The sequence below is a fragment of the Adiantum capillus-veneris genome, chromosome 11, assembly GCF_014529385.1.
Source record: "Adiantum capillus-veneris isolate H3 chromosome 11, ASM1452938v2, whole genome shotgun sequence".
NCBI classification, from domain to species: Eukaryota; Viridiplantae; Streptophyta; class Polypodiopsida; order Polypodiales; family Pteridaceae; genus Adiantum; species Adiantum capillus-veneris.
In genome coordinates, this window is record NC_140941.1 from 94,777,932 (window position 1) to 94,850,020 (window position 72,089).

The 72,089-nt window shown below is 41.9% G+C and overlaps 1 protein-coding gene across 1 annotated transcript; it reads right to left on the reverse strand.

Annotated features, from left to right (window-relative positions):
- Nucleotides 1-1,199: 1,199 nt before the first annotated feature.
- On the reverse strand, nt 1,200-30,772 carry LOC147447675 (pentatricopeptide repeat-containing protein At1g03540-like). The gene is made up of 4 exons (XM_086523402.1): nt 27,845-30,772; nt 27,549-27,661; nt 27,325-27,476; nt 1,200-2,073 (listed from the first exon to the last, which is right to left on the reverse strand). The coding sequence occupies exon 1, from the start codon at nt 30,579-30,581 to the stop codon at nt 27,999-28,001; it is 2,583 nt and encodes an 860-aa protein (XP_086379528.1). The 5' UTR covers nt 30,582-30,772; the 3' UTR covers nt 1,200-2,073; nt 27,325-27,476; nt 27,549-27,661; nt 27,845-27,998.
- Nucleotides 30,773-72,089: the final 41,317 nt, after the last annotated feature.

A 72,089-nucleotide genomic window follows, 5' to 3' on the forward strand; every position in this document is an offset into this window, starting at 1 on the left:
ATCTGAAATCAAGCATTTATAATTATTTGATTTGAAAATCATGCTTTATGAGAGTATTATAATGGAGAGACAATGCTCATGGAACTACTTGGACAAGATTTAAAAAGACTATGAAGGGAGGAAATCTTATTGAAGATAAGGAGAGGAACAAATTTTAAGAGCACCTTTATCTTGCCTTTTCTATTCTTTTTTTGCAAAACTCACAATGGTGAGTGGATTATATTAACAGAACCAAAGCAATTACATTCTTGCCATGCTCGTGACAAGCCATGACCACTTCAACAGATCCTAGATACATCGGCTGATGGGGGAGCCACCCCTTGACCATAAATGAGCCCATACATTCACCTTTGCACATCCATAATGTGACACGCAAGGTCATGTTCCACTCCTCTGAGTTCCTTTGCCTTTTCTATTCTATCACAACTTAATTTATTGAACCTTTTATTAAAGAGCTACAAGGATCAATATGATCCATAGTAAAGGAAAGATAAATACATGATCAATTACATGAATATGAAATGCTTCAAATATAAAGATGAGAGAAATGCTAAGATATGTCTCCAAAATTTAAGCTACAACAATCTACAAAAAAAAAAAATAAGTAAAACATGACTGGACTATGTCAAACAAATTGCTTGCCCTTAGCTTGAAGGAAACCCATGTTTAGAAGTGCACACATAAGGTGTTGAAAGTTCAAACTCTCCTTTTTGAACATGTGATAAAGCATGGAAATTCAACATCTACAAGGTGCTCAAAAAGCTGTAAATTACCTCAAAGGCGAGATTGTACTTAAAATAGTCAATTTAGACTTAAAGGATAGCTTGAAAAGAAAAACTATGTGTGTCAACCTCCACAAAACCCTACGTTGAAAATTTATAAATAGCTCTCTATTTAATCAAGTCTAAAAAATGCTGCGTCTCACTCTGTTTTATTGCAAGGCATGACGTTTCATTATATTTAATTTTACCTGCTTCTTGTGAGATTTTGCATTATTCAGAAATTAACACGTTACTGAAATATTAAATTGTAGGAGAAGCAAAACCCAAATTATGAATGGAAGAGTGTGAAGTTTGATTTGGTGTATGTTTTTAACTTCTATAGCAAGAAACTGATAGATTTTGAAAGGATATCAAAGCATTGTTAACATCTTTATGAATCTATTCATGTGGATGCATTCCAGGCAATAAGAGAGAGCACCTTAAAGAGCTTTATCGGTATTTTAGGAAAAATTATATGGCAAGAAGTCTCTTATGACAATGAGAGACCAAATGTTGCCCTCATGGGGCCATTTTTGTTTATAGTGGACATAGGACTAGGACCAATTCGTATGGCAACAAAAATAGTCTGTATAAACTATGGGCAAATGTGAAGATTACGGCCATGAAAAGAGAATCGGGCTTAATGATTGCTAATCAAAGTTTTCATGATTCCTAATGCATAGTGCAACTCCTGACGTACGCCACCAATATGTTGATTGAGAGCACTTCATTTACCATTAGTCAAACCTATTGCAATCTATTGCTATTCTCTCTCTCTCAAAATCCACATCTACATGTCACCTTAATCAACATTTACTCTAGGAGTTGCCCTATGCACTAAGAAACCCTAATCACCTAAAGTGAGTGATCAGCATTCTTAAAATGCTAACCTAAATTTTTTTTAAACATATTTTCTCTTTACCTTTTATTTGCATTTGATGGTGGCTTCTCCTATCCAGTTTGCTGCTCTTATTTTCAAGCATACACTTTTAAAAGCTAGAGATGCTTAACATTCGTCTGGAATTTGAAGGAATGGGTTCCACATGGTTTCATCCAAATGGTGACTGTGCATGTGTCAGTTATCATCTCAAAGGGCATGAAGATTTACCTTGCTCTGTCCCAAAGAAAGCACTATCCCTCTGGATTGAATTTATTCCATTTGCCAACTTGTACATCCTTTTGCCTTCTCAACTCCCTTCAGTCAAAGTGGCCATACAAAGATAACATAAAACATACCTTGGGAATTTTATACACCTTTTTAAGAAATTTGACTTGCAGACAAGAACAGGATGCTTACAATGCTGCACCTTTCCTGCCCAATGAGCCCTTGAAAGCTTCAGCATTACACCCAAAATATGCAATCTCAAAGAAATTTAAATGAAAGGGTTGGCAAAACGACCCAGCATGCATTCAAAATGACTCTCTCTCTCTCTCTCTCTCTCTCTCTCTCTCTCTCTCTCTCTCTCTCTCTCTCTCTCTCTGTGTGTGTGTGTGTGTGTGTGATTGAAGTATGATTGGTTTTTTCAACCCTCCCAGCAATTAAAAACAAAACCGCTACCTACTATGAGACTTAGTCATAATGATCAACAAAATGTACTATGATGGTTGATCTTGGATTGAGCTAGATTCTGTAGTTTCTACAGTCTTTCATTGCATTCCATGGTTTTGTGCTCCTTTGTATTGTTTTAAGCATCATATGTAGACAGTTTAGTGTGCCGTATAAAATCCAATGTACACACACACACACACCAAGATGAATCCAGGATAAGCCCAGATTCACCCACAAGACATTATAACCATCAGCTCCATGATGCATAGTATTGACTATAACATTTATATATACACAGCACAATCCTCGTGGATTGTTGGTATTGGTAGCATTCAAGGATGATTGCTTGCATTTATAGACATGCATATTCCAAGGTAATCTCGTGGGTAGTTGGACCACTGGTTACTTTACAAAGACGAACCACCAATAAAGTTATATCGCTCTGTACTTGTGCAAGGTCGAGGCTTGCCTCCCTCTCCAAGGAGAGTTCAAGGTTATTTATACATGCACAACATAATCCCGTGGATTGCTGACAATTAGTCGTATTTCAAGGATTACTATTTGCATGCATATACATCGGTACTTTTATGGGTTGTTGGCCATTGGTAGCTATCCACAGACAGAACCAGTAATATGTCTTTTTTCCCTTGTATGTGGTGCAGACTCTCGAGCGCACCGCAACTTCATCACCGAGGCGGTTGTGCACAAGCTGTAGCTATTACCCGAGGCCACCCTCCGTTAACCCCCAAAGCCTAGGCCTATACCTTTACAGAGTATGTGACCAACTTAGTGAAGCTCTGGATTAGATTGCAGGAGTATTTTGTCCCCCCCAAAGTTTGATAAAATGGCCAGAGGAATAGTTAACAAGACGGTGAGGTAGGCCATTGGGAAAATTCTGACATGAATGCCCCGTGGAACAAGGTCATCCAAAGGATCGAGCTAGTGCACGAGCTTAATTAGGCATATAAGAGTGCTGAACTAGGAGAGTCCAGCACTCAGAAGCGTCCCCGCACTACGGATGCATCCAAGAAAGAGCCATATGCTGCTGCCAGTCCAATACCAACCTCTGTTGCCCCCGGCTGTGCTTTTAGACCAAAGCCACTCTGCCTTTGTAGTATATCTTCTACTAGCATGGAGTACTTCATTTTTGGAGGCTCGCACACTAAGAGAAATTACCGTTGTGTCACACGGCAAAGTGCACAACCCAGCTTTCCTTGATGAACTTCATGCTATAAGGGTGTTCAAGTTGTCACAGAAGTGTGGAAGTCGCACATAATTCACTTGGAAGTGGAGAGAGAGAGAGAGAGAGAGAGAGAGAGAGAGAGAGAGAGAGAGAGGAGAATGCTGATGTGACTATCCAAACGCTGCTGACATGGCAATCCCATAAATAACACCAAAGTTTGTGACGGCATTTATGGTAGGTGACGTGGCCTGCCACGTCGAACAATGTAGTGTGAGCACGCAAGCTGGGTGTCCTACTTTTACGAATTTGCTTTTGGAAATAGCACCAGCTTTTTGTGTGCCAGCGCTAAAGCAAGAAGACCCTGCCGCCGGGAACTGCAAGTGATCACGTGAGGTTAATGCATAGAGGTCGCTTTTCCGTACTTGGAGTGACAGGTAAAGATTGCAAATGCATTTTATGAGGAGTTGTTTCATGTATGTTCTTTTTGCAGGTACTCCATCATGGAGAAGGAGCAAGGAGGCCTTGGCCTATGCTCAGGGATTCCGGAAATGGAATCAGGAACGGTGGAGTTCCACACTCCGTGTGCAGACGGAATTGAGAGCTCGCCTCTCGGAATTTCCCGCACTGGAAGGAATCAACGATAGAGTCTGAAATTTAGAACGAAGGGGTTTCTCCGATTCTTGTGCTTGTAAAAAGGTTCTCCCTAATAAAGATTCTCTTTAAGGGGGGGAACCAGCCCATCTTCTGGTCCCCAATACTATGTTGATCTTCTCCCTCGTTTCTTTTGGTTGAAAGTTTATTTATTTTCAGCTTGTTGATTATTCGCTTGTGCTCCCGTTGGTGACAGTGGTATCAAAGCTCAGTCGCCTCTCTTTTTTTGCAAAGGAGGACGATTCTGGGAAGGAACGGGAAAAACGGTCGAATATGAACTTCAGCAAGTAAAGGTTCAATTCGCGTAATTGCAACAGCTTCTCATGCTGCCAACTGTCCAGAAGGTTTTGAACGGAATAAAGAATCCGCAAGGAACAGATGCTGATGGGCGTCAAGAAAATCTTGCCGGTGGTAACAACCGCAGAGGAAAATGCGGAAAGAGGTGCCGAAGCGCACGAGGGATCTGTGGATCGAAACAAACGGCCTTCCAAGAACAAGGGCCAACAAAAAGAACTCTTTGTTAAACGAAAGCAAGGATGTCTCTATCTCTTCTCCATCATACTCTCCTGATTATATTACTACTTCTTATAAAGTATCTAAGCTTTCTTCAAAGAAGAGAACTCCTACTACTTCCCTACGTAATACTAAAGAGAAGCCCAAGTTCAAGAAGGATGGATAACCGCAAGCGTCACCACAAGGTGCGGGTTTTCAAATCCGGTGACAAGGATGTCATTTTTGACAGTTACACAGGATGCATCTCCAAGGCACTATCCTTCATCAGACAATTTGAAGTTGCTTTTGCCAACGGGAACTTTATCAAAAAATCCAAGTTGCACCATGTTGGGATGTATCTCAAGGAGATGGCAAGCATTCTCGAAGGTACACAAGCCAAAACATGGACTCAATTCAAATCTGAATTTTATGAACAATTTCTTCCGCCCAGCTTCGAGAAGGACATCAGGAAGGAATGGGACTGGCTCGCCCAGATAAAACATGAAAAAGTCACGACTTATGTTGACAAGTATTAGTCGGTTCTTCTGAAAGTTAAGCCTTCCATGAAGATTTCCAACGAGGAAATTTGAGGCAGGTCTTCAACCACTACTTCAATTGTACTTAATTAAGTTTTGTAATTTTCATGCAACATGCCATCACACTCTACCTAATCTTGCAAGTCTATTCAAAAACTTATGGCTACCTTGGAAGCATTGACCCAAGAGAAAATCTTGGACAACATGCTCATTTTGAGTTGCAAGGTACCAAAACAAGATGATGGTCATTCTTATGGATGGAGAATTCTGGCAAATGCAGAGCTCTTGCTAGAGTGCATTTATTTTGAGGAGCATAGAAGTGTAAGTTGAATCTTTTTTTTTGTTGTAATAAGTGACAAATCATCTTTTTTTATAGTTACTGAAGGTAGGGTTTTGTTTTGTTCTAGCAAATTATTTTGAAATATCCATGTTAAGGTCTTCAAGATGATAATTTTACAAAATATGATTAATCTTGTGAAAGCATGTCCTGATGGATCCCCTGAAATATTTGTCCTACCATAACCAAGGCCACAACCATGACTTTGACCATAGAGGTACAAAGAGGTGCCTCCAACAACGCATCAAGCTTTTGTAGTTGCATCTCCTCATCTTTCTGATCAATCTAGATACCTCTAGCTTTTTTATTATACCTGATTTTACTAAGGACAAGGAAGCCACTGCAAAAACCTCTCTTCAATCCTCAGCCTATCAACCAACACCCCAACCGTCGTCTTAGCATCACCCTAGATGATGAAAATTGGCCAAAAAATTGGAACCATCATGCAATTGTTGTAAACTAAGAAAAAAATGTTTTTGGTTAGGTTGATTGAATTAGGAAATATATGATTAATTATCCTTAAAACAGCTTGTCTCAAGACACCTCCGACTCCTTGGTATATTTTGATGAATAATATGGCTATTGTAACAGACTTGGACACTCCAAGTCAAGAATCAACCGCGACAGCACCAAATAACCACTTCAAAACAAGTCACGGATCACAATAGATGTACACTGGCCCGGCGGAGTTCCGTGCCTAGAGATATTGGCCCCAAAGACTGGCGCCCCTTTCGGTATTTCTCTTTATATTAATCAAATCAAAGTACAAGAGAGTGGCTAGGGTTTCACTCTCAGACTCTGCGTCCAGATGCTCTGAGAAGTGAAGCCCTCACCACTAATTTAAAGGTTACAAGGGATGCCCAAAAGCAGAGCCCCAAAAGCTTTTAAAATCAAAAGCAGTTGCTCTCTCTCTCACACAGAGAGTCAAAACTTGAAAGCAAAAGCATTCTCTCTCTTTCTCATTAGGTAGAGAAAAAGCAAAATTTGCGTCGCTAATCTTTCTATAAAATTAAAAGAAATAAAAAAAATAAAAAAATCTAGTCTTCGCGATTTTCGGAAATTAGGGTTTCTGGCAGAAATTAGGGTTTCTGTTGTCCGCCACGTCATCACTTTGTGACAAACCCCCCTCTTGAAAGCATTGTAATCGACCGCGATTATGCCTGCAAAACCGACAAAAGCCATAAACCGTCTTAGCAAACACTGACTGTTAGTACCTACGTACTAGGAACACACATCTAGCACATGTACGAAATCGATAGTCACATCACACGATATCACAGGACATCACATGACATTCAACATTCATCCGGATCTTAGACCATGATTTATCGGCAATGTAGCTAGCAATCACATCTAGGTCCAATCGGGACCTCATTGATGTCCGATTGACTAACCCCTATTGCAACCATTTCTATTCGAGATCAATCAGACCAAAATGCTGCAGTCATTTCGTCTATCAATTCCTACACTCACAAGAAGTCAAGAACAAATCAGTATCATTATCAAGAATTCCAGTTCATAAAGTCATCCAGTAGAATACTGTCAGCTCTCAGTATCCCTGAAGCTCAAAGAGACATCAGTGACTTTAGTATCAAAATCGAGGCATCTGTTGACAAAGGAGCGGAGTGACTCCCCTCTTGTGCATCCCACTGCACCACATCTCCGGCCAAGCTGAATTCTGGGTTCCGTTTGGAGTAGACTATGCTAAACCAAAACATCGAGGTAAAGTTTCACAATCCGAGGAGTATCTGCTAGGTCCTCCTCCTCCATCCACTTCGCATCAAATGCAGGAAAGTTCTTGAACTTAACCAAGAACCGCCTTCGGACTTTACCTTTCTTCGTATCGTTATGTGCCAAAATCTGTTCAGGAACAAGGATCTCCTCGCTTTCTTCCACTTCGGGTTGCTCATCAGGCTCCCCATCATCAAGCACATCACCCTTAACAGGTTTCAAGAGACTCACATGCAATGCATTGTGAATCCTCCAAGTATCTGGCAGTTTCAATCGGAAGGAGACATCATTTATCTTTTCAGTGATTTGGAAAGGTCCGTAGTATCGCATACTAAGCTTTGGAAAAAGCCTCTCCTTTCCCTTTTTCTTTCGTAGGCGTGCCTGCTTAAAAGTAAGAGCACCCAATCATCCTCCTTCAATTTTAAGTCGCGACGATGGCGATCCGCTGCCTTTTTCTGTCGTTCTTGAGACTCCTGCAAAGTCTCGCGAACCTTGGCAAAAGCCATATCCAAATCTCGCAAATACTCATCCGCTTCAAATATCTAATCTTTCGTGCTCAGGAAGGATGGAACCTTCGCAGCACTTTCAACAATCTCACATGGCGTCTTCCCTGTCGAAGAGTGTATCGTGTTATTGTAGGCAAATTCCACCAAAGGTAAGTTCTTTTCCCATTGAGTCTTCTGATCCGAGATACAAGACTTCAATAAATCTAAAATCACTGAATCGGCAATCTCAAATTGCCCGTCAGTCTGCAAGTGGAACGATGACCAGAACTGCAACTCCGTGCCAATGTTCTCCCAAATTGCCTTCCAAAACAAACTCATAAATCTGGGGTCTCTATCGGAGACAATCATCTCAGACGTGCCATGTATCGGAAAATCATCGTGATCATTCTGTGTTCTCGGGAGATCAAAAATGAAATCCATTTCAATACTTTTCCAGGGGCGGGTGGTATGGGTAAAGGCTTTAACAATCCCTGTGCCTTATGCCTGTCAAAATTGACCTTCTGGCATACTGCGCACAACTCTTCCACGTCCTTTTTGAGTCACGGCCAAAAGAAGTATCTCTTTACCCCTTTCATGGTGGTAGCAATGCCACGATGACCCGTAAAAGGTGGACAATGGTATTCAGTCATAACCTTTTCCCTCAACGGCTGTGTAACGCACAACATAGTCTTTTTCATCAAGTAGCCTTCCCGAAGGGAGTATCCAGCTACTGTCTCCCCATCCCGTATCCGTGTGAAAAATATCTGCAAAATCTGTATCTGTGGCATACCGATCGACCATATCCTCGAAGCTCCTATGATGTATCGCGGATATAGCCAGAACCAACGGTTTTCGAGACAAAGCATCTGCCACCACATTCTTCTGTCCCTCACATGGACAATCTGGAAGTGGAACTGTGACAAGATGTTCGCCCACCGCATCTGCTTTTCCGAAAGCTGCTTCTGTGACAAGAAGTAGCGCAAACTCTGATTGTCTGTAAAGACAGTAAAATCCGCTCCGAGTAGGTAGTGCCGCCACTGAGTAAGAGCATGGATCACTGCCAAAAGCTCTTTCTCATAGATCTGTGCTGTCATCTCCGGCCTAGAGAACAAACGGCTCTCGCAAGCTATGACATGGCCTTCTTGCATCAAGACCGCACCCAGACTACGACCACAAGCATCACAATATACTTCAAATGACTTTTGCAAGTCCGGCAAAGTCAAAATAGATCCCGTAGTCAATTTCTCTTTCAATGTCCGAAAGGCAGTCACCTCTGTGGGTCCCCACGAAAAAGGTACTCCTTTCTGTGTCAAGGTATGCAAAGGGGAAGCAACCTCTGCAAACTTTCTATGAACCGCCTGTAGTACGAACACAGTCCCAAGAAGCTTCTAACTTCATGGACATTCCTCAAATCGGGCCAATCACGGATAGTCTCTATCTTGGCCGGGTCCATTTGCACTCCTGCTGCTGACACAATGTGTCCTAAAAAGTGTATCTCTGGTAGGAAAAATTCACTTTTCTTTGCATTAATCACTAACGTGTGATCTCGTAATGCCTGAAAGACTTGAAGCAGATGATCTCTGTGTTCGGCCTCATTTTTGGAGAAAACAATGATGTCGTCAAAGAAAGTGCTAACAAATAGCCTGTACTCTCGAAAAATCCTGTCCATCATCCGGTTAAATGTCGCAAGAGCATTGGTTAAGCCAAAAGGCATCACCAAAAACTCAAATAACCCAAAAGTCGTCCGAAAAGCTGTCTTGTAGACATCTCTTGGCGCTATCCTGATCTGATGATATCCACTCTTCAAGTCAATCCTGCTAGAGCACGAGGATCCCTGTAACCTGTCGAGTATATCATCGATCCTAGGAATCGGAAATCTGTTCTTGATGGTGATTTATTGAGAGCTCTATAATCGATGCACATTCTCCAAGATCCGTCTTTCTTCAAAACCAACAACACTGGAGAGCAATACGGTGAAGTACTAGGCTGGACAAGACCCTTTTCCAAGAGGTCTTTCACTGGGTTCATAATCTTTTCATTCTGTACTCGGCTCACACGATAAGGTGGCCGATTCGGTGGCGTGCTTCCAGGTATCAGATCAATGGTTTGATCTTCAGGCCCTCTGAAAAGCAATCGGCATGAGTGTGGAGAAAAATCTTGGCGTTCTTTTGATCAGGTCAAAACATATTCAACCTTTATCCAGCGTTCAGTTCTCTCCCAAAAGAATGAGTAAGAAACTGAAGTTCATCAAGTACAATCTCTAAGCCCTTCATTTATCAAAGTCATTTATCAAAGTCGCTTTCTCGGCCCGGTAGTCAACCACGGCGTAGTTCTTGTGGTACGAAGGGATCCTAAGTAGAACGTCACTCGCATGCCCTGAACACCCCTGTCATTGCAAACGAAGTTTGCCAATGCTCGGTGTAATGGCAACATCCCATCTGGGTGCGAGTCGAACTCCTCCGCCTGTGGCGTCAATCTGTCGGGCGTAATTCCAAATCGAGCTGCCAATTCCAAGTGAAAAGAAGTTGGCCTTGGCTCCTTCAAAAGAGCTTCCTGATCCTTCACTTTGCCCCAAAAGCGGTAAAGTTTGTACTTTCATTCATTAGATTCGGTGCAGGTCCCACGCCATGTGGTACCATTTTTGCTTTTCTATCTACCTTTTCTGCCACATTCCTCAGCTGCTCTCGAACTCTTAGGCCTGTCGTCGTCTATATCATTCTGTTCTTTCTGTGTCTTATTAGGGCACTTCGCGGAGATATGTCCATGTTTCCCGCATCCAAAGCACTTCCCCTCTCTGATGAAGCGAGCTCTCTCCTCAGGAATAATCTTGGGTCGTGCATCCTTTTTCTCTGGGTTGCTCTTTTTCTTTCTACTTTCATTCCCATAAGTCTGTTCGGCTCGTTGTGTCATGGCCTCATCTGTGGGGTAGGTCAGACTGCCAGAGTGAATGGCAAAGCCCCGCTTCGCATGACTCATCAACTCCTGAATAGAAGCCAACTTCTGTTCCAAGCAGTGATCTCGGATCTCTGTAGGTAGACCCAAGGTAAACCGCTCAATCTGTTCTCTGAACAAGATCTTCTTGAATGAAGAGGCGGGTAGAAAAGAGCTCCAGAATCTTTCACAATAAGAATTGATTGTATCTTTCTTGGTCATCCATAGATGGTTCCAAGCAGCTCGTATATCTCTTTCATATTCTTGCGTCAACCAAGAAGAAATAAAAAGCTTCTTAAATTTCAGCCATTTAACTGGCGTAGTCTTGTTAAAAGAAGCGTGGACCACCAAGTACGAGCATTCCCCTTAAGGTAAGAGGTAGCTCTCCGAATCTTGGAGTGCTCTGAATAGCGTCCTCCCGCGAAAGCGATGTCAAACTGCTGTATAAAAGACAAAGCCTTCGAAGCATCTGAGTATCCTGAAAGGTATCAAACTTGATCGAGTGGCCACCTTCCTTAAACTCTCTGACTTTCTTGCTTTTATCTTCGAGAAAGTCATACTGGTTGGCTTTGTAAATATTCTTCTTGTTCGCATAAAACTTTCCGTCATCGGAATCTGAGCTGTCTGTAGACGAGTCCTCAGTAGAACTGTCAGTCTCTGGGCGAGATGTAGCCTTCTTTGCCTTTTTCTTGCCCTTTCCGAAGCGTTGTTACAGGCTTCGCTTTTTGCTTTTCGTGTCTTCTTCGCTCGAGTCGAGGAGCTAGAAGAACTATCACAAGAAGAAGAAGAAGAAGAACTGGGTACTCCTTCATATCGAACACGCTTCTTCTGTTTCTTTGCCTTGTCAAAAGACGACTGACGACCCAAATAACCTGGAAAGTCAGTGCTTTTCTTCTGCTTTTTGCCGTGCTTTTTGGCTTTCTTTTGCGCGTCAAAAAGCTGAGCAATCCATGCATCAACCACGTTCTCCAGTTCCTTCTCCGTATATTTCTTGGAGGTAGAAGGTTTCTTGAGAGCGGATTTCGGGAGTGGTGTTGTGGTTCTCTGCCACTCTATCTGTACCTCTTCCAAAGAGGTCTGGTTCATATATTTTGCCATCTTCGGGTCCTTGGCAAAATTGAGCATCATCTTTGTTGCATCGCCGATCAACTGGCGACGCTCCATCTCTCGCCGCTCCGCCTAAGTAGGCCAAGGCGGGCCATACTCTCTGCCGGAATCTTCGTTGTGATCCCTGCCCGCATCTCCAGATGCAGAGGGAGTCGCCTGATCCTTGCGTGAAGCCATAGGTGCCGCGAAAAAAAAAATCGGGGATCGGATTTCCCGTAGAAGAGAAATCGGCCGTGCTCTGATACCACTATAACAGACTTGGACACTCCAAGTCAAGAATCAACCGCGACAGCACCAAATAACCACTTCAAAACAAGTCACAGATCACAATAGATGTACACTGGCCCGGCGGAGTTCCGTGCCTAGAGATATTGGCCCCAAAGACTCGCGCCCCTTTCGGTATTTCTTTTTATATTAATCAAATCAAAGTACAAGAGAGTGGCTAGGGTTTCACTCTCAGACTCTGCGTCCAGATGCTCTGAGAAGTGAGGCCCTCACCACTAATTTAAAGGTTACAAGGGATGCCCAAAAGCAGTGCCCCAAAAGCTTTTAAAATCAAAAGCAGTTGCTCTCTCTCTCTCACAAAGAGTCAAAACTTGAAAGCAAAAGCATTCTCTCTCTCTTTCTCATTAGGTAGAGAAAAAGCAAAATTTGCATCGCTCATTTTTCTATATAGAAAAAAAAAAATATATATATATATATATAAGCCTCTGTGATTTCCAGAAATTAGGGTTTCTGGCAGAAATTAGGGTTTTTGTTGTCCGCCACATCATCACTTTGTGACAGCTATAAGGCCACTGATGAGTCGGTTATGCCCATGGACGATGAGTCTCTACTCTGTCATATCTTGATGTTTCTACATAAGTTATGAGATCGTTTTCTAATACTAGGGGAGCCTCCCCGGTTGTATGGGCAACTGGTTTTTGGTGTATGGGAATCCCATCTAATACTAGGGGAGCCGCCCCGGTTGTATGGGCAACTAGTTTTTGGTGTATGGGAATCCCAAACGTTTGGTGATATATTCACCCCAAATTATGAATAAGGAATGGGTGTTGTTTTTCACCCTTAGGTGGTCTTGAGACAAGAAGAGTACTCGTCATGGTTATTATGGTATATGTTTTTGGTTACAATACCTTGTCTTATGTTTAAAGATGCTTGTTTGCTAAAGAATATTTTTTTATATTGATTTCAATATTTGTTTTAATGAATCATTGTGCACGAGATTTAAAATGAACCATTATTTTAAGTGTTGAAAGATTGCACTACAAAAGAGTATGAAGGTGTATCCCCACAATACCCTTCAGCGGAAGATGGAGTCAGCAATCATTGCCGAGGATCAACTTCCACTCGTACCCCCACACAGATGGAATATAGCACGTACTGTGAACGGCAAAGAGCGGTTTATGATGACCATGGCGACCAAGGAAAAAAGTGTCCCCCTAAGGACCCGGATCAGCCTAAGAAGCCATAGGATACCGGCAAACAGCTCAAGTATCTCACGCCTAACCAAGTATAAACCTTCAAAGAGCGAGGAAGGTGTTTCTATTGTGGTGAGAAAGGACACATAAGGACCGACCGCCCTATTTGGCAGCAACGGCAGGAACAAACATCTTCGAAGAAGGAACCCGCTCCACCAAGCTCGAATTCTATTCCTAATGTGCAAGGGGATACAGAAACAGAAAAAGGGAAGTGTCAGTTCCGAAAAGGCTAGGGATCTGTGAATAACCAGCGGGTATTGATCCTAGATCAGCGGACAACTTTATCTCATTGGATACTGCACGATGCTTGAGCCTCACACCGGCTCAGCTTGTAACTCCGGCGACTTCCGGATCGGCATTCGAGGGGCTAACTACCAATGCAACTCCTGTACAAGGACAGCTCAATTTTCGAATTGGCGAGTACAAGAACCGTGAATCATTTTTCATGGCACCCATCGAGGGATGTGATATCATCTTGGGTATGCAATGGCACTACCATATGCAACCGGTCCCAGATTATGTAGGAAAGACCCTCACTTTTGAGCATGAGGGCAAGAACATTAAAATTTTTGTTGATGTTGGGAATTGGCTATTCCCTATTGTAAGCCATATCTCCATTAAAAGGAAATAAAGAAGTGCGTTTATGCTTTGATTTTCGCACGGAAAAAGGATAAAACTAATTAGGGTTCTCTATCTAGTTTGGAAATTAAACGTTTTCAATTTATTGAAAGGTATAAGGACTGTTTCACAGACACTCTTTCGAATAAGCTACCTCCGGGACGTCTGAAAGATCATCGCATTGATCTTGTACCGGGTAGCTGTCCCCCACACCAACCCCCTTATAGGTTAAGTCTTGCTCAACAAGAGAAAATTTTGAAGCAAGTCAATGAGCTTCTAGGAAAAGGTCTAGTTCGACTAAGTACTTCACTTTACTTTTCTCCAATTTACTGATGCAAAAGAAAGATGGCATGTTTCGAATGGGCATAGCTACCAATCTTTAAATAAGATCACTAACAAGAATGGCTTTCCGATTCCTCGAATTGATGATATTCTCGATAAGTTACAAGGTGCAAACATCTTTAGTCGCATCGACTTAAAGATCGGGTATCATCAGATACGGATTGCCTCGATGCAAAAGAAAGATGGCACGTTTCGAATGGGCATAGCTACCAATCTTTAAATAAGATCACTAACAAGAATGGCTTTCCGATTCCTCGAATTGATGATATTCTCGATAAGTTACAAGGTGCAAACATCTTTAGTCGCATCGACTTAAAGAGCGGGTATCATCAGATACGGATCGCCCCTGAGGATCATGGATGTCCATAAGACTGACTTTTGCACTATCTTTGGACTTTATGAATTTTTGGCAAAGCCTTTCGGCTTGACCAACACTCCTATCACATTCTATCGAATGATGGATAGCATTTTCAGCCCACGCCCAGCTTTTACAATAGTGTTCTTTGATGACATACTCGTCTTTTCGAAGATCGAGAAGGAACATCGGAAGCACTTGGACATAGTGTTTCAGGAGATGCGAAAGCACGAGTTGCATGTAAATGCAAAGAAAAGTGAGTATTTTCTCACGGAGATACACTATCACAGCCATATAGTCTCTCACAAGCAAGCAAGTGTCACGAGACGGGCACCACGTGCCAATAGAAAATAACAGACTTGGCAAACTTTTAGCACTTCATTAACAATTGAACTGAGAGAGAGAGAGAGAGAGAGAGAGAGAGAGAGAGAGACAACACACGACACGGAGTGGCGGAATTCCACCCCAGAGAGTATTGGCCCCAAACCTTGGCGCCCCTTTCGGTATTTCTTTATATTGCATCAACACAGTACAAGCCAGTACTCGAGACTCTGCACATTCGCTAGGAAGCATGCCAGAGAATGAGCCCTAACCTCATATTTAAAGGCCCTTGACCTGAAAAGCAATTACAGTGAAAAGCCTTCAAACTCAAAAGCATCTGGTGCAAAAGCAATGCCAAAAAGCTGCCAGCGTAAATCGCGGAATTCCGTACAGTAGTCAGCGCAAAACACGAAAATCCTACAGCCTATCACGTCATCATGCTAGCGCAGTTTTCGAAAATCTGCCACGTCATCAGTTTGCGTGTGTATGCGGGTCTACTTTATTTTAATCCTTTATGTCACTTGGGGCCCCATCGAACCGGGTCCCCATAAGTTGGTAGGACTTCTTCTTCTGTTACTTGTTCTTTTTAGGCCCCTCGGCCGGCATCTGTAAGTTGGCTCCATTCTTCAGGGCTTTGACACGTCAGCAGTTTGTGACAGCAAGTATGGATTCCGCCAAGATCCAAGTGGTACAAGATTGGTCAACTCCCACTATAGTACATGATGTACGTAGCTTGTTGGGATTGTGTTCCTATTATCCGAGGTTTATCCGAAGCTTTGCTCATGTAGCATCAACCACTTCATGACCTAACAAGGAAGAAGATTCCCTTTTGATGGGAATCAAGACAACAAGGCGCATTTGATAGGCTCAAGTATTTATTAAGCCATGGTCCTATTTTGATAGTGCCAGACTTAAGGAAACGATTTGAGGTTCACTGCGATGCTTCATGTGATTGCATCAACACAGTGCTTAACCAAGAAGCCCATGCAATGGCTTATGAAAGTAGATGGCTTAAGGATGCAAAATTGCATGCCCTAATCTACGAGAACGAACTTATCGCTGTGGTTCACGCCTTGTATACATGGAAGCATTATCTTTCAGGAGCGGATCTGTGATCAAAACCAATCATCAGAGTTTGCGGTATTTTCTCACGCAACGAAACTATTTGAGAAGCAAAAGAGATGGGCCAACTTCTTGTCCATGTTTCACTTCCAGATCCTTCATATGGTTGGGACTAAGAACTTGGCTACGGACGCACTATCTAGACGGCCAGGGGTGAATGCAATTACTTCTGTATATCATCAAGAACTGAAATCACTTCTGGATTTGTATCCGAACAACCCCAACTTCTCCTCCATCTGGAGCAAGTTACAGAACAGAGAGAATGAATATCCCTATTCCCTTCAGAATGGTTACCTCTACCACCACTAAGCAATTTGTGTGGCGGTGCCATTGCGGAAGAAAATCATGGATAAAGCACATGCTCCGCCTTGTGTGGGTCACCGGGGTATTCTCTGTAGCAGGCATGGACACTCCAAGCGAGAAATCAATAGCAACACACAAACAGAAACTTCAAAATCACTGAACTTTAATAGAAAGAGAGAGAGAGACGACATGGCATGGCAGAGATCCGCGCCCAGAAGCACTGACCCCAAAGACTGGCGCCCCTTTCAATATTTCTTTATTATTGATCACATCAAGGTACAACTCCCAAGGGTCCTCTGCTCTCAGACTCTGCATCCAAATGCTCTGCAGAGCGAGGCCCCTGAGGCTCTTATAAACATTACAAGGGATGCTCAAGAGCAGAGCCCCAAAAGCTTCAAGTTTAAAAGCATCTTAGGCCAAAAGCTAGCACAAGGGCTTGTCATCGCAATAGGCAGAAATTTGTACGGCAAGCCACGTCAGCAGCGTAAAACACAGGCTCTGTACAACTGCCACGTCATCAGCGCAATTCTTCTAGCCTTTTCTCTCAGATAGGGCCCCATAAGTTGGTACAACTTATAGAAATTGGTGTCCTTTCATTTTTGGCCTCTTAAATTGATTCTGCAAGTTGATACAACTTCTTTTGCATCTTTCAGTAGGGTTCCGATCCCTCTCTATCTGAAGTCTCGTTTTTAGGTCATGCCACCTCATCACTTTGTGACATACACCCCTCTTGAAAGAAATGTAATCGCCCACCCTTGATTACGCCTACAAAACCAGTTCAGTAGACACTGACTCTAAGTACCGACGCACTAGACAATACATATCCAATACTTGCACAAAGATGAGAGTCCTTAAATATTCACATGACATTCATATCACTATCCCCGTTGAGATCTTAGATGAGAATCGTGATCTCGCCGATCTTTAGTGGATGTCGGGATTGACTAAATCTTGTTACTATCATATCTTTTCATTTCACAGTCTAATCAAACAAACCATGCCCATGACCATCCCCACAAGACAGTACATCCACATAGCATGCAATTTACAAATCACACACTTCAGTTCACGCTGAACACTTGTGTTTCAACCATTCAGTCTAGCCATCTCATCCTTCCGGAACTCTTGATGCACTAGAATTTCATTCAATTAGGCATCACATCCAGATCTCACCGATCTTTAAGAGATGTCGAAATACACTGAGTACTTGGCCATCACATTCAGATCTCACAGATCTCTAACAGATGTCAAGATGCACTAAGTTCAAATCATTCATCAAACAAAATGTACATTTCATCTTTCTCTACATGCCTTTAACACAAACACACATGAAAGAGTACATGTTTTCAGTTCAGTCAAGGAAATTTCCAATTCAGTGCACACAGTCCATAAAGTCATTCCACAAAATATTGTCAATTCGTCCGTCCGTACCCTAAAATCTCAAAGCGTCCAATGGTTGCAGCTCTTCGTTGAAAGGATGTCTTTACGTCTAAAGTCGCGTCTCTTCACCATGAGACGTGTCTTTTCATTTGTGTCTCTTCGTCTCCTATATAAGGACCCTATTGTACTTAATTTTCAAGCATTCATTCAATCAATCAAACACACATCCAGTCTCTTGAGTCTCGGTTTGATCTTAAGTATGAAGTTTTAAGTCTTAATTATAGGATTAGCACCAGTAATCCTCACAGTGGTATCAGAGCAATTTTTTTTCCCGGGACCAAAAGGTTGTGAGCCTTTCACCCTCACCGCTACACTCTACCCCCTTCCCAGAGTTGTATGGAAGCAGAAGAAAGGTGGTACACATGTGCATACGAGCATGAGATAACTTGACTTTTTCTTGTTCAAATCCATATCTAAAAGACAGAACAAAGATGTGTGTGCGCAGCATACCCGGAGAACTTCGTGCACCCTTTCATGCGAAAGGGCACTGACTTGGCAGAGGGCCACCCACCTCTCCCTTGCTCGCACCTTTTCCCAAGGCGATGTGCCCCTTCGCGGCACCCTTCCCCACACAACCCGAAGGGCTGAATTCTGGAAACGCTGGGCTGATTGCTGAATTTAGGGTTGGCCGGTTTGCTGGGATGAATTACACCTCTGCACTCGCACCCCTTAGTGGCTGGCAAGGCGTTCTCTCTCCTAAGCGGCAGCGCACGGAATCTGTTTGCGCTGTAGAGTTACATAACGTTGGCTGAATTATTTTACGCTGGGAATTTAGACGTTGGCTGGACTTTAGGCTTGAGACTTAATTTTTTAAGTTGTCCGTTGTCTCTAATTACCGGCCAAAGAACCCTTTATTTTAAATCCCATGTGAACTCACTTATTTGATCAATTAAAACCCCCAAATAAACTAACTTAAAAGAACAAAGAGAAAACCCACCAGATTAACATGAATTCAAGCATTCGTTTACAGCCAACGTCACCCTCTCCCCCACTCTGCTGCGCTAGCCTTGTATGCACTTTGCGCGCGCAAGACTTTTTGCCATCATAGCCGGCGATGACTTCCATATTCCGGTCCCATTTCTCTCGTATGTAGATGGGATTCCGAACACTGTTCTCCCAAAAAAACCCCGAAGTGGTCATAATTCCCGATTTGTCAAAGCCGGACGATATAATATTCCCGATTCCCCAAACTCCATAGTGCAAACTTATTCCAGAAGGACTTTTCGCTCTCAGAGCACCCAACCCAAAACCTGCACCTGTTCGAGAGTTTCCTTTGAGGCGTAACCATGCCAAATTCTCAGAACAGAGGTGGTCAATCTGACGATTCCCTTACTCTTATCACGGAGCAGATGCCCACACTTTCCACAAGTCTCACATCACTTCACACTCGCTTGGATCAGATGCAGACGCAAAACACTTCTCAAAGTCGTCCTGCTACTTCTCGGACTACACATACAGCATCTTCCACACTTTCCGAAGCTTCAGTGGACGAACCAAACGAACCAGATCCAATTGATGAGGTAGACAATCGCAAACTTCAATTACTTTATAAAATTTTTGATGCTGCACAGAAGAAGAAGCTTGATGTTAAACTGCCGGAACCGTATAATGGTCGCCGCGAAAAGCGCGTGCTAGACCAATGGTTGTTCAAAATGGAGGTTTACTTATCAAACACAGATTTGGTCAAGAGTAAAAAAGTCGCACCTGCTAGTTCTCTGCTCACGAACACAGCATTTCTTTGGTGGCAACCACGAGTTGCTGATGGTAAACATACACCTTCTTGGGATAAATTCCGGCGTGCTATTCGCAAGGCGTTCAAACCTGCCAATGGGGATTTTCATGCCCGGTCCTCTCTTCGCCCCCTGAGCCAAACAGGTTCCTTGGCCGCGTACATCACAGAGTTCCAAAGGCTAACTCTAGAGATAGAGACCCTTAGTCCCTCTGATAAACTACACAGCTTTATTGACGGACTCGTACCCAAACTGAAGGACGATGTGCACAAATACAACCCTGCCACCCTGGATGAAGCCATTGCCTATGTAGAACGTCTTGGCGATAATCGGCGCCCTACACGGAATTTTCTCCCTTGTGAAAGATCTTCAAATAGCACTCGCTTTTCACAGCGCGATCGCAGAGAAAGCTATAGCCAAAGTCAACAGCAACAATCTCAGTTCAAACAACAAGCCACAGCACCTTATTCAACTTCAAGGTTCTATTCTCAAGATCGACAATCTCAAAGCAGATCTTCAAATGCTCCACTTGATCGTGGTAAAGGACGTGATTTTTCTCAAGATCAGCATTCCAATACTCAGCAAGGCTCTTCGTCAAATGCTTCTTCTACTTCAAAGAAGGAAGGATTATGTACAATTTGCGACGGTGACCATAGATGGTATCAATGTCCATAGAGACCAAATCCGTCTAATTTGAAAACGGAAACATCATCAAATGTTGAACAACCAAATTCTGCTCAAGATAAAAGGAAAATCTGTGGTCAATACAATTCATGCCTCAGACGATACGACTATTCTTATGAAGGATGCTCAGTGCAATTCTTCAGTTTTGGAGCCTCTTTCAAAGCAAGTTTTGAGTCTTCTTGGAACTCTCAATGGTCGCTCCATCAACATTTTGGTGGAGAGCGGTTGCTCTGATAATTTCGTCAGCACTCAGATAGTTCAACAGCTTAGTTCAACAGCTTTGCTTACCAACTCAAAAGACATCTCACTTATATGATGTGGAATTAGCAGATGGATCAATTTTAACTTGTGATGAGACAGTTCGACAATTGCAATTCGGTATTCAAAATTATGCAGATCAACTGGATTTCAAAGTTATGCCTTTATCTTACTACGACATGATTCTTGGTCAGCATTGGTTATTTCAATATGATCTAGCAATTCGCTTTCAAGGACATACTATCAATTTGTTCAAAGATGGACGTGAATTGATTTTACACGGGCTTTATCATGCGGAACGAGTGATTCAAGCCTCACGTGTACAAGTCAAACAGCATGATACAGTGGATTATGAAGAGAATAAGATTTCCGATACGGATGCAGAAATTATAATTGATGAATTTTTGAATTCATTAACTTCTCCTGAATCAATTGAGAAAGACAAAGACGGTTTCAAGCAGGAAGTTTTTCCAAGTGATACTTCGTTACCAGACAAAGATAAGGACATAGTTACAGATTCGGAGTCTGAAGACGATCATGCTTTCTTTGATTCTTTGTTGGATGATGATACGCCAATTGCAAGTCGTGAAGTGATAGTTTCTGAAGACGCTTTTGAAGAATTTTGGGATTCATTATTGGACGATGATTATACTCTCAAGCCAAAATCCTCTCCAGTAATTACTAAAGTTGAAGTTACCCAATCGGAAGAGTGCCTTAAGAAGATTTCCTCTTCACCAAATATTTTATAGTTATTGGAAGATTTTGAACCAAAAGTTTATATCACATGAAGGATTTTGAAGATCAATCTCTTGTTGCAGTCAACCTGATTATGCCAGATTCCTCTAAAAAGTCTTTGAATAATGCAATGACATGGGATTTAGCAGTCAAAGCATAAAGGCTTCGCAAGAAGTAAAGGTTCAAGGCAAAGGTTTCAGATAACTCAAAGACTGAAGATTTTCGAAGATTCAATACTTTTCCAGAGTTCTATCAACATCAAAAGTCGTTTCTTTAACCGAGGCTCTCATTTTAAATGGGAGGGAATGTCACAATTGTGACTATATTACAGTATTACATCTACTCCTAGTTGCAGATACACGAAGTGCCATGCCAAGGAGAACCCCTACGCTTGGATGGTCACGAGTCACGACCCTTCACTCAAGAGACGTGCCTCTTCGCCAATCCTCTCCAGTAATTACTAAAGTTGAAGTTACCCACCCCATCGAAAGAGTGCCTTGAGAAGATTTCCTCTTCACCAAATATTTCATAGTTATTAAAAGATTTTGAACTATAAGTTTATGTCACATGAAGAATTTTGAAGATCGATCTCTTGTTGCAATCTGATTATGCCAGATTCCTCTAAAAAGTCTTTCAATAATGCAATGACATGGGATTTAGCAGTCATAGCAAAAAGGTTTCGCAAGAAGCAAAGGTTCAAGGCAAATGTTTCAGATAACTCAAAGACTGATCAACATCAAAAGTCATTTCTTTAACCGAGGCTCTCATTTTAAATGGGAGGATTGTCACGATTGTGACTATGTTACAATATTACATCTACTCCTAGTTGCAGATACACGAAGTGCCATGCCAATGAGAACCCCTACGCTTGGATGGTCACGACACTTCGCTCAAGAGATGTGGCTCTTCGCCAAAAGCCACACTCCGACGAAGACTGGTCACACCCCTTCGCTTTATGGTTGAGACTCTTCGTCCAATGGTTGCAGCTCTTCGCCGAAAGGATATGTCTTTACGTCTAAAGTCGCGTCTCTTCACCATGAGACGTGTCTTTTCATTTGTGTCTCTTCGTCTTCTATATAAGGAGCCTATTGTACTCAGTTTTCAAGCATTCATTCAATCAATCAAACACACATTCAGTCTCGAGTCTCAGTTTGATCTTAAGTATGAAGTTTTAAGTCTTAAATATAAGATTCGCACCACTAATCCTCACATGGAGAACCAATCTTCATAGCCAGTGAACCTGGTATAACCAGACCCCACCCAGTGGCTATGCTAGTAAGACAAACCGAAAGATGGACCGAGAGATGGAAAGGAAAGAGTGACTAGAAACCAAGGAATCCGCTACTAGCAATCAAATTCCTCAACGTCAAAAGTTTGGTGTCTGTGACAAATTGCTGACGTGTCGATCTACTAAAGAACCGAGCTACCGGCCGAGGGGCCTAAACCCTAAGAAGAACAAGCAACAGAGGGAGTGTCACAGAGTGATGACGTGGTTGCCCGAGTGCAGAAAAACCCTAACCCTAATTTCTGCCAGAAACCCTAATTGCTGAAACCCTCTTTATGTCACTTGGGACCCCATAAGTTGGTAGGACTTCTTCTTTTACTTGTTCTTCTTAGGGTTTCTAGAATTAGGGTTTGCAGGTTTTAGGGTTAGGGTTTCCAAAATTAGGGTTTCAGCAGTTAGGTTTTTTTGGTAGAAATTAGGGTTAGGGTTTCTGCTCTCGGGTAGCCACGTCATCTGTAAGTTGGCTCCATTCTTTAGGCTTTGACACGTCGGCAGTTTGTTACAACTCCCCTTCTTGAAAGAGAGTAATCGTCCGCGATTACAGTATATCTGCAAAACAACTCAAGTTAGCTCAAAAATTTCCGAGGGTCATTCCGAGGGACAATCAATTTGCTCTTTTTATTAAGGAGTTAGCTTCTCTTTCTGCTCTTTTGATCAAGGAGTTAGCTTCTCCTTTCGGCTGTTTTGATCAAGGAGTTAGCTTCTCCTTTCTGCTCTTTTGATCAAGGAGTTAACTTCTCCTTTCGTCCAAATCGGAACTCTCGATATTCCGGCGTAGTAAAATTAGCTATCACACCCAGACTGTACTGATCTTCCACGGGTGTCTCGATGCACTAGAATTACATACCCAGGCAATCTCATCCAATTAGGAATATTCAGTAATTGGCACATCACAATGCAACACAAATGCTTATATATGCATGTTACAAGACACAACAAACAACGCCGCTGAGCACTCCCCCGAGACAAACGGTCTGCGGTATGAAGCTACTCAACGACTACCTCCTCACTCCCCCAGCAAATAACCTAAAAAGGTCCGGGCCATGAGCTCAGAAGACTGTACAACCAAACACTCCCCAGACCGCAGTCTGCGTTGCTTGGAGGTTCAAGCATACAACCAAACACTCCCCAGGCATCGGCCTGCGTCGTTCAGAAGTTTTCTAGCATACAACGGAACGCTCCCCAGGCATCGGCCTGCGTCGTTCCGAGGTTTTCAAACATACAACGAAACGCTCCCCAGGCATCGGCCTGCGTCATTCCGAGGTTAAAACGATACCAAAACAGTATTTCTCACTTCTCCACCCGGGAGTAAAATCACCAATCATTGAAACCAGTATCAAACCAGAGTCAAACAATTCAAATCGGCACCAAAACAGGTTCAAAATAGATACCATCCATTTCAAACAAATTCTAAACAGGATCACCAAACAAGATCAAACAGAACTCAAACTTAAAAAGCAATCTCGACATTAGTCGAGCTCGAAAAGTCGACTGACTTTTCATCTTGAAACCTGCACCAAAAATTAGGGTTAGGTTCCTTCCATGAGGTCGTAGCCGAGCACAGCATGGTCCGCCAGCTCTTGGACAAGAGTGTTGCTTTGGCGGCGATGGTAGTCCCAAGATAGCAATCGCACTAAACCTCCGAGGTTATCAACAAGAGACTTGCTGAGAGATGTCTAGAAATTTCAAGCTATAATCTGCTAGGGTTTCCATGGCAAGCATTTCAGGATATCCCACTTTACTAGAAGTTGCACTCCGAAGGAAGATGTCAGAAACCATATAACTTCGGGCAAATTTTTTCTTGAAAGCTTGCCAAGTACTTGGAGTATGGTGCTTGGTAGCTGTAGACATCGACATTTGCATGGCACTGCTTCTGAGAAAAAAAACAGTGACTTGAAACAAATCTGGATCCTTCTCATGCAAGTGATCTTAATTGGCTTATGCCCTGTAAGACATGAGCGATGAAGACAGGAGCGCGCCCGATGCGCGATGAAGTAAGGGTGGGAGTGCCTAAAAAGTCCGGGTTGGACGGCGAAGATACCTCAAATAAAATTCCAATAGCTTTGTCTGCTCTTTTATAGGACCGGTATGCTTTCAAAAAAGCACACGCCTGATGCTTTGATACCACTGTCACAAGACGGACACCACGTGCCAATAGAAAAGAACAGATTGAACACACTTTTAGCACTTCAATAACAACTGAACTGAGAGAGAGAGAGAGAGAGAGAGAGAGAGACGACATGCGACACGGAGTGGCTGAATTCCACCCCAGAGAGTATTGGCCCCAAACCTTGGTGCCCCTTTCGGTATTTCTTTATATTACTGCTGATTCGCAAAGTACAACAGCCGGGGAGCACCTGCTCTGCAATCTGTGCGCTAAAAAGTGTCAAAGAGGGTCCCCAAGGCTCATATTTAAAGGCCCAAAGCCTAAAAGCATCAAATATGAAAAGCTGACCCCAAAATATCACTTTCCTAAAATTTCGGGATTTCCCTAAAAATCCGCCACGAATTCCGGAACGTTTGTACAGGTGCCACATCATCATAAGTCTTTTGAGCGTGTTCTGCTTTATTTTTTAAGCCTTTATGTCACTTGGGACCCCATCGGGTGGGGTCCCCATAAGTTGGTAGGACTTCTTCTTCTGTTACTTGTTCTTCTTAGGGTTTCTAGAATTAGGGTTTGCAGGTTTTAGGGTTAGGGTTTCCAAAATTAGGGTTTCAGCAGTTAGGGTTTTTTGGCAAAAATTAGGGTTAGGGTTTCTGCTCTCGGGCAGCCACGTCATCTGTAAGTTGGCTCCATTCTTTAGGCTTTGACACGTCAGCAGTTTGTTACATTTACCCTCTTGCGCACACCCTTCTTTTGGCAGACGCCCTGCGCACTTATCTTGTTCCCCTTGCCACAGCCTGCACGCAGTCCCGATCTGCTGGTTCTCTCCCACCCTTCTCTACCCTAACCCTACCCTCCTTTCAGGTTGCTCTCTGACCTGCGCGTTCTCTCTCTTTTCCTTTCTTACGCAGGTTTCTTCTTTCAATTGCTTTTTTGTCGGCTTGCTGCTTGTTTCGCCTGCTTGTGTTTTCTGTTTGTGCGTGCTCTTTGTTTTGTCTGCTTGGCTTGCATGTTTCTGCATGTGTTTGCATGTTTGCTTGTGGTGGTGTGTGTGCCTGGATGGTTGCATGATGTCTGTTCTTGCCTGTTTTCCTGTTTAATTCCCCAGTTTTTGATCAATTGGTTAAGGTGTTCAGCGTTTGTGGTCACCATGGAGGGTTGGTGTTTGAACCTACAGCCTCTTCTTCAGCTTACTCCACCCCATGTTTTTGCTTATGCAGGTTGCAGAGAGTCATAGCCCTGAAGATTCTTGTCAGGGATGGCTGCGAGGCTATCTCTCTCCCGGAATTTTGATGCAAAGTCTTTGGCGGAGGTGGTGCTTATTCTACTCGGATGCTCTGTTGTCTACAGGCTTGGAGCCCTGGAGCTGGCTATTGGAGATTCTTTGGTGGAGTTCATGGCTTCCTTGTCGAAGACTGGGTGGCATGGTTTTGCTTCAGCTCTCTACTTCCTTCTTCCCCTACTCCCCTACTCCTAGTTTTTGTCGTATCACCCATATTTTGTAACTTTGTATCACTGGTATTTTTCCCCAATGGTATGTGGTTGTTGAATAACCCAGGGGTTTTTTCACTATCAGCTCCGTTCTATTCTGTGTGCCTTCGGGCTGATGTCATGCCTTCAGGCCTGTAATCTGATTACATAATACAAAAGGGTATCAAGCCCTCCTTCTTTTGCAAAAAGAGAGAGAGAGAGAGAGAGAGAGAATAAATAATAAACTTTGCTGACTCAAAAACCGTAGTGATAAGCCACCCACTCTACATAGATATAGAGCGTAGGTGTAGGAATTGCCCCGCAAAATACAAATGTGGGAAAAATCTAAAAACGGGTAAAAATTGGAAGCCCGATTAGATGTAGCCACCTAGAAGGTTCCCGCCATGCAATCTATATGCAATGCAATGGGTGGCTTGCCCAAAACAACTACTAGCCATACAAGAATGCCAGAAACCATGAAGCAACCGGGGATGAAACTCAACATCCCCTCTCAGCATCTGCTGCTAAAACGACGCGTAGAAGCCGAAGGTGTGATGACAAAATCCCTTGAGAAATAGCCTTTGTGAAGATGTCCGTTGCATTGTCCATTGTAGGGCAGTACTCCTATGAAAGATCTCCCGCCAAAACCCGCTCTCAAACATAGTGGTAATGAACCTCCATATGCTTGGTCCAAGCATGAAACACTGGATTTTTCGCGATAGCAATGCAACTTTGATTGTCGCACAGTAAAAGTGTAGCAACAGCAATACCCAAGGGCTTTTTTTATTACGAAAGGCCCCCTAACAATAATTCGCTGGTCCTACCATGTATTTAGTGCATTGGCACTAGCAAAAGCTTTTTTTGTTTGCTCAAACCCCTACCATTTTTGTTTGCTCCCTCCTGTCTTTGACCACTATCTCCTGACATAGTTAACAAGCCATAATCCTAAAGCTTTTAAACCCTGCGTAAACTTCTCAATAACACTAAAGAAAAGAATTCAAAAGCACAAATCCAGTAGGGCTCAAAATAACTGAAGAAAAAACTACATCTGGATACACACAAAATGATACACAGAAGTCTCCCCATACCTAAGAAAAACTAAGGCTCACTGGTTTTACCTTGAAATATTGGAATAGGACCACATAAAATTACCCAGCACATAAATGCAAGCTCTTCTTTGAGACTACCAAACATCTTCTACCTAAAATTAGAAAAATCCTGATGATTTATCTTTGAATGTGAAGGAAATTCACTGTTTACCATCAGTGCTGTGATGAGCCTCGAGGAAGGCAAACCATGTCGCCTTTGAAACCTACCTTTTGCAGGAATGTAATTGTAAAGATCGGCTTGCATAATCTTATTTTGAAACAGCTGACGGAACTTGGAAGGAGTAATCAAGTTTTGACAATGCTTGGTAGAACTCTTCTTCATGCACAAGCATGCTCCCCTCAAATCCATCCAAAAAACACTGCAATAAACAATGAGATCAGATGCATTGCTCTCAACCCCTATGATGCAAAAAGCAGCAGGCACTGTGTACCTTTAGTTCACAGCTCAAGAAGCATTGACAACATTCCTCTTTCTTGACAGAAGGCGTTTCCAAGCTCTTTGACTGCAGCTTCTAGAAGTCTATGCCTTCTAGAATTTAATGGCCTGCAATAGATTTTGCTAAGTTACTAGAAGCTACAGGGTTAGATTGTCTTCCTTTTTATGTTGAAATAAGAGCTACCACAGTTTGAATATGCCCTAAACGATAAACTATTGTACAAAGCTTTTGCTTCACTATATTCCTGCCTTTATTAAATTGATAAAAATACAAAAAGGTTCTAAGAGTACCTTTCCCCTTATAGTTGTTGGCGTCATCAATCAATGAGATCTCCATGTGGTCAGCATCTAAATGAAGCCTCCAATATGCCCATCCAAAAACTCAATCTGTGTTCACTTTCCCTCTCTCCACATATCACTATATAATACATCAACCATATTGTCATCATGCCACACATGCACCCTGCTCTAAATATACCTGATCATGAAAGACTACGTTCTCTTCTAGGCCAAAAAACACACTCATGTCCTCATCAGGCTCAAAACTTAACTGTTTGTCTCGCATTGACTTCATCACAGTCAAGGCATCACTTCTCCTTCCTACTAAAGCATAAATATTTGAAAGCATCACATAAGGACACGGGCTTTCAGGATCTAGCTTGAACACCTTCTCTGCAAGACGTTGTCCTCTTAGATCATCAAGCTCATTCCTACAAGCTCCAAGCAGAGTCATCAAGGAAGCCTCAGTAGGCTCGGCCGACATAGTATGAAGTACTTGTTCAGCATCTTCTAAACGCCCAGCTCTCCCAAGAAGATCAATCATACAGTTGTAATGGTCTACAACAGGGTCAATGTTATAAACCATCTGCATAGCATGAAAGTGATGGCAAGCCTCATCAATAAGACCTACGTGGCTACATGCAGAGAGGACACTGATAAAAGTGACCCCCGTAGGTTTGATCTTACGCTGCTGCATACAATTGAAAAATTCCAGGACTTCCTCACCCTGGCCATTCTGTGAGAGAGCTGTAATTAAAGCATTCCATATAACTACATCACATTCAGGAATTGCATCAAAAACCTCCTTTGCCTCTCTAAGGCTACCACACTTACCATATAAACTCACAAGGGCACTTCCCACAACCTGGTCTAGTTGAAAACCCCTGCTCTCAAAAACTTCATGTAGCCGCTTTCCCTCCGCTAAGGCACCCTGATTCGCGCACACAGAAAGAATGCTTGTAAAAGTTAACTTGTCTGGAGCTATCCCTGCTTCTTGCATCTCTTCAAAAAGCTCAAGAGCTTCTTTGTCTCTCCCATGCTGTGCGTAAACACCAAGCAAGGTATTCCAAGTGATTAAATTTTTTGCAGGCATACCTTCAAAAATAGTCTGCATAAAGGTCAATTGTCCACACTTGCCATACATGTTTACAAGCGCATTATCAACATTAAGGTCTGCATGAAATCCACTTGCTGTTATGCAGGCATGTAACCTCTTCCCCTCAGATAGACATTCTTGATTTGCACAGGCTGACAGGACACTTAAAAAAGAGGCTCTATCGGCTAGCATAGCTTCCTGAAGAAGTTGACAAAAGACTTGGTATGCACCTTCCACATGCCTATGCTCAGCGCAAGCTGCAATGATAGCATTCCAGGACACCATGTTTGGCTCACCCATTTTGTGGAAGGCCTTCCATGCATCATTCAAACAGCTAGTCTTTCCATAGAAATTGATGAGAGCATTTCCTAGAGCTCCATCCAAAGTAAACCCACTATAGGACATACGAGCATGCATCTGCTTACCCTTTGCAATCACCAGCTGCCCGGCACATCCAGAAAGGATACTTGACAATGCGTACATGTTTGACACCATACCTTCCTGCAGCATTCGTTCAAACAGATGTATAGCACTGCTTACTTGGGCACACTGAGAATACACTGCTATCATGGCACTCCAAACAACCTCGTCTTTGCTTTCCACTTTGTCAAATATCCTCTCTGCATAGTTGATTTTTCCACAGCTGCCATACATGTTGATCAGAGAGGTCTGAACCATAATGTCGGGCTCAATCTCGCTACCCATAATACTGCAATGGAGCTGTAGACCTCTTGACAATGCTAGCTCACTGCCACATGCATCAAGCACGTGAATCACAGTAACCTTGCTTAGCATCACGCCTTGCTGCTGCATCGCATTGAAGAGCTCAAGGGCATATCTTCCTTGGCTTTGCTCCAAACACGATGCTATCATCACATTCCATGTGACTGCATCCAATTCTTCCATGTTCTCAAATATCCATTTTGCATAATCTGGATTATTGCACCTGTTATACATTGTCACCAAAGCTGTGTTGGTGGCAATATCTGCACAAAATGTTGTCCCTAAAAGAGAAGCATGCATTCGCTTGCCTTGTAAAACTGCAAGCTGTTTAGCACAAGCAGTGAAGATGCTGATGTACACTCTTTTATTGGGGATAAGCCCTTCTTGAAGCATCTGTTCAAAGGTTTGAAATGCAAGGTAGGACGATTCAAGCCGAGCATAGGTACGCAGGATAACAGTGAAGACAAACTCATCCCGGGTGATCAAGCCCACAAACACATCATGAGCTTCATCCATGACCCCACAGTCAGTGTACATGAGGACAAGGAGACTCACCAGATACAGATCATGCTGGAGATTGTTCTTGACAATATGGCGATGAACACGCTCCCCATCATACAAAGCTTCTGCTTTTCTGCAGTACTTCAGCAAAGAAGTATATGTGGAGAAGTCCACGACAAATTCAGGGTCGTCAAGGCGAGCTAGGGTGCATCTCAAAGAGGAGGAGTCTTCTGAAGTTCGACGAGGAGAAGAGGCCACAAAGGAGAAGTCTTTCTTCAGAGATCGCTTCCTTCCTTGTGAGATGGAAGCAAAAAGGCGCACACTGGGTTTGGGGAGAGCAGCTTGCAGTGAGAAGATGAAATGGGTTACAACAAGAGCTCGCAGAGGAGCCGGGGGTCGCAGGGACCCCCGCACCTTGACGTTGTGCATACCAGACCATGTATAGAAACATAGGCTTCCTCCTCTTAACGAAGCAGGATAGCCGCTCGAGGTGGTGATCAAAGACACAAACAGCAGCGGACGAAGAAGCACTCGGCAGGCATGCCACGAAAATCCATTTTAATGCAGAACTGAAGCACTGCATTTGCGCTAAACCGAGCGCCCATGGCTTGTTAGGGCCTGTGCACACGCACACTGAATGTGCACATTTATTATGGGCTCCAGAAGCCTTCATAATTGATGTGAAACAATTGCATCTAGGCCGGGTTCACATGCATAGTGGGGAGGGTGGAAGAGAGAATGGCTGCCCAGTGTGAACATTAGGGAATGGGTGGAAGCAACGCAAGAAGACAAAAGAATGAATTTGTTTAATTTTCAGAAAAGACCTGCAAAATGAAAAGGCATGCCAAGCAGGGCTATGATTCACTGGCCACGGGCTAACATTTTCTGCCGCCGCCGCCTATTGTGAACCCGGCCTTAGGCTCCTTTCTGACTGCACAAGCAAAGGCAAACGCTTTTCCACTCAAGAACCACGCACTGCTCTTCACGTCCAAGAAGGTGGTTCATACTCAAGCTCTGGACTGGTTGCACTTTTTGCTGGACAAACAGACTTTTTGGAGTGCTCATTGGCTATTGCAGGCTTGTTTCTCCTATGGGTGGGATGACCAGGCCGGAACACAATTGCATGCAACTGGGCACCAGTCAGCTAGCCAGCTTGGATTGCGAGAGCGTGCAAGCTACGCAGTCTGAATGGCTTCACAAAGGGCATGCGACCTGATTGGTCCAGCACAACAAAAGGTGCACACGCATGGGCAGTCTGAACTAGCTAAAGGGTCATGTAAGAAGTGATAGACGCCACTCATAGACTAAATTGTAAAGAGGGGCCTTAAATATGAAATCTATTTAAAGTCTTTGGGATGGAGTGCATCATTTCTTGAAACACGTTGTTGGGAAACAAGCAAACTGAAACACCTCTATAGCGATGTCACCCAAGAGTGTTGAAAGAGAACTACAAGAACACAAAAAGCTTTGGAAAATCCTTTTGTAACACCACAAGTCCAACAAGAACAATCCCCTTGGGAATTTACTGTCCGTCACCCACCCAAGAGACTATGTCACATAGGAGCAAAACCCTGTCAAAGCACGGATTTACAGCACACGCCGACCAATTCATATGAAGACAAGAGACTCTCCTTTCACAATTGAATGACACAAACCCACAACTTCAACATCAACTCCACAATTCATAGATGCATGCCCTCCAAATCTGTTTACACACAATTTTCCACTAGGCTGCCATAGCCATAACCCTGCAGAGAACTAGTCGTAACCTGAAGAGCACAACTCCAATTGGGGCACTTTAACGCTTGAGAGAAAGCTTGAAAAATGACTGGCGAGAAAGCTGAAGATGACCAAATTTGAATCTACACGCAGCTACATGCAAAATTGATGCAAACAGGGAGCTGTCCTGGTACGACTACGTGTAGAGTAGGCAAGGCGAGGGCAAAAAATGCAACAGAAACCATCAAGGAGGCACAACGAGCTCAAACCTGCAAAATCCTGATCTTTGGCTGAACTTTTCTAAGTTTGTACATGAGTTTTTGTTATATACAAGTCTCACTTCAAAAAACTCACTCACGGGCACTTACAGTAGCCCGACAACTGTCACTAAACTAGCGACTTGCAGTGCATGTACATATGCTTGCTAAATCAAGCTAAAAAACCCACAAAAAGAAATCCCACACACCCTTTTGACATCGGGCATCATGTCCGTATGTACAAATTTACAAAAAACGGGGTGTCAGAAATGCGCCCAACATAGTTTGCCACACCCCAGCCTGCTAGATCATTCATGATCAGCAGCACAAAAGAGATCCTCTAAACCACGTGAGGGAATCTCCACTTCATATTCATCATTAGGCATATGATCAGAAAATTCTTCAAGAGAAGGCTCATCCTCAATCACAGTCATCAACCTTGCAATATACTTCTTCAACCTGTAGCCATTCACACGTGCTTTATGTGGAGTACCATCCAAGTCAGCAAGCTGATATGTGCCATTTGGAAACCTGTTTAAGACCAAGAAAGGACCTTGCCACTTGATTTGAAATTTCTTTTGAAAAGTGCTATCAAGCTTACTATTGTAACGAAGCACCATGTCACCCTTCTTGATGTCCTTGTCCTTCACCTTCTCATTTGCCTTTCCTTGATTCTTCTTCGAGACCTGCTCATAATGCTCAAAAGCCAACGACCTATCCAACTGTACACATTGCAAATATAGAAGCCTTTCCTCAAATGCATCATTGGGCCCTTCTTCAAGCTTTAGCATCATCTTCAAAGCTGGTATCTCCACCTCAATAGGAAGTAAAGCCTCTTTGCCAAATACTAGATGGAAGGGAGAGAAACAAGTACCTAATTTGATGGCAGTCCTGTAAGCCCATAGAGCACAAGGTAGCTCTAAATCCCAAGTCTTCACATTGTTTCTTGTCATCTTTGTAAGCATCCTTATGAGCTCTCCATTAAACCTTTCATTCATGCCATTACATTCGGGATAATATGGAAAACTTGTGATGCACATGAAGCTTCTCACATAGATAATCCACCAACTCTCCCCTGAAACCTGGACCCTTGTCAGAAAGTAGCTCCAATGGCATGCCAAATTTGCAACAAATATCTTCATATATAAATAAGGAGATATCTTTACTCGTGATGTGCTTAACAACTTTGGCTTCGGCCCACCTGGATAGATAGTCAACAGCAGTAAGTATGTAGCATTTGCCTCTAGCTATCATAGGTAGAGGACCTATTGCATCAATACGCCACTTCTCAAACACATCATAAGCCACAATGGTGCCTCTAATTTCTGATTTGAGAACCCTATTTTCCATGCTTTGACACTCTTTACAATACTTGCACAAATGATGAACATCACGTTGAACGCTTGGCCACACATAACCTTCCTGCAAGACTTTATGCAAAGTGATCTTTGAAGTAAAGTGACCACCACAAGAACCCTCATGATTATCCTCTAAAATTTTGTAAATTTTCTCTTTCCAAGGAACTTTTCTCATCACAAGATCAACCCCCTTGGCATCACTAAGTAGCACATACCTTTTGGCACGACGTAGGAAGGCATACTTTTTTGACTTCTCCAACTCTGATGGAAGCATACATGTTTGTAGAAACTCTTCCTCCCTCTCTAAAGATTTCCTTCCCAAATAAAGAGGAGAATCAGCCCTTATCACATACAATTGCCCAATTGAAGCTTGCGATGCACCATGTGCTTCTTCATTTTGAGACCGGTCCACATGCCTTGAACTCCAAGCTTCAAAATGCTTAAGCAGATTCTTCACTTGAAAACACATATTTTTCAGCTTTGGATTCTTACTTTGCCACACCCCAAGTACTTGCTTTACCACCAAAAGAGCATCACCTCTTACCCTCACACGACGGATGCCAAGCTCAATAGCAAAGGTTGAGACCTTTCTCCAACGTAGCATACTCATCTTCATTGTTGCTTTGTGTTGTAATCTTCAAGCTCCTTTTAGTTACCAAAGCACCTTGAGGATCATAAATTACAACACCCTCCGAAGCTTCACGATGTGCTTTCCTGTAAGAGCCATCAAAAAACAATAGATAGGCATTGTCCATGTCAGGAGCTTCCATGTGTTGCTTCTTAACTGCATCCTCCTTAAGAAGAAGAGGGCTTTCCTTATAAGTAAGCAAATCAGCCAATGTAACCCTTGTACTCTCCTGAACAAGAAAAGAGAATTGGAATTGTTGTAGCTCCACAATCCACTTTATGAGCCTCTTTGACAAAGTAGGGCTATTCACCAATTGAGGTAGAAGAGTGTAGCTAGTGAGGAATGTGAATGGTTTAGGGAGAAGGTAGTGTCTAAACCTTCTACATGCATAAATCACACTCACCATGATGAGCTCCACCTCAGTATAGCCTCTTTTCACCTTCAGCTTCACCCTGCTAACACAATAGATAGGCTTCATGTAGTGGGAATTGTTACCTCTTTGAAGAAGTATAGCTCCAATAGCATCCTCACCTACTGATGGGTTCACATAAAACTCCTTATCCCAATTAGGAGCTTGCATAGCAGGAAGAGAACCAAAAACCTCTTTGATACCTTTAAAAACCTCTTCACATTCATTTGTCCATTGTAGAGGATCCAACCTTGCTACTTGTTGTAGAGGATAAAGAAGTTGAGAGGACAAAGGAATGAACCTTGCCATATACTTCACCTTTTGAATGAAATTAGAAAGTCGCTTTGTATCTTTAGGTGATGGGAGGAGCACCAAAGCCTTCACTTTGTCACGATCCGATTCAATCCCATTCTCTCAGATCATATGCCCCAAAAACTTCACTCTTGGTTGAACAAGATGACATTTCTTTGGGTTGATTTGACCTCCACTTTCATCACATTGCTTCAATGCCATCCCAAGCTTTACACAATGATCCTTTCTAGAGCTATAAACACAAAAGTCATCAATAAGATCCTTCACAAACTTGCCAAGAAAGGGAGAGAATACCTTATTTACGCGCTTTTGATACCACGCACAGCCATTCATAAGACCAAAAGGAAGCACACAATAACAAAAGCATCCCCATGGTGTGATAAATATTGTGGTCTTCTTCCGATCTTCTAAAGCCAAGGTGAGGTGAAAATATCCAGAGAATCCATCACATACACTATACCTCTCGTGCCCTGCAATAGAATCAAGTATGTCATCTATGAAAGGAAGGGGGTATGGATCCCTCTTCATGGCTGTGTTTAGAGGCTTAAATCCAACACATATCCTCCACTTTCCATCCTTCCTGGGTGTGACAACAACAAGACTCACCCATTCTGCAGTACTCAGAGGACATATGAAACCTGCTTCAAGAAGCTTGTCTACCTCTTCCTTTACAGCATTAAGTTGTACATGTCCCATTCTTCTTAGCTTTTGGCGTACGGGCTGAGATCCTTCCTTGATTGGAATGTGAATTTCCTCTCCCTTAAAGCCTCTAATTTCCTCATAAGAAGTGATTAATAAATGGGGAAATTGTTGTATCATATGTAGGTACTCACCCTTCTCATGACTAGTCAAGTCTGGAGACAGCGTACCTTGTATCAGCTCCTGTTTGACATTAGGTTGAACTTTGAGTTGCATCAGCTCTTCAATTTTCTCATAAGGACCAGAGATATCCTCATTCTCCATATGGCCAAGAAATCTTTGTTTCTCATCATGCTCTTCTTCAAGAAACAAGGAGGAAACACTACAAGAGGCTCTTCATATTAGCGACGCTCACACAGCGACGCTCAAAAAAATAAATCTCGGCGTCGCTATGAGCGTCGCAAATTTACAAAGAAATTTGCGACGCTCATAGCGACGCCGGCTGGGGTAAAAAAATAACCGAGCGCGCCCAAAAACTCAGATCTCAGATCTGAGTTTTTCGGCGCCCTCAAGCAAGGAGCAAGTAACGCTCTCCCTCACTCTTTCTCTCTCTCTCTCTCTCTCTCTCTCTCTCTCTCTCTCTTTTTCTTCTCCACACACACACACACACGAGGAGAGGAAGGAGAGCCAGGTATGCTCCTTCCCTCTCCTCATTCTCATGTTCCCTTCCCCTCTTTCTCTCTCCCTCTCTCTCTCTCTCTCACACACACACATACACACACACACATAGTGTTTTTGAGAGAGAGAGAGAGAGAGAGAGAGAGAGAGAGTACAAACAAAAACAAAAACGCACACACACATACATAAACAAAGAATGCACACACACATTGAGAGAGAAAAAGAGAGAGAGAGAGAGCATGCATAAACAAAAAAACACACGCATTGAGAGAGGAAAAGAGAGAGAGAACATGCATAAACAAAAAACGCACACATTGAGAGAGGAAAAGAGAGAGAAAACATGCATACGATCCAAAAAAACGCACACACATTGAGAGAGAAAGAGAGAGAAACTAATTTAACGTCGTAGGAAACTAATTAAAATTAAAAGACCTAAAGATCTAGCCGACGAGGAGTTGAACTCAAGACCTATTATTCAAGAGGGAAATGGCATAATCAATCTATCATACTTGGCATGGGTGATAGAAAGGTTATACCATTTATCTCTTTTTATTGGCACACACATCCACACACGCGCACACACATAAGAAGAAGAGAGTTATAACGTCGTAGGAAACTATCTTAAAAGACGTTAAAGATTAAGTTATATGTAGACTTACATTAAATTAGATTTAGGTTTATTTTTAACTAGATTTACGTTTATTTAAGCTAGATTTAGATTTACGTTATATTAGATTAGATTTAGGTCTCCATAGACTGCGATGCCTGCATGAAGCGGGTGAAGAAAGCCCTCAATGGAATATAGGGTATTGCTGCCTTCACTCATGGTGGGCTCCGTCGATCCAAAAGTACTGGTGAAATGTCTTCAGAAGATAGGGAAGAAGGTGGATCTTCAGGCGGCAAGAGTCACTACATCCCCGACACAATGACCATCTAGACAACCTCTAGTCATTAGACTTACGTTAAATTAGATTTAGCTTTATTTTTAGTTAGATTTACGTTTATTTAGATTTACGCTTATTTACGTTAGATCGAGTCCACGCAAGAATTACTTACGGTTTAGGGTTTAGAGTTAGACGAACAGTGAAAAGATCTACTGTGAAAAGATGTTAAGATGAAGTGAAGTGCTACAGCTAGAGAAGAGGCAAAGGGGTTTTGTCCACTACATGCAGTATCATGTAGACGTGGGTGTGTAGATTTCTTGTACCCACAAATATAGGTTTTGACCAATAAAGACGAGATTATAACCCGGTGGTTCTGATCTCCGTGCACCTCTAGACCGAGGTGTGCGGGGATTGGACATGACTAGAGAATGTGAGGTAAAGAGAGAGAGAGAGAGAGAGAGAGAGAGAGAGAGAGAGAGAGAGAGAGAGAGAGAGATAAGACGAAGAATGCCAATAGAATATTAAATTTGTTGTCCAGGTTATAAGTTTTTTATCCTCATTGTGAGTAGCGACGAGGATGTGGGACCGTCCAACCGAAACACCTATCTCTCAACGAGGGTCTTATGTCTTTGTAATCAATGCAAGCATGCTGTGCGACGGACAAGACGTGTTTCTTTGCAGCACGTTCGCGAATTTGGCGAGTTCGATCCATCTATCATAGATCGAGTTATTGCCAATTATAACTCGTCGGACTCTGACACTGGCCAACAAGCAGCAATCTTGCAACCCAATAGACGTGTTCGCAGGCGCTTTGGTCAAGCAGCATATGTGAGGCCACAAGATGTAGCCTCTGACAGCTCGGGGGATGATCATGCAGAGCACATTCCCAACGAGGCAATGTTTGAGCCCGAGATTGATGAAATGATCGAGACGATCATGGATTCAGAAAGGCTTATCTATGATGATATGAAAAGTGAAGCCGATACGCCATTGTATAATGGAGCACGTATGTCTAGATTGAAAGCACTCCTAGTTCTTCTCAACATGCAGGCAAAGTTTGGATGGAGTGACACTAGCGTCACAGCGCTTTTCAAGTGATCTATTACAATTAGTTTACTTTAATAGAACTCTAAATGTATAATGATCTGATAGATTTTTACACGACTGTATCATATTTTTATGTTGTGTAGATTGCTGAGAGAGCACATACTACCAGCTGACAATGTGATGCCAGATTCCCGAGATGAAGCAAGAAAGATTTTGCGAAACTTGGGGATGGATTACAATTCTATCCACTCTTGTCCTAATGACTGCATTCTTTTCAGAGGGGAATACATAGACATGGAGAAGTGTCCGAAATGTGATTCCGAAAGATATCGAGTAGATCTCCACGGGACAAAAATTCCACAAAAGGTTTTGCGACATTTCCCTCTGCTTCCTCGCATCAAGAATTTCTTCGAATGTAAGTCCATGGCTGCCCTAGCATCATGGCATGAGGAGAATAAATCTTCGGATGGTGTGCTACGAATTCCTGCAGATTGCGTAGCGTGGAAACATATAGATGGAACATGGTCGGATTTTGCCAGGGAAGCTCGAAATTTGCGCTTAGGCCTGGCTATGGATGGCGTAAATCCATTTGGTCAAAGATCAACATCTTACAGTGTATGGCCCGTTGTCATCGTCAACTACAACATTCCCCCGTGGTTGACTACGAAGAAGGGGCACCTATGGCTAAGCTTGATTGTGCCAGGGCGATATAAAGTGGGGAATATGGATGTGTATCTTCGTCCACTATTGGAAGAGCTACAACAATTGCGGATTGGCATAGAGGTGGTGGATATGAGCCGACACACAGGACGACGGAATGCTTTGATCAGAGGCATTCTAATGTGGACCATGCATGACTATCCCGGGCTAACAGAATGCTCAGGTGATCTATTGACACTCCTCACTCAGACACTGCAAATCTTGTTTTTTCCCATAGTTGATCTATTATCATGTGTATACATGCACGGCTTCAAACAAGCGGATACAGAGCATGTGTCACATGTGGATCTAGACTGAATGCACGTAGGGCACCCTCACTGAAGAAGCAAATCTACGAAGGTCATCAAGCGTATCTTCCAGAGAATCATGTGTTACGCGACGGCTTTTTGGGAAGAGAGCCACCAAGGATGTCTGCACAAGCATGGTTAGAGCAGAAGGAGATGTGCGATGACGGATTGCCTCCAGGGATGAAGAGACTATCTCTATGGTACGAGTTACCATACTGGCCCCGACTCATGATCAATCACTTGCTCGATCCAATGCACATATTCAAGAATGTGAGTAATCTACTATGGGACCATTTGACCGGCAAGAAAGATACTTTGGGAGCCAGAGTTGACCTTAGAAATGTGGATCGTATGGAGCAATATTGGCCGCAAACAGCGTCTGATGGATCGATAAAACTCCCTAAAGCACCATGGATTTTCACAAGAGCCCAAGAACGCAAAGTAAAAGAGACCATTCGATCTTTGCGGACCCCCACTGGCGTAATGCACTCGCTCCGAACGTGTTTTACTAAAGAAGGAAAGCTTACCGGTTTGAAGTCACACGATTGGCATAAAATGTGTCAGGTACGTTCATAGTGGACTTTAATATCATTGCATAAAATGTGGACTTTAATATCATTGCTGCACATACTTTACAGTTTATTTTACCGGTTGCCATTGAGGGATGTTTGTCTCTCGACATCCGTAACACAATCTACAAACTTGCAAAGCTGGTGCAATGGATCTCACAAAAGGAGATCAACGTAGACTCCATACCATTCACCAAACTAAATGCTGCGGAGCTTGTGTGCATGTTTGAGAAACATTTTCCTACTACAATGCTAACCATTCAGGTGCATCTTCTTGTTCACATAGTTGATGAGGTGGAAATAGCTGGCACAGTTCATTCCAGATGGATGTTCTTCTTAGAGCGTTTCATGAAAACGCTTAAGGGATATGTGCGTCAAAAGGCACGTCCGGAGGGTAGCATGGCAGAAGGTTGGTTGGTATCAGAGTCCCTAGTGTACATTGGAGAGTGGCTAGACGGATTTGATAAATCCCGGGACACGCTATGGCGAACCATAGATGATGAGCGCATATCTGGGATTGTCATGTGCAATCTCGGTGTTGAGAAGAAGATGACAGAAGATCTAGAGGCTAAAATCAACCGATTTTGCATGCTTCACAATCCAGTGATGCAAAAGTGGATTTCACAATATGAGGATGCAAAGCAAGAGCGACAAAGGGCACGAATCGAGTGGAGACGGGGAAGACGACCACCGATGCACTATCCAGCGGTTCTGGAGAGCCTACCAACCTTCATGAGCTTAAGATGGTTGCACAACCAATTGAAAAGCGCACAACAATGCTCTATATAGATATAGGAAGTTATGTTGAGTTATGCGAGGATGAGAGAGAGATCTCTTAAAGCCACAAATATTGTATTTGAACAATTTTGCTCCGTGTTGTAAAAGCTCTGGCTCTTTAAGTACCTTCCATGGTGTATAACGCTCTTTTCTACTCGCGCTCACATCTTTTGATTGAAAATTCTGAGTTTTCGACTTGCCTCTTCTATCACTCAATTCATTGCGTCATTGTATTTATATGCGTCATTACGTCATTGTATTTAATGGTCTTTGCGTCATTGTCTACTCTATTCATTCAATATTAAGTTTAAATATTCGTGTGTTTAATGCAGGTATGGATGATGAGGAGTTTCTTTCTTCTTTGTCACCGCAGCAGAGACAGTGGTACGTGGAGCGTCATCGCTATGGCGCATCATCGCGCGTTCCTACTCCATCCGCATCTCCCTCTCTTTCGGAGCATTCGGCGCGCTCCGAAGCTTCGGCGTCGACGAGACGAGCTTCACACTCGTCTAGACACCGGCGCTCTAGTGGTGGCGGTGGCGGTTGTTGTGGGGATTCCGCCACCAATGCTTCCACACCGCCTCGTGTTCGACGAGGCTCTTTACCCTCCCCTTCTTTGCCCGCCCCCACACCAGCCACAGCATCGCCATCTACGCCAGGTTTTGCACGGCTGACTGTTCCTAGAAGCTACACACCTCTACCTACTCCGCCAGGAGCCACCCCACTCGACGCTCCTCGCTTCGGGGCCCAGACACCGGTGGAGACACCTGACGTCCGTACCCCCATCGACACGCCGCTAGAGACCCCTGTCGGGACACCCAGGTTCACGCGTCACCGGCCAGAGGGCTTGCCTTACTCCGTCGACATCAGCGGCGGCATCATCATGGATGATGACGGCAAGAAGGTGATCTCGCGCATGCGTAGTCTTTGCTCTCAGTTGTTTAGACACTACATACTAAACAAATGGAGTGAAGTACCAAGTGATTTAAAAAACAGAGTCATCAGCATACTTCATGATGAGTTTCCCGTTCCAACACGGGATCAGCGCTTCAATGAAGACCTGATGAAGATTCGAATGCGCGAATACTGCAAACACAAGCATTCCGAAGTGCAAAAAGCAATCAAGAATGGGTGGAACAGGCCAGATTGGCTGTCCAAAGAAGATTGGAAGAATGCGAAGAAAGCAGCGCGTGAGAATCCCGACAAGTGGAAGCAACAAAAGGATGCAGCCAGAGCGCGAGTAGAGGCAGGGAGCTCACACCACTTGGGGAGCGGTGGATGGGCATCATTTGAGGCCGATTTTGTGAGTGTTTTCACATTGCTCTTTATGTTCGATAGTTTAGGGTTTATGAGTTTTTTAGTTCTAACATAATGAAATCTTTGTATGTTTTGACAGTGGTCGATGACAGGACGTGATCCCACACCGTACGAGCGCGAGTATACAGGCAGGAAGGGCTTAAACGCCCTGATGGACATTCTCAGTTCTCGCGGCGGCATGGTTAGTATTAGGGTTTACTGTTTTTTATTTTTTGTATTGTTTTATAAATGTCGTTATATGTTTATACTTACTGAAAGCTGTCTTATTGTCTTTTTTTGCAGAATCCGACAGATACGCCGCTTGGACGCGATGAGACGTCTGACTAGACGACGTCAGTTTAGCCGTAGCTAGATAGCATTAGTTTAGGGTTTCTCATAGCTTATGTATCATGAGACGGATTTTATACGTCTTTTTGAACCATGTATATTATTACATTTGTCACCGCAGTTCCTTTTGCCAATCAATTCTTTATGCCTATGATGTTGTACAATTGTCATTATTACATTTGCCAATCAATTCATTTTGCCTATGATGTGTACAATTGTCAATTTTGCAAACAATGCGTCTTGTGGGTGACTATTTTGGGTCTATTATCTACCCTTGCACTTTTTTTAAAAAGTGAATCAAGTACAATATGGTTGATGGGTGGCAGGGCATTCAATGCCCTGCCACCAAAAAAAATTTCTCTCGGGCGTCGCTATAAGCGTCGCTATTTATGGCTCTGTAGCGTCGCTATGAGCGTCGCTATAGTCTTCTGTGTAAACGTCGCTATATGTGTCGCTATGAGCGTCGCTATATAGCGACGCGTATAGCGATGCATATAGCGACGCTCATAGCGACGGTTTTAGCGACGCCGGGGGTTATAAAAACCCAGTGTATTTTCGTCGCTAACAGCGTCACAAGAGCACACAACCTCTTGTAGTGAAACATCTAGATCGCTATCGCTGTTATCTTCCACTTCACTGCCATCATCCCCATTGTCTTCTTCTTCACTTGAGTACTCTTCTTCATCAATTTTCTCATCAAAATCAGCGTCCAAAGATTGCTTGCTAGCCATATCAAACCTCTTCTTATCAACCCTTCTATTGTAGAGAGTGATGGTACCATGTCTCCAATCCTGTACAACTTTGGTTGCCTGTAACCATGGTCTTCCAAGGATGAGAGGAAAAGCACCAATACCCGTGGGCATAACATGGAAATTGACCAGCACTTTAACATCAAATACATCCACCTCCAAGTCCTTTACAACTCCCAAGCACCTCACCCTTGATTGGTTGGCAAGCTTTATGCGAAAACTTGAATTCTTCACCATGTTGAGTCCCAACTTTGATACACAAGCGTGATTAATAACACATACTTGTGCACCTCCATCAATATAAGCCTCTCCAATGAACTTCCTCTTATGCCATGCATCCATAGTAGGGCATATATCAGGTAGCTCATTCAAAGATAGGACTCTCACTGACCCCCTTGCATGCTCCTTCATGGGGTTGACTACATGCTTCCATTGCCTCTTTAACTTGGGACACATCTCCATGAGTTGCCCAAAGGTAACATCAGCATTTCTACTCACCAAATCAGATCGTAAACTATAATTTGGTTGCCCTTCTCCCAAAGGAAAGTCAGATGCATTGTAATGTTTCCTGGGTTTTCTCTTCTTCTTCTCTTTACCTGTACCTGTTTCAACCTGTTTCCCTCTTTTATGGCTGGGACTTGCATCACTCATGTCATGATCTCTTGTAACCCTCTTACCTACAAGCATGACCATAGCTCCCAAATCATCCTCCTTCTTCTCCAAATGGATTATGCTTACCACTTTTGTTTTGCCCTTCTCTTCTGATGTCAAACCGCTTGGCCCTGCTTCCCCTTTAATCTCAATACCATAATCTTGAGAACGAGAAGGAATTTGTGGAGGAAGAGGAAACATGTCACCACCCATTCTCTTTGGCTTGTCACATTGAGGGCTTTTATGACCCCATTCACCACAATTGTAGCACTGAAACATATCCCCTCTTCCAGCCATGCCTCTTCCTCTAACCTGTAAACCCCTCATTGCTTCCATTACCACGTCCATATCCATAGCTTTGACCGCTTCCACCTCCCATCATATGCACACTAAGATTCTTCATAAGACCTACAACCTCTTGCATCTCCTTGCGAAAAGCATTCAAATCATGAGAAGCTTGTTGATCATAACCTAGCTCCCTAATGAGGACCCTTGGTTGCTCTACCGCTTTCACTTCAATCTTTGGCTCGACATTGATTCCAAGTTGATGAAGACGCTCTGCTTTCCACTCTTTATTCTTTGCAATTTCGACTGCCTCCTCAAAGGTCCTTGGCTGCTTAAGCTCTACCTTCAAGCCTAAGTTACTTCTCAAGTTTGCAAGAAACCTGTCCTTCTTCAACATGGCTGGAGGAATTTCAGCCCCCAAAGATGTACACCACTTTGCCCATAACACATTGAATGCCTTCACAAAGTCTTCTATGGTCTGGCCTTCACTCTGTACCAAGCCTTGAATAGACTACCATACCTTTTGTGGGTCTTCCACCTGTTGAAAGTGTGTAAGAAAAGCATGCCTTACCATTTCATAAGTCATAACTTGAGGAGGTTGGGCTGAATCTAGCTCCTTTTCGTAGCCTTCCAACCATTCCCTAGCATCTCCCTTCAAACAGAAGTAGAAGATTCGTAGCACCAACGCTGGGTCTTGCTTGACAGCAAGAAGGCAAGAAAACTCCATTCTCTCAATGAAACCTTTGGAACTTTCATTTGATTTCCCACTAAACTCTAGAAAATTAAACGCCATGACTTCTAAAACCTGTAAACTGAAGGTAACTTGAAACGATTCCTCGGTGGGGCGGGCACCAAAACACTGTTGGGAAACAAGCAAACTGAAACACCTCTATAACGATGTCACCCAAGAGCGTTGAAAGAGAACTACAAGAACACAAAAAGCTTTGAAAATCCCTTTGTAACACCACAAGTCCAACAAGAACAGTCCCCTTGGGAATTTACTGGCCGTCGCCCACCCAAGAGACTATGTCACATAGAAGCAAAACCCTGTCAAAGCACGGATTTACAGCACACGCTGACCAATGCATATGAAGACAAGAGCGTCTCCTTTCACAATTGAACGACACAAACCCACAGCTGCGACATCAACTCCACAATTCATAGATACATGCCCTCCAAATCTGTCTACACACAATTTGCCACTAGGCTGCCATAGCCATAACCCTGCAGAGAACTGGTCGTAACCTGAAGAGCACAACTCCAATTGGGGCACTTTAAACTTGAGAGAAAGCTTGAAAAGTGACTGGCGAGAAAGCTAAAGATGACCAAATTTGAATATACACGCCGCTACATGCAAAATTGATGCGAACAGGGAGCTGTCATGGTACGACTACGCGTAGAGTAGGCAAGGCGAGGGCAAAAACTGCAACAGAAACCATCAAGGAGGCACAACGAGCTCAAACCTGCAAAATCCTGATCTTTGGCTGAACTTTTCTAAGTTTGTACATGAGTTTTTGTTATATACAAGTCTCACTTCAAAAACTCACGGGCACTTACAATAGCCCGACAGCTGTCACTAGACTAGCGACTTGCAATGCATGTACATGTGCTTGCTAAAGCAAACTAAAAAACCCACAAAAAGAAAGCCCACACACCCTTTTGACATCGGGCATCATGTCCGTATGTACAAATTTACAAAAAACGGGGTGTCAGAATTGCGCCCAACAACGTCACATATTTCCCACACAACCAACATGGAACACTTTCTTGTGTTTCTATTGTATATGCCTTACTTCTTCACATGATCCTTGACACATAAGTCTTGAACTTGATTCCATTGAATCTTGCCTTATGGGTTTTCCCATCCAAATATCCAACTAATAGCTTTCGTTGTCAAACACCTCATGCACAACAAGACCTCTCCATTTTGTTTTGAACTTTGTATGGAAGGCATTGTTCAAAGCACTATTATACCTCATCACCAACATGCCCTTATGCAACCCCTTGGCCTTATCTTTAATTGACTACATTAGCCATTCTTTTTTCCAAGTCCTCATAGTGCTTGATAGCAATTTTACTATCCAATAAGAGGCTACGCATACACACCTAGATCTCTTTCACATGTTCCTCCTAAATTAAACTCTACTTCTAGCATGACACATTCTTTAACATAAACAAATGAAATGGAGTGCCACTTGTGGCTAATTTTTGAATCGCTATACATGCCCACAATCCTCTCGCCAAGTATATATTCGGATTCTTTAAATGCTCTTCTCAGGTTTCAACAAGATCTTTTGCAAAAATTCATTAAAAGCCTCTACTAAATGGTTGCATTGTGGATGGTATAGAGCAACATAATTATGCTTGATCTCTGATCTCCCCATCATTTTATTTTTTTAATCCCTCTCCAAGTGTTAGAATGACGTATATTACTAGTTGTTTATTGGGTTTTGGGGCATTCTAGATGCAAAGAGGAGGTCAAACACATGAAATTCCTCCTGCCTCATCGGTTTTACAACAACGCAAGAATTATGGAGGGGTGTTTGCAAAGGTGTCACGTGGATGGCTGATGTTGCACATGTACTCGTGTACCTTTACAATCTCTTCTTGCAGGTTCTTAGCTTGGCCTTTTACTGGTCCATGAGTTATGCTCCACATTTCTTTGACATAAATGAAGTTATTTGAGGCAATGAGCATACACACATCATATTCATGACTCTCATCAGTTTTGTGTTGTTTTCATTGTTCTTTTAAAACAGCCTCAACCATTTCCAATTTAAATGCTTAATGATAATGTAACATATTTTAAAAATGTGTTATTGGTGAGATGTTGATGTCTATGTTTTGCGTTTATTAGCATAGTATTGTTGAGGATGGAATTGGTATGCTTAGTAGTTGCGCACCTACCTTGATATTTGATAAAAGTGAATTTGTTTAGGCATTTGGTTGAATTTGAGTCTACTTGCTACAATGAGCATACACAAAACATCTACATGGTTGTCCCTCAGTTTGTGCCTCTTTTGGTATGGGGTTCCCTCTCATACAACCTTGGGTGTAAGCATTAGTCATGAAAATGTTTTCTGATATTAAACATTGACTTAGTATGGTGTTGTTGAGATGTCGATGTGTACATTTTACTTTTGATCTATATAGTTTAATGTCCTCTCTTTGGTGTGGAATAAATGATTCAAGTTTTTTTTGGTAATCATTATTTGTTGTCTTTTAAGTGATCTTAGTTTAAGACAAGGTAGTTAAAGGCAATGTTCAATGATAAAAATGCATGGTGGGACTCTTTCAAAAATGAGATCGCTTAGAAAACCTTGCTCACTTTATGAAATCCCCTCATTTGCTTCACCAAGTAACAAACTTACCAATGTACCTTGAATGCATTGTCACCTCTACTGCTCTTCAATGAAACCAATTTGAATCCTTTGTATAAGCAACTCGTAATCATCCTCTTTTCACCACTTATGATATGAAGAATTCATATCCATCTCCCACAATAGTTCTTGTTGTTCTACCCGATTGACTAAAAATGCAAGGAGTCAAATCAATTGACCTTTGACATAAGGAAATTAGTTTTTTTTATATAGCCTTTGGTGCCCCTCCACCTTTTCATAACATTGTTATGTTTGTCTGGAGTATTTGTGATGCGTTCAATATGTTGTTGGGATATTGTATAAGTTTTTGTATCTTGTATTTAGTAGAGCTTGCAAGGAGGAGGTAAACATAATTTGAGTTGGAGAAACTTCAAGCCTCTTCCACTAAGGAGTCTAAGAGAATGGCAGAGTGATCAATGACGTCTTAGAGGACTAAGGCACAGAGAAAGAATCTTCACAAGCATAGATGCACAAAATAGAAGTTCAAAATGTGGAGTGTCTTCTTGAAGATTTATTTGAATATCTTCTTGAACATAAAGAGAAGGGGATAAGAAGGGTGTTGAAAGCTTGTTCTTATTTTTGGGAGAGAAGTTTGAAGATAGTTCTGATTGGAATGAGAGTAGTGTTGATGATGAGGAGTGGATTTACCCAATGGGAGTGTCAATGATTCAAGAAAAGGAGTAGAAATGGGCATGAGCTAAAGAAGCCACCAAATTCCCATACAAACCCCTAAGCCAACATCAGGTTTGCTAACTCAAAAGAGGTTTTTCTAAAACTCCACGGCCTCAATGAGGTACTTCATCCATGCAATGCATGTGTCAACAATGAAAGGGTATCAAAGAAGCAAGTTTCAAAATTTTCAACAAAGAAAACTAATCAAGCTGAATACTGAAATGGTGTGTTTGATTTCCAAACGGTCTTTCTTTTTGGAAGATTTCTCCATGTTGCATTGCAAGGTGAAAGTAAGAAACTAAAGGAAGCTAAAAGTACTAATTTTTTACGATGTTCTCTAAAATGGAAGATCATGCTATTTTGCACGAATGCTTGAAAGAGCAACCTAGAATTTTTCATGATGATTCAAATTTTTTCCAAGCTTTTATGGTGTTCAAGAAGGCTAGAAACCACATAGAAAGTGCTCTATTTGAATTAGATTTCACAAGTTTAATGTTTTTGTAGTCAAAATTTGACAAAGTGGATGATGTGATTGAAGATTTCTTGTTTTCTATTGATGAGGGGAATGTTGAGACCTCACAAATGTAGCAAAGTTGAGCTTTGCATAGTTTGTTGAATAAGCGCACATGCAAAGTCTTTTGGATGAGATTTTTCTTGATTCACTAGTCCAAAATCAAATGGTTAACATGAATGCTCATATATGCTCAACTTGACACAATGAGAGTTCTTTTTCAGTGCAAATCAATAGGATGATGCAATCACATTGTCAAAAATTTGAGTTTTGTGAAGTCATATTTTAGTGGCCCTTATATTTTGGCGTTGGAACAAACTTATTTTTTTTTTACCAAAGGATTTTGAAGCTAACTCTACTTTCCTAATTTGTGAACTTGAATTGAAGCAGAATGCGAGGAAACCCAATCAATCGTCAGTTTGACACTAGAAGCTTCTCAAAGTCAAGAAAATGAGTTCTTTGAAGAAGCTAAATTAAAGGTTGTTTCTAATGTGGTTAATCCATATTCACAAATGCTAAAAATGCTAAAAATGATGAAGAAGCATTGTTTTTCAATGGCAAAGTTTTTGTTTTATGTTGAGCTTCTTTTGCTTCACTTTGAAGTAAATACTAATTTGCTTGAAGTGATGTTTGCTACTAATTGGTGGATGACGTTAATTTTAGACATGATTATGAGTTGTACGGGCTTTTCAACGTTAAGATGCTAAGCTTGAGGTTTATAATTTTGATTTCTGGTTCACAGAGATGTATGATTTGATTATGCAAGACTCAAATGAAGAGATTAAGGTTAGATGTGGCCCTTTTCGGAAGCTTGTGTTTTAAGATTGATTGTATACTTCATTCAAAAGAAGCAATGTAAATAGAAGTCCCCTTTACCTACTAATTTGAGAGTACTGAAAAGCAACCACTTTTGTATTGGGCGCATGCAAGTGATAAAGAGAATCTTGAAATCGTGTCATCATCCGCACCACGCTTTCTCGGTCAAAATCATCTTCTTGACCCTCCTCAAAGAAGACGAGAGCTCTGGGAGTATCCTTTTTACCCCCCTTTCAAAGCCAACAAAGCCAGTGTATCCTCAACAAATGACGTGTTGTTTTACCTTCCTTTCAAGGCCAATGGAGCCATCGCAATCTCCATTAGATCTAAGCTACAAAAGATACACTTTTGCCCCCTTTATGCTAATTTTCTCTCTTACCCATGGCATACACTCTCTTGATTACGTAGCTCATGCTCTCTTATCTTTCATGTACTTATCTTATTGCAATTCATGCTCCATGAGATGAAGAAAGAGGTGGAAGGAAAATACTTAATCTTATTGATTGAGGTGTTTTGATTCTTGTTTATTTGTTCTCTTTATATGTCGTGATCATTCAATCAATTGTTTTGCCTCGGTGGGGTCACTCAATAATTGACTATCACGTAAGTGCAATAGAAGGGGTTATCAAATTTCATTTTTTCTTACATTTTCACATACAGAAGGGTACCATAAAGTGGAAACAAGAAAAGAAATTACAGACTGAATAGAAAAAGGATGCATTTAATTTGTGAAAAATTCACAGATACGGAGTTTTAAAAATAGTGATATACACAATTTATACACAGTGAACCCCCCGACTGTTTTGCTAGATTTATTTTGATTTATTATATTAAAGTTGTGTAAGTGTTGGAGAATTTCAACTGATTTAGATCTTTTGGGATGGAATCAACCATGGTCCTTGGTTGTATCTCAGGCTCCTTATAGCTAAAGCGGATTATGTCATTGCAGCTCTCTGAATTGAACCATCTAGATTTCTTATGATTGCCATAAGATAAACATCAATGGAACACCTGGTATGCCCTCTTAAGAAGGCTAGTTTATCCTCAATGAGCTCAATTTCAAGCTCCTCTTTAGAGCCTTTGTCTTTATACATAAGTCCAAATCCATCAACATCATAATTGGGGTAATCCCTCACATGACGCTTGGTGCTATTAACTGTTTAGCTTCCCATGTCTTAGGTGCACTTATTCTATTTAGTTGTCTCTTAGAAGAGACACTTTCATTTGGATCCTCCTCTTTGATGATAATCCAAGAAAGCCTTTCGCGGACTGTTGCTTGGTTCTCATGGATTGATGTAACTAGCTCAACTTCTAGCTTGTAAATGGGAAGACTTTACTTTAGCTCTTGTTTTGATAGCTTTGACTGCTAGCCAAATTGGGTGCCTCATCAATTGCATCCTTCTTCCATGCCGGCATATCATATGAAATAATCCAGATCCATCAACATCATAATTGGGGTGATCCCTCACATCCAAGCCACCTTATGCTATTAGCTCCTTAGCTTCCCATCTCCTAGGTGAGCACATTCTCTTTAGTAGTCACTAAGAAGAGCCATTTCCATCCACATTCTTTGATGATAATCCCAAGAATCCCTTTCCTGGACTTTTGCCTGGTTCTTTAACCAAGTCATTTTTCAGATATGGGAAGACTTTTTCTTTGCTCCTGCATTGATAGCTTTGATGCTAGACAAGTGTGGATGGCCCACCAATTGCATCCTTCTTCCACGCCAACATGTCATACGTAGAGAGTCATGTGCCACAAAGCTCCTCAATGAGATGCGGCTCTGGTGTTTCTATCATGGGATCTTCCCAAGGACAAGTCAACTCCTATGGGATGGAAACAAGCATGGTCCTTTACTTTTGCCCTGGAAACTCTCTCCTTTTCTTGGCTAAAATAGATATGTCATTACGACTCTCTAAATTGAACCATGAAAATTTCTCGCAATTTTTGGAGGAGAACATCAATGGATTTTTCTACCTTGCCCTCTTAAGAAGGTTGGTTTATCCTCATTGCTCTCAAATTCAATCTCCTCTTGAACACCTTCATCTTGATACAAGAGTCCAGATGCATCATCATCATAATTGGGTAATCCCTTACATCCAAGATGCATGACGCTACTAGCTACTTAGCTTCCCATATCTAAGGTGAACTCATTCTCTTGAGTGGTCCCCTAGAACATCAATTTCCACCCTCCTCTTTGATGATAATCTTATAAATCTCTTTGTCCAAATTTTACTACTTCTTAAGCAATTGCCAACTATGAATACTCTTTATAGGAGCAAATCTATAGAACAACGTGAGGATTCATCAAGTAGCACATAGATGCACAAAATCATGTGACAATTGGGCAACAATAATGGGGGGGGGGGGGGGGGGGGGGGGGGGGGGGGGGGGGGGGGGGGGGGGGGGGGGGGGAGAGAGAGAGAGAGAGAGAGAGAGAGAGAGAGAGAGAGAGAGAGAGAGAGAGAGAGAGGGACGGAGACGAAGAATTAAAAAATTTATACATACAACCAAATACATGAGCATGTAACCAACAAGACTTTCAAATTGTCAAAATTATAGAGTCCAACCTACATTTTATATGGTTCTATTGTTGTGCCGAGTTTTGAATTCATTAGCTTAATGTTAACTTCTACATTTACCTCTTGCAGATTGGTAGATTAATACCTCCATGTACAATGTTTCCTTTAGCACGTAAGAAGCATCATTCGGCAATATTAGCACACCACAAAATCTAAGCTTCTCAATATAAGTGGTAAGCATCATCTATATGCAAACCCGCTTCCAATGTTAGGATCCCCAACTTGGCTCCTAGCACTAAATCTCCTTGCTAATGGAAATAAGGGCATGTCATTATGTGATTAATTTAATAGGGGCAAATAGAGCCACCTCCCCCCCCCCCACACAATTGTTTGTGTGGTGTGTCTGATCTATGATCATTTGTAGTTTAGAATGTGCACAAATGTGACTTTCATTGATGTCTTTTGATGGAAATGTTTACATGAAGCAGCCTCTGATACTTTTCTTCGACTTGTGTGTGAGAAAGTTGGAGCAAGCAGAAAGTGAGACCGTGCTCTAGCTATTACTATTCCAACCTCGTGGCTAATTGATATTTTCATCGTAAGTACATCATCCCCTTCTCTCTACTCATCTTCCAAATCTTCTATTACTACTGAAGTGTTCTATGTTACCACATGTACATGTAACTCTTACTTTCAAACAACAACATGTTATACTTATGAATAAATACTACATATTGTCTTTGTTAAGTTTTTTTGGTTACAATTTTTTAGGACAACTAGTAGAGTAAAATAGACATCTTGGTGAAGATAAAGCAAATTACTTTCTCCATAAAAAACCGCACGAAACCTCATAGACAAACCGTACTCAACAAGAGCACAATTCAGGGGAGACAATGAGAGGATTATGGCAAGACACATATTAGCCATTTCTAAGCGCATGTTGGCAACAATGGTAGAGTATTGCTCGCAATTATTTGGATCCATCACATTATACATCTCATGTGGAGTGAATGTCAATATAAGCGCTAATTCAAAGAGAAAATGCACTATCAAGGGTGCAATGAGCCATGCAAGGCTATGCAATGCAACTCTTATAGATGCTTGTGCACATCTAAATATATGACTCATCTATACGCAGTGCACAAGTTGCATCCATGATGCAAGTGTAACATGTCGTTCCTTTACTATTGGACTACAAGCGACCATTACTGAAAGCAAGCATCTTGCATACAAAAATGCTACACATCATTGACATTTCTTTCTTCGTGAAAAGAATTGCGAGCATAGTAGCTCATGGCATCTTCAACCAGCACTCACTTTAGGACAACCCTTTGTTCAAATGGTTGGACGAATCAACTCTTGAGAGACTTCATAACAAGATTGGGTCTGCAAAGATTGGAGCTTGTTTAACAACTCCTTCCTTCAAAAAAATTAGACAAATTTTGAACACATACATAAACTTTTTCCACTCTGCATCTTGAGCTTTAACACAATTGAGTACATGATGAAGAATCACCATGAGATCTCACATTACACGATCATGAACTCTGTGGATTTTTTTGGCACAGATGGTTCCCTATAACAACATGCCTTAGAGCCTACTCATTGTAGGGCATATAAAACTAATGACACATACTCTTCCCCTATCTCCCTCCTCTCTCTCTCTCTCTCTCTCTCTCTCTCTCTCTCTCTCACACACACACACACACACACACACACACACACACATCTCCCCTCATGATACCCCTTATCATGTGCTACTCGTTCTTATGGGAGTTGAAAAATTTTCTCTAAATTTTGTATCAGTTAATTTGGAACAATGTGTTGTATGATATGTATGAGAGCGGGGGGACTGGACCATGCAACTCTCCATCCAACCTTGCTATATATAAACTCATAGACTTCTAAAATATAGCATTCCTTGAACACATGTCCGGTCCTGGCCCTTGGCCTACCTCGTCTTACCCTAGGCATGACATTACTCCCCCCTTGGAGAAGCGTTTTCGTCCTCAAAAACAAAAGTGGTCATATCTTCATAAGAACACTAATGTTTTCTGTAAAATGGCATCCTTCATGGATCCAACTATCCATTTGACTAGAAAACGGTTCAATAGGAGGTCCAATGAAATCAAAAAGAGCATCTTGATTTTTCACATTGTCCTCCCTTTGCAACCATCTTGTATAACCGGCCCACATCCACTAGCATAGCGTATAGACTCCATTTAGAACTCAATTGAGTTTGCAAACGAGTTATCACAAGTAAGATCTATCTAATGACTACCTCTTTTCCCTTTCCATGAAAGTAATTGACTAATGTAACTCATTAGCAAAGTATAAGTCCTTGACTTAATATCATTCTTCATCAGTAAACAACCCCACCATAACCGATGTTCAAGGTTGAGAAACTAATTTAAACATGAAGAGACTAAATCGGTCGCCAAACTCCAACTAGAAAGATAACCTTTTTCAATTGGATTGCTTGATGCTAACGTACGCACTTAGCATATCTTTTAGCACAAGATTAACACTTATAGTTTGCCTATCCTCTCTGGATGACTAGCAGAATTGAGGTGTGTTTCTCCATTGTTTACAGACAGTCCTCCAAAATGAGTGGTAAATAGGGATCACAATTCCTTGCAACATGGCTAATTAATCAACAATGCTAAGAACAACCATCTTGGTTAATTTTAGTGAGCCGATCTAAAAAGACCCAAACCAAGCCATGACCTCTATTGGTGATTGATAGATCTACAATTAATCTCATAGAGATATTGCACATAGCGTGCGAAATACTAATGTCATGAATGTGCATGCCGCTCCAAACTAGCCTTTGCTAAACACTAGGGCCCATAACACATAATGTGCACGCATTTAGCAAAAAAAAAAGGTCTGAAGTTGCATATCCATAACCGTACTTGCCAATGCTTATGGCTAATGTTATGCTCACGCCTCAGAGGGAAAGAATGATCTGAAAACCATGCTAACATATTTGGACCATAAAAGAATGTGAAAATCCATCACATCTAGGTACCAAATGAACTTGTTCATTAATAGAACATAATTTTTATACGTATATAAACAAATATCTATTAAAGTTTTTAAAAAATACTTGTAATCTTAACAAGTCTTACTAAGCATCTGACAATTTTTGGCCACTGAAATTGTTCCTAATACGATGTTCAAAATAGTCTAACAAACAGATCCAACCAACACCTAGGGACTCTGTTGCGACACATAATTGAAATAATGGGCACAAGTGTCAGTCCGAGAGACTCATATTCTCCACATGTGAAATGTGTCTCATAGAACAAAGCTCAAAAAAATGACATCCATCAAGTACAAGGTGTACTTGTGTGTGGAGGTAATTGTAAATACTTGGCAAGATGAGTGAGAGGGACCCTCATAAACCTTGTTCCACATTGGATAACTGAAGTCCATGAGATCCTAGACCATGTTGTATCCCATGTGACAACATGTGCCAAACAAAACCCTACATGTAGGTCCAAAACTGCATAATGCAGAAATGTATTTCAAACACTACGGTCCAAAATACTTTGCTCCTACACGACCTTGTCATGTCTTGAAGAGAAAAATGGATGAAAGCATTCAAGCTGACATCCTACTTAGAAAATTCAAGCGAATCATATTCAAAAATGGAATAAAATTAACATACATAGTTGAAGGTTGAACATAGCGTTCACTTACCCGTAGTCACGTGCACATGGAAAAATCTATTGCCCTTGCAATCCAAAACCTTGGTTAAAATGTGAAATGTCAAACCCTTGGTTAGAATTTGTATAAAAATTGCTCAAACTAGCAGCCAACGGTGACCAACACATTCTACCGTGTCTAATAGTGACTGGAATCAACTTGGGAGGTTGAACTTTTCCACTACCCCATGGCAAGTGCGAACTTCTTTTTTCCTGTAGTTGAGTCGTACCGCTACAACTACCACTCATAGAGACACAATCAGTGCTACAACCAAGCATAGATCACCTCAAAGTTGGAATCTTATTCACTACTAAATCGGGAAGGAATCATATCTCTCCATGAGCAGAAGAGAAAAATTGTCAACACCCCAAACAAGGTAGTCATACTAAAGTTTCTTGGGTGTTCAAATAGGAGATCACCGACTTTGAGGCTCTCTTAGTCTATTCATGTCATCCCATGAATTATTTCCTTGATAATGAGGCCATGCCTACTTCCTATCCATAAAAAGCATCATCTATATTGGCAGCACATTGTGCACAAAAATTGCCCACCATTGTAGTCATATATAATGGCTACAAGCCATTATACCAGCCTCAACTCTTTTTTAATAGAGTAGCTGATGTTATAGTTAGCAAAATTGTAATCCATGTTTTAATGGAATGATTCCACAATACTGGCATGCCATGCATGCATATCGAAAAAATAGTGTGATAAGTCCCTGGCTTTAATGATGGTCTCCACAATGTGAGAAAATGCCATGCGTGCCTTGCACAACGTGTACTGGCATGGATACATGACAGTTGGTCATTGCAAACCATAACTATGAGCTTATATCCTCTTATTTACAAACCTATGTGGTATTATCCTTGATCCTAAGGCAATGAATAGTACTGTGGCACAGAAAAGAATCCTTGATTTGTAGTAAGATGTCAAAGCACTTTGCTATGCACAACAAAGAAACCTCATTCAACGAAAAAATGAAAGACAAAAGTACAAATAGAACTTAAAATTGTCTAACCTTGTCGCCCCTCTGAGAGCAATTGTTGTCGCTTGAATGTGGCTTGTAGCCATGTATGCTAAGAAATTTAGAGCTGCTGCATGTACCTTGTATGCCCTTGGGTTGGTCATACCGACCTCCAATAAAAAAATTGGTAGGCATGTTACCAAGTTTTTATGTCAAAGCAAAAGAGAATCAACCTTGTTGAGCTTGCATAGAGAATCGGCCTTGTCAAAACATACATCTTATTGCGAATCATTAGAATGCCAAATATTGAAAAAGATAGCTCAAGAAGTGTAGCTATCAAACTTAATCTAGATGCCAAACTCTACTCAAGCAACCTTTGCTTGTCAAGTTGGCATGGAAAACAAACATCTGCAAGATTAGTTCAAATTGTGCATTGTAACTTGCTAATCGGCTTGCTTGAGTTGTCGTCCCTTTGTGTGGTTTCCTTGTGTTGAATTTAGCTGATAGCTTTGCTTTTCAACAAGTTTTTATGCAATTTTCATACTAGACAAAGCATACATGAGCTGCCCAGCCACTGCAACATGTACCCTAGGTTGGCGAATTTTAGGAAACTTGCCTAAGAGCCTTGCCCTAGCAAATCCAAAACCCGAACTTGTAGATGGAGAAAGAAAAATGTTTGCCAGCTTCTTAAACTACAAAGAGTCGGCCATGCCAAACATCTTTGGACCCTTCAAAATGTTTAGCAATCGGCCTTGCCATACTAATAGTTGTGAAGTATTCGTGACCTTCTTGAATAAAGAGCTATCTCCTTGAGATATTGAAGCATTGTTGGTCGGCCTTGCTCTTGGATTAAACGTTAACCTCTAGGAAATCTTCTACAATATGAAAGCATTCATAAAGCTAAAAAAATGATAAAAACAGGAAATCTCAAACCTGATGATCGTACTCAATTGAGGTGCTTTGGTGGACGCATTGCATTAGGAGAAACCATGCTTCTTATCAGGTTTGTTTCTCACTCAATCCTTGCTTGATTGCAGTCTACAAACCTATTTTTGGCCTTTTCTTACATTGTGTTGAGCAAAAAATTAATGCTTATGGTAATTTCTACAATCCTTGCTTGTGCTTTCAATACCTAAATTGCACAATTATGGAAAAAACATCCATGGCAGCACACACGTTTGTTGCATGCCATAGTTATCAAGCACATTCTCAATAAATGGAAACATCAATTGTGTACCTCATGATGTACTCGTGCCAACTTGCTTTGCCTACTGCTTAGCTTGTGTGTTCGTGACAAAATCCCATCCTTGAGCTTGCTTTTCCACTAGTACCATGCCTTGCATTAGCATGGGTTTGGAGATTGCTTGATGGCCATGTCCCTCCTTGAGAGATAATGGGATTCTATGTTTTTTGCTTTGCATGGCTTTGATCTTGTGGCCTCCAAGGTGTGATCTTGGAAACTTGAAGCTGATAAACCCTCATACACTTGTTGCTTACTTGCAACCTCTATTTTTGCACTTCAAAAAGCTTCCAACTCAAAGTCATGAACTTTGAAGTTGTGTGACTAGTAGGCATGTGTCATACGACCTGGTACCATGCAACTTGCATGGCCATTGCATGTTCCATCCTCGATTGATTCTGCATGGGCCACCACTCTATCGTTTTCTCTCAAACTTGTTTGCAGCCTTGCATGCTTTGCCGAGGTCTTGACCCGCTGCTGCAGGTTTGCCCTCTCGTGCACCTTCCTTCATTTCCCTACTCTTTGGTGGCTTTAATTTTGTCTACAACTCAAAATTTGCATACTTGGAAAAAGCACCTGTGCTGACCAATGTCGAACACCCCTCCCTTGGCATGGTTGACTTCTTGCTTGATTCCAAATAGGATCAATGTCCGAACCTCAAGTGTCTTGAATTACTGCTTTGGTTACTTTTTGAGGACCTTGATCACTCTAGTTCGTGCCGTAGCTCATGCCTTGAATGCCAATAGCACGGCCGTGATTGCCCTCCGTGGGCTTGCAGCCATGGGAGAGTGCCCTTAGGGTTGTCCCTTGGGCACCCTTGGACACCCAATTAAACAGGCAATATAAAACCTAATTTAATCGGGCCATGGCGGGTTGCCTAAGCCACCGAGTTGTGCAGAGGAGTGGAGGAAGAAAACTCTCACTGCAGGCCAAACTAGGGGTTGCTCATGTGTCAAAAAAAACTCATCGTGACAAGGCGAACATAACGAGAGAGAGAGAGAGAGAGAGAGAGAGAGAGAGAGAGAGAGAGAGAGAGAGAGAGAGAGAGAGAGAGAGAGAGAGAGAGAGAGAGAGAGAGAGAGAGAGAGAGAGAGAGAGAGAGAGAGAGAGAGATGCGAGCAAGAAGAGCCATGCAAGACCTCCATGCCTGCAAGAAGAGCCATGCAAGATCTCCATGCCTTCCCTCCTCCAGTTGCCCTCACCCTTGAGCTCTGATACCAATATGACAACAGAGGGGACTAGACCATGCTAATCTCCACCCACCCTCACTATATGTAGACTCATAGCCTGCTAAAATATAGCACCCCTTCACCGCATGTCCATCATGGCCCTTGGTGTGCCCGGACTTACCCTAGGCATGACAATATGAATCATGACTGGGATGTAAGATAGATTATTAGCTTTGGATGTAGGTAGATGAGAATACTCGATCATCTATTATTAAGTTCAACTTTCTTACACATCCATTGCTCTCTCCGGTCCTCAAGATTATCTACACATGGTATTAAATGAAGCCAAGTGATGGATCAACGGTGCGAAAGTTGGGTGTGTTTCGTGAGACAATCGTCGTAGTCCATGTGATGGGGGCAGACAGGTGCTAGGGTTTACATAAAATGTAAACCCGAGAAAAAGACAAGACCTTGATGATTGTCAACATGGCATCATGAATGTTTGATGACAAGGCATACATGTGGCATTATTAAATGCTTAGTGGGGCACATGGATTAAGTTACCACCCTCCCTCACCTCCCTCCTCGCCAGGGCTATACAGGTAAACTTGGGCTCTCTACGCAAGTTCTTGGGCTACCCCTTGAGCACCCTTCTTTCTTTGTCCCGCGTAAAGACCCTTTTCCCTCTTGGTTTTCCCCTACAGGATCAATCTCCCCTAGTCCCCTTTGATCTTATTTGTAGGCATACCTTGGTGTTATTTTGTGTATGCCTAGCTAATCCTAAGAATTTCTCTCCTCCTCCTCTCTTCATTGCATTCAACTCCACCACCTCTTTGGCCTTCTCCGATTTATCTCTGAGGCTTCTCGCACAATTATAGTGCCTCTCCCTTCTCACCTACGATTTGAGCACCCAAGCACAATATATTCAGGTATAATGGTGTAAAACCACCTCAACTCTCCATACATGCATGGTAGTTGGGAGAACCTAGACGTGACGGTGTGCAAGTGTGTGTGTGTGTGTGTGCACATGCAGGCCATGGGTACTCAAACGATGCAAGTTTGCACATTCACAAAAAACTATATGCCCGGGTTTACCTATGTGGCCACTTGTGTGTGTGTGTGTGTGCGCACGCGTGCGTGCAGGCCATCAGAGCAATGTTTGAGAAAAAGCATTTTCCCAAAGATGCAAATTTTCTTTCCTTCTATTTGCGTATATTTTTTAATTTTTACAATTTTTTTCTTTGTTTTGAAGTAAAGTTTTGAAACTGAATACAACATGACATTAAGCTGTCACGTTTTTCTTGAACATTGCATGGGGATGTTGATGTAGATGCAGAATGGGATTTTAGTGCAGAGTGCACTTATAATCCTTCTATCCGATGCATGTATGTCAGTTGCTGCAGATGCTCATGTGTGCTACTTTGATAGTGGTGCTACAAAGCACATTACCTCTCATCCAAACTTGTTTACCTCTCTCAAGGATGTCCCTAACGGGAATATAGTCACTTGTGTAAACAATGCCTCTTATATGGTCAAGGGAGTTGGAAAGATTGTGCTGACTATTGCAAATGGCAATTCTTTCACACTTGTCGATGCACTTTATGTACCTGAGATAAAAAAGAACCTCTCGTCTGTATCTGCACTTGCTAGACTAGTTCTTGTTCTCAAATTTGTGGATGACAGATGTATAGTTCATGATCTCAGTTTTGGTGATGAAATTGTTTCATTTGGCATTTTATGTTGTGGGTTGTATGAGCTCACTTTGTATGACAAGTGTGGGTAAAATTTTGCAAATGCAATTGTGGATTCAAAGGGTGTTTCAGATGCCAAACTTTGGCATGCACGTTTTGAGCATACGAATTTTGCCAGTGTGTTGCGTTTGCATAAATCTGATATGGTTGCTTCTTTGTCGCCTCTTGAAGCACATGTGAAGCATGTTTGCAAAGGCTATATTTTGGGTAAGATGCATCATTCAAAGTTTTCAAAGAATGGTTGAGTTACAGCTTCATGTAGGTTGTAGCTTGTGCATAGTGATGTTTGTGGGCCCATGCAAACTCCGTCCTTGGGCAATTACCTTTACTTTGTGACTTCCCTTGATGATTACTCCAGGGATGCATGGGTATGTTTGCTTGAGGCTAAGCTAGAAGTGTTTATGTGCTTCAAGCAATTTTTGGCTATGGCTAAAAATGTCTCTAAATGTACTATGGGCACCCTCCGTTCCGATCGAGGGGGGGAGTATATGTCTCATGAATTTACAGCATTTATGGCTAGTCATGGGATTAAACACCAATGTATAGTGCCATATACACCCCAATAAAATGGTGTTGCTGAGAGGAAAAACAGGTCACTTATGGAGATGGCACAACATATGGTCAAGAGTCAAGCTTTGTCACTTTCGTTTTGGGTTGAGGCCATCATGTGTGCTCCATATGTACTTAACAGGTGTCCTACAAAAGCTTTGCATTATATGACTCCTTATAAGCCTGTGTCAAGCAGGAACACCATAGCTAATAATTAGTGAGCAAGAAACTAAAGACAAGAAATTGAACACCTTAAGAAAATTATGCCCACTGTCTCTACCAATGTAAAGTGCACCGGATCATACCAAAATGAGTGTGCCTTTCCTGAGAGAGGGCACCTCCTTATATTAGGAAGAAAGGCTACATGCCAAGATGACCACACATCAAGAACTACTACGTGTCCTCCCACACTGGTTGAACACACACCCACACATCACAATATGTCATATTCGGGACCCAAAGCATGGCATGATTGAAAGCCATCTATTGATCACATGCACATTTTTGGTTGTTTGGCTTATGCTTTGGTGCCACAAACACAGTGCAGAAAATTGGATGATAAGGCTTTCAAATGCATTTTTGTTGGTTATAGTGCTAAAAGAAAAGGTTGCACATTGTACCATCCACAAACAAAGTGTATCTTGGTTTCACGGGATGTTGTGTTTGTGGAAGATTTTGTTTAGCCCTTGTTGTCATGTGTTACACTCACGTGTCCCTCGGGTAGTTTTGATGTGAACCGTTTCCCTATACACGGGCACTTTTTACTCTGGTGCTAGCTAGAGGTTTTTTCCCTGTGTAACCACATATACACACTATACGCATGTGTGGTGGTACGTTGTACTTAAGGAGACTCGTATCTTTCTCTCATACTCACACTTGAACTCTTCATAACAAAGTGAGGGAGCTTCAAGCTATCAAGCTTCTTGCTGTGTGTGTGTGTGTGTGTGTGTGTGTGTGCATGTCTATAGCTTACCTCACTCCCTTGTTCACCCAAAAATGGTATCAGAGAAGGCTCTTTAGCTCCCACAAGCATTCTCCTTCCTCCATACCTCATATTAGGTTTTGCAGGAGGTGCAGCCTCGGGACACCTAGTCACCGTTTTGCTCGCCACGGGTGCTCCGGGTGTCCATTTTGCCCAACCTAGGACTCAAAACAAAGCTAAGAACGAGTACTATGCAACGATATCATGAATCAGCATTTCTAGATACATTAAGGCTTTATTGTAACATCATTTACAGGTCTGCAGGTTTTGTCGGGAGTGCATTTCTAGCCAATTTATTGTTCGTAGGTGCTATGGCAAGCAACAATGCCTTGTTTGGCATGCTTCAAGTTGAGGATAATCTTGATGGGGCTAATTATCCGATGTGGTCTTACATGATGAAACATGTGCTTGTTGCAAAGCAACTTTGGAACATTGTGGCAGATGTAGACAAGAGACTTGGCAATTCTACTTCTACTGTTACAGATGCAAATAGCTCTTCAACAGTTGTTTCTTTATCTTTTTTGCCTACACATGATCAGCTTAGATGGGATGGAAAGGATGCCCAAGCACATGTTTTGATTGCTCTTTCCATGAAGCGTCATATTGTTCCGCACGTTCGGTCTTGCACTTCATCCAAGCAATCTTGGGATGTACTTGCTTCTTTGTATGCCAGGCGCAATGAAGCCCGTGTGTCTTACTTGAGAAAGAAACTTGAGGAAATGCATATGGCTCAAGGTGAGTCCGTTGATGTGTATGTTACAAAGATTAAGGATTTGAAAGAGCAATTGGGAAACATAGATGAGATTATCTCGGACAATTCTCTCATCTCCACTTTGCTTAAAGGGTTGCCATTCTTTTCAAAGCTTTGCTACTACTCTTCGTTTGGTTGCAAAAGGAAATCCCAACATGTATACTTTTTATGAGGTTGTGTCACTTCTCTTGCAAGAATAGCAATCTAGAATGAATAGAAGTGGTTTGATTGAGGGAACTCAAGCACTTGCTATCTCTCAAAGAGGTAAAAGCAAGTCGGGACCAGCTTTGGGCACATCAAACCAAAGCCCCAAACTCCCTCTTTCACTAATTCTTCTAGTGATGGTGATTCACAAAAAAAGAAGAGATGCAAGTATTGTCGGAAGTCGGGACATACCATTGAGGAATGTAGAAATATTGCAAAGCGTAATGATAAGAAGAAGCAATCGGACATGTCTATCATTGAGAGCACAAGTAATGCAAAGGATGATGAAGCTAATCTTGCTCAAGATGTTTGGGCTTGTGTTGTTACATGCACATATGATTCTTCATTACATTCTACATGTATGACAGTGTGTGAGGCAAATCTTGATTGGTACTTTGATAGTGGTGCTTCCAAGCACATAACATCATGTAAGAAGTTTTTTGTGTCCTTGCAAGATGCACCAAAGGGGGGCATGTTGTTTGCGCAAATAATTCCTCTTACCCTATCATTGGAGTTGGGAACATAAAGCTTACGGCTGCAAATGGGGGTGTCGTGACTCTCAAGAATGCTTTGTATGTGCCAGGCATAAAGAAGAACTTGCTTTCGGTTCCTAGCATTGCCTCTTCGAGTCTTCATGTACATTTTGTGGATGCCAAATGTACGGTTCATGACTTCAGCAATGGTGATGTTATTGTTATGTCTGGGACGTTATGCAATGGCTTGTATCGCATGGATACTTATGAGAGACATGCATCAAATGCCTTGCTTGTTCGTACTCCTTCTATGGCTGAAACGAAGTTATGTATTCACGTTTTGGTCATTTAAACTTCAATAGCTTGCTCTATTTAAGAAAGCGTGATATGGTTGTTGGTTTGCCCACACTTGGCTCCATTGAGAAGCACGCTTGTGAAGGTTGTATACCTACCATTGCCTCTTCGGGTCTTCATGTACATTTTGTGGATGCCAAAGGTATGGTTCATGACTTCAGCAATGGTGATGTTATTGTTATGTCTGGGATGTTATGCAATGGCTTGTATCGCATGGATACTTATAAGAGACATGCATCAAATGCCTTGCTTGTTCGTACTCCTTCTATGGCTGAAACAGAGTTATGGCATGCACGTTTTGGTCATTTAAACTTCAATAGGTTGCTCTATTTACAAAATCGTGATATGGTTGTTGGTTTGCCCACACTTCGCTACATTAAGAAGCATGCTTGTGAAGGTTGTATACTTGGGAAAATGCATCGTGCCTCTTTTCCGAAGGATGGTTCTATTCATGCTACAAAAAAATTACAGCTTGTACACAGTGATGTATGTGGTCCTGTGAAGACTCCATCTTTTGGAAAGTATGTATGTTTTGTTACCTTCATAGATGATGCTACTCGCCATACTTGGGTGTATCCATTGAAAGCAAAGAATTAAGTTTTTGCATGCTTTAAAAGCTTTGTGACTATGGCTGAAAATTTCAGTGGCAACAAACTTATTACTCTTCGCATAGATCGTGCTGTGGAATATATGTCGCATGAGTTTAACGTTTTTCTTCATGACAAAGGTATTATGCATCAATGTACTGTGCCATATACACCTCAGCAAAATGGTGTTGCCGAGCGTAAGAATCGTACTCTCTTGGAAATGGCACGTTGTATGGTTAAAGGAAAGCATCTTCCTAATAAATTTTGGATGGAAGCGCTCATGTGTGCAAAATATGTTTTGAATAGATGTCCCACTAAAGCTTTGAGAGTTGTTACACCTTATGAGGCTTGGAATGGTCGAAAGCCAATGGTGAGCCATATGCGTGTGTTTGGTTGTTTGGCATATGCTCTTGTGTCTTCAGAACAACATCATAAACTGCAAGACAAGGCTATAAAATATATCTTTGTGGGCTATAGTGCTGAAAGTAAAGGTTATCGTTTGTATCATCCATTAACGAACAAGATTATTGTAAGTCGTGATGTGGTATTTGCTGAAAATTCAGCCCATTCCTTGCTTGAATGTAAAACGCAGCCAACTATTGAGTCACGAGATATGTTTGATACACTTATGCCTTTGTTTCAAAGTGGTACATTGGATAATGACCATGTAGAGCATCCAAATGAGGTTCAAAGAGTTGAAAACTTGCATCCAAACATGGCTGAAAATCAGCAAGAAGTTTAGCCCATTGATGATGTACAAGTTGATCATGAATTACATAAGGAACACACTTCTATCAGGGATGCACAAGCAATGCCAACATGGCTGAAGTAAACTTTACAAGATAGTAAGTTGAGTGCTCCTTTGCGTGGTAGAACAAGATCATCTACTCGCCATGTAACGAGTGATTTTGTGGATGTAGCTCTGATTGCAATAGTATGTAATGAAGAACCACTATCTTTTGAAGATGCATCTAAAATTGAGGAGTGGATGGCTGCTATGCAATCCGAATTGGATTCGATTTCCAAGAATGGTACTCGGGAGTTATGTGACTTACCTAAGGTAAGCATGCAATCGGTACTAAATGGGTTTACAAAGTTAAGCGAAAGTCTAATGGTAGTATTGAACGCTACAAAGCGAACCTTGTTGCAAAAGGTTATGCGCAACAATATGGTATTGACTATGAGGAGACTTTTGCACCTACTTCATGCATGACTACCATTCGTACTGTGGTTGCATTGGCTACTCATTGTGGTTGGAAAGTGCATCAATCGGATGTGATAACTGCATTTTTGAATGGTGACTTACATGAAGAGGTTTATGTCAAACGTTTTGCCATTAAAGGTCAGGAGCATAAAGTATGTCGCTTGCAAAAGGCTTTGTATGGACTTAAGCAAGCATCACGTGCATGGTATGAGAAGATGCATCGGCACTTGATTGCTCTTGGTTTCCAATGTAGTCAGATTGAGAACACACTTTATGTACGCAAAGATGGCAATGACTTGATTGTGCTTGTTCTTTATGTTGATGATATGCTTTTGACTGGGTCATGTGAGCTGAAAATTGAGGAACTAAAGGCTGATTTGCAACAAGCTTTCGAGATCAAAAATCTTGGTCATTTGAGCTATTATCTTGGTATCCAGTTTGTTTCCGTTGAGGGGGGTATTATCATGAATCAAGAAAAATACATTGAGAAGGTGCTTCATTGTTTTGGTTTTGAGGATTGCAAGTCCATTTCAACTCCTGTTGAGACAGGATTTAGGTTCTCAACTGATGATGCATTTGACACTTCTCTCTACCAACAAGCTATGGGATGCTTAATTTATGTATGCAACGCTTGGCCAGACATACAATATGTTGTTTCCCAGTTGAGCGGGTTTATGCATAGCCCTGGCACTAAGCATTGGCAAGCTATGAAGCGTGTCTTTAGATACCTCAAAGGGACTATGAACTTTGGTCTCTTCTATGGTAGAGATAATCATCCATGCTTGCATGCATTTACAGATAGTGATTGGGCTGGTTGTTATGATACATGAGTGTCCACTAGTGGCAATTGCTTTCTTCTTGGTGGATCGTGCATATCATGGTTGAGTAAGAAGCAACCAACTCTGGCCACATCCAGTTGTGAGGTTGAGTACAGGGCAATATTCACGGCTACGGTGGAGTGTGTATGGCTCAGACGTCTCTTGATGGATCTATGCATGAAGCCACATGAGTCTACGACCATTTTCACTGACAATCAGAGTGCATTGGTAGTTGCGAGGAATTCAGTGTTTCATGCTCGCACAAAACACATTGAGGTGCATTATCACTATGTCAGAGAGCGGCTACATGCAGGAGATATTGATTTGGTGTATGTACCTACACAAGACAATGTGACAAACTTGTTCACCAAAGCTCTTCCAAGGGAAAAGTTTGAAGCTTTTCGCAAATCTTTAGGCTTGTTACCATGTGGGGGCTGATATGTCACCTCTCTGTACATGTTCACATCATTCACACCAAGGGGGTTTGTTACACTCACGTGTCCCTCGGGTAGTTTTGATGTGAACCGTTTCCCTATACACGGGCACTTTTTACTCTAGTGCTGGCTAGAGATTTTTTCCTCGTGTAACCACATATACACACTATAGCATGTGTGGTGGTACGTTGTACTTAGGGAGACTCGTATCTTTCTCTCATAGTCACACTTGAACTCTTCAGAAAAAAGTGAGGGAGCTTCAAGCTATCAAGCTTCTTGCTGTGTGTGTGTGTGTGTGTGTGTGTGTGTGTGTGTGTGTGTGTGTGTGTGCATCTACGGGTGTGTGTGCGCGCGTCTATAACTTCCCTCACTCCCTTCTTCACCCAACATCATGTACTAGACGTAATAATGTAAGCTTGCAGGACATTTATAACAGTTTGTTGTCTCTTTTGAGTGGTGGAAATTTAAATGTAAATTCAAATGAGGCAAACGTACAACCTATGGGGGTTTTTGAAAATGTTACAGATCAGCCTATTACTGATGCAAATGTACATGATGTACTTGATGTGGAAAGGGTTGAGAATGAACAGGCTAAAGGTATGCCAAAATGGCTGGTGCATACTTTGTGTGACAGTAAATTGGATACACCTTTGTCTATTCATACTCGTTCAAGTTCTTGCCATGCATCTTATGCATCACATTGTTATGCTTTGGCTGTTTCTAGCTTATGTGATGTTGGGGAACCTCTGTCTTTTGATGAAGCACATAATTTAGAAAATTGGATGGCTACCATACAATCAAAATATGATGCAATTATAGAAAATCACACATGGACTTCATGTGATTTGCCTCCTGGAAAAAAGGCCATTGGTACAAAGTGAGTTTACAAATTGAAACGTAAGCTGGATGGTGAGATTGATCATTATAAGTCTCGACTTGTTGCAAAGGGTTATGCACAATAGAAAGACATAGATTATGAAGAGACTTTTGTTCCCACTTGTCATATGACTATGGAGCATTTTTCTATGTGCATTGGCATCTCATATGACTATGGAGCATTTTCTATGTGCATTGGCATCTCATTTTGGATTGGATGTACATCAATCAGACTTTTGTTCCACTCGTCATATGACTATGGAGCATTTTCTATGTGTATTGGCATCTCATTTTGGATTGGATGTACATCAATTAGATATTGTTATTGCTTTATTGAATGGTGATATATTTGAGGAAGTTTATGAAACGCAACCTTGCGGTTTTGTCACTAAAGAAAAGGAAGATAAAGTGTACAAATGTAAGAAAGCTTTGTATGGGTTGAAGCAATCTCCTCGTGCTTGATATGAGAAAGCTGACACTCATTTGTTTAAACAAGGCTTTGTATGGGTTGAAGCAATCTTCTCATTGGTATGAGAAAAATGACACTTGGTTGGTTAAACGAGGCTTTCGTAATAGTCCAACAAAAAGCACTTTGTATGTAAAACGTGAGGGCGATGTACTTCTCATCGTTGTTCTATATTTGGATGATTTGCTGACCACTGTTCCGAATGAGGCACATATTGATGAATTTAAGGCTGATTTGAATGCTACTTTCAAGATGAAAGAGTTGGGGCTGTTGCACCAGTACTTGGGCATACAGTTTAAGCAGTGTGATGGTAGTATTGCCTCGTGTCAAACAAGTTACATAGAGACATTTTTATGTAAGTTTGGACTTGAGGATTGCAAACCTATTGCCCCTCCCATGAGAACATGTTTGAAATTGAGTCTTCATGATGGTCGTGATCCTACCGATGTCACTCTTTACCAAACGTCTAATGGATGCCTTATTTATATATGCAACACAAGGCCGGATATTCAGTTTGCAGTCTCATAGATTAACAGATTTATGCATAGCCTAGGGTCTTAGCATTGGCAGGTTGTCAAGCGAATCTTTCGCTACTTGAGTGGAACTTTATATCTTGGGTTTTTTTATCCCAAGGGGGATCATTGTCGCCAGATTTACATGCTTTTTTGGACTTAGATTGGGCTGGTTGTTTTGACAGGCGAGTGTCCAAAAGTGGTTTCTGCTTCATGCTTGGAAGTTCATGCATATCATGGTTGAGCAAGAAGTAGCCTATTGTAGCCACTTCTAGTTGTGAGGCTAAGTACAGGGCAATCTTCACAGCTACGATTGAGTGTGTGTGGCTCAGACTCCTTATGGATGATTTGGGTGTTGGACAAGACACTACCAATATAATCTACATTGACAGTTAGAGCACATTGTAGTTGCAAGGAACCTAGTTTTTCATGCTCGCATAAAGCAAATGGAGGTGCATTAGCACTATGTTAGGGAGAGACTCTCAGCAAGAGAGATCAGCTTGGCTTATGTGCCAACACAAGACACCTTGGAGATCTTTTCACAAAGGCATTGTCTCGTGAGAAGTTCGAAGCTTTCTACAAAGCTTTGGGCTTACTCCCCTTTGTGGGATGATCATGTCCTCAAGGCATGGCAGTGCCCTATAATTTATGCTCCAGCTCTCATTCACTACATCACACTCCCGGGGGGATTGTTACCATATACATGTGGTAGTGATGTGTGTGAACACATTTAGGACCGTTGGGGCGTTTTCCCTCATAAGGAGTTTTTTCCCCCCGTGCATTCTATATATGCCCATCACTCTAAAGATATCTTATCTTTTCATTGCACAATAAGTAATAATACTCTCTGTTGTGTGCCTTGAGCTTCCTTCGTCTTCTCCAAGCTGTGTGCGTATCCGTGCAACCCTATTTCCAACATAGTATTCACTTTAGTAGCCCTTGATCTTATTTTTATGAAAATATTAAATTTAAATTAATTAGGAGGAGCATCACAAAGAATACTATTGATGTTCTTGCATCTACTATATTTTGGGCATGAAAATTGTTAGTCACAAGGTCTTTGTAATTTCAAAAACGAATGTGGAAAACACTAATGGATTATGGATGTTCCCATATGCTTTTTATCTTACCAACATATTCATTCAGTTCACTTTCACCTTGATTAGAAGCATTTTTTAGTATTTTCTACCTCTAGCCTAAAGAGGAAACCCCCGCTATAATCCTCAAATATGCAATTTAAGAAATTTTATTGTGAATCAAATTATCAAAATTTTGCTCTTCTACAACCCTCACAATAATTCATCAATAATTAGTTATGATACCTTAATTTTTGAATATGGATTGGGTATAAGAGTTCATGAATGTGGTGTAGGTGGCTAAGTATAGACATTACATAATATTAGGATGATCAATGAGTAGCTGCATATGCGAGGAAGAATGACTTGAGGTGGTGACAAAGCCCTAGCAAGGGGCTGTTGAACACTTATCATCGGCACGAGATTTTAAGAAGTTCTCTTAAGATATAGAGATAAAGTCAACAAAGGCAAAGCTATCATAAGTTGTGTGCATCGTGTATTGCTATGAACTAAGATGAAAACAAAGGGGAAAGTTTGAGTTAAGATTTTAAAAAGGAAGCCATGTAAACAAGTGCCTCCTTGAAAAGTCTACTGGCATGGGTAAGGAGGGAACCTGATGTTGTTCATGGTTTGGGGATATATAGAGTGGTTTATGCAGCTAAAAGGAGAAGAAGAAAGTATGACATGCGTAAAAATGACACTCATGATGCTATTGTCTAGACTAAGTAGTGTGATAATAGGGGTATCCTAGGTAATCGATTTGCCTTTAGGTGAAACACCATGGAATGCTTTGTGGCAATGAGGGTCTTGTTGTATAGAATTGTAAGGTTATGTAGGTAGGATTTTAGGTTGATTTCTATCTATTGCATGGTTTTATCAAGCTTCTCAAGCCTCTCAAAAGAGCTCAAGTATGATCTATTGTGTGACAATCCATCCCTTTTTTTTTGGGGGGGGGGGGGGGGGGGGGGGGGGGGGGGGGACAAAATTCTTTACAAATATTCATAATCTAGTGTCATTGTGTAGCTCATTATTGTACTTTGTTACTTTGTCTTTCCCCGTTATAGATGTCCCTACAAACATGGTTAAGAAGGATATGTTGCAGCTAGTATATATGGTGATTAAGAATGTGGATCATTCCTCTCAATTGTAGCTTGCACACAGACGCTTTTGTACGTCACTTTTGACTCTTCATTGACATACCATTATTTCTTTGTAATGACCACCTATTGTTATTTCAAATCCTACCGACATAGCTTCTCTCTCTCTCTCTCTCTCTCTCTCTCATACACACACACACACACACTTTTGTAATTACCCAGTACTTACTACTGCTTGAATTCTAAGATTTCCTACTGTAACTTGCACTTCAAAATATCCCACTTTAAGGGTCTGAAAGATCCCCCTCCAAAAATTAGAACCCTAGCTGATAATGGGATGGAAAGTTAGATACATTATAACATGTAGCTACCCAGTACCGGCTACTACACGCAATTCTAAAAGTCTCTTGTCTATATTGAAACCCACACCTCAAAATTTCCTACTTTAAAGTTAAGAAAAGCCCTTCTCCATTTCTCAAAAATCTCTAACTAGTAAAATTAATATGTATATATATATATATATATATACCACCCAACCGACCCAACCCAAACCAAACACCCCCCCCCCCCTTCTCTCTCTCTCTCTCGTTCACCTAGGGAATCTTCACCTTTTTTGGTTCTAAGTGGTTGATTCTCTCATTACAATACCCTATGGGCACTAGCCCTATTACCTTGGTAAAAATTGGGTGGTGATCTTTTAACCCTGACCTTAAATGGTACTAGGGATTTTAAAGCCTTTCTCTTCCCCGATTGGGCGTGTTAATTATTCATCTCCCTCTTGCTGTACCACCTGCCCACCCCTTTACTCTTGTCGTCTGCAGACGGCGTGTTGAAAGAATTCTCTCCCTAAGGAGATACACCGCGGGGTGTTCTCGACATCTGATGCATCTACCCCCTTTTCTCACTCTGTGTATCTAGCCGTCTCGAGCCTTGGACCGATTATGGTGGCTCATCTTGGGGGATTCTTGTCGCTCCTCCCTCCTATACCTGGGTGGTCTACATACTGTAGGCAATTGGCATTTCTCTCTAAGGTAGTGTACAACTTAAAGTTTCAAATCTATTCCCCTACTAAACTTGCTCTACGTAGCTGGTAGCCTTGGGTGTTGATCCAATCATGGAGACTTGACTAGTGGGATCCTCTCCTCTCTCAATTAATGCTACCTCATCCCTCAAACACTATAAATAAAGGTGAGGGATGCTTTCCC

Bases quoted from the DNA above. Each gene is read 5' to 3' on its own strand.
- LOC147447675 (XM_086523402.1), bottom strand. From the start codon at position 30,581: ATGCACAACGTCAAGGTGCGGGGGTCCCTGCGACCCCCGGCTCCTCTG.